Source organism: Lepus europaeus, chromosome 7 (assembly GCF_033115175.1).
Source record: "Lepus europaeus isolate LE1 chromosome 7, mLepTim1.pri, whole genome shotgun sequence".
In the NCBI taxonomy this organism is placed as follows: Eukaryota; Metazoa; Chordata; class Mammalia; order Lagomorpha; family Leporidae; genus Lepus; species Lepus europaeus.
Genome location: NC_084833.1, coordinates 123,912,645 through 123,982,065, shown reverse-complemented (window position 1 = coordinate 123,982,065; position 69,421 = coordinate 123,912,645). Strand labels below are relative to the sequence as shown.

The 69,421-nt window shown below is 54.4% G+C and overlaps 1 protein-coding gene across 1 annotated transcript; it reads left to right on the top strand.

The window, feature by feature from the left end:
- Nucleotides 1-16,364: 16,364 nt before the first annotated feature.
- Nucleotides 16,365-64,045, top strand: IGSF9B (immunoglobulin superfamily member 9B). Its single transcript, XM_062198479.1, has 20 exons — nt 16,365-16,447; nt 25,853-26,050; nt 27,704-27,850; nt 34,106-34,257; nt 34,500-34,617; nt 35,637-35,778; nt 36,016-36,161; nt 39,004-39,146; nt 39,641-39,781; nt 39,866-39,982; nt 40,145-40,295; nt 41,950-42,061; nt 44,417-44,592; nt 47,067-47,293; nt 47,982-48,066; nt 50,440-50,601; nt 50,892-50,937; nt 52,185-53,837; nt 61,193-61,314; nt 63,707-64,045. The coding sequence occupies exons 1-20, from the start codon at nt 16,384-16,386 to the stop codon at nt 63,913-63,915; spliced, it is 4,311 nt and encodes a 1,436-aa protein (XP_062054463.1). The 5' UTR covers nt 16,365-16,383; the 3' UTR covers nt 63,916-64,045.
- The last annotated feature ends 5,376 nt before the right edge of the window (nt 64,046-69,421 follow it).

Here is a 69,421-nt window from a genome sequence, read left to right as displayed (position 1 = left end):
CTGAACCTGTTCAATGATAGACTCTCATTTGTTGAGACTGTCAATAGGGAAATGTAGATGTTGAGAAAATGTGGGCATAGGGTGACTTAATCTCTAAGGGCTTTTCTTCTTCTGATGTTCCATGTTTCTGTGGCCTGATGGATTTAGGACACCACTGGTTTGCTGTGTGTGTCCAGTGCAGGGATGAACTTGTCTATCAGGAAGGAGCAGTGAGGTCTGAGGCCCTGAGCAACTCTACCTTCTCTCTCCTCTATACCTACATCCCCAAAGCTGTACTGGGTGGAAAGGGGCTGGTGGCTGTCACTCTGTGTTGGTGTCTATACAGCTTTGCATCTCCTTTCCATTTGTTTTCGGTCTCCAGTGCAAGTGCACTCCAAGCTGCTATGCAGACAGAGGTTTAGAGAGAGCCCAGCTGAGTTATAATGGGCTCTGTCTAGTGGACAAATGATTGGGCATTTATCCAACACCCCAGAAGAGAGTAGCAGGCAGGGCACATCCCAGTGGAGGCAAAGCCAGGACCTTACACCCCTGGCAGAACGAATTCTGCTTGGAAATGTGTGCCACAAGCGCAGGCTTGTCACACCCACGGGTGACTGGTACTGAGTGCTCCCGAGTGTGCAGCAAGGAGGGCACTGGACAGGGGCAGGTGATGTGCCTGCTTTCTGGGGCTCCCAAAGAGCCCTCTTTTTCCTAGTCAGTGGCACACGTGTGCCCTTATATATGGTAGGGAACATGTGCTTGTTATGGGCATGTGTGTGATACACAGCAGAGGGCAAAGGACTTAAACTGACATTTCTCAAAAGAGGAAATTCAAATGGCCAACAGACACATGAAAAAATGCTCAGGATCACTAGCCATCAGGGAAATGCAAATCAAAACCACAATGAGGTTTCACCTCATCCCAGTTAGAATGGCTTTCACACAGAAATCAACTAACAACAAATGCTGGCGAGGATGTGGGGAAAAAGGTATCTTAATCCACTGTTGGTGGGAATGCAAACTGGTAAAGCCACTGTGGAAGAGACTATGGAGATTCCTAAGAAATCTGAATATAGACCTACCGTATGATCCAGACACCCAATTCCTGGGAATTTACCCAAAGGAAATGAAATCAGTAACCAAAAGAGCTATCTGTGCCCCTACGTTTATTTCAGCTCAATTCACAATAGCTAAGATGCGCAATCAACACAAATGACTGTCAACTGAAAACTGGATAAAGAAATTATGGGATATATACACCATGGAATACTATACAATGGTAAAAAAAATTGAAATCCAGTCATTAGCAACAAAACGGATGAAACTAGAAAACATTATACTTAGTGAAATAAGCCAGTCCCCAAAAGACAAATACCATATGTTCTCCCTGACCTGTGATAACTAATAGAGTACCTAAAAGGCAATCCATAGAAGTTCAATTGACACTTTGAGAAGCAAGTACTTTGAACAGCCCTTATCTCAGCTGTTGAGGAACAGTTTTCTTTTTCTCATACTATTTGTTGAACTCTTTACTTAGCACAGAGTTAATCATATGTATATAAAGTTAATTGAAAACAGATCTTAGTAAAAAATAAGAAAGGGAATAGGAGAGGGAGGAGGAAGAGTGGATATGATGAGAAGAATCATCATGTTCCTAAAGTTGCAATTATGAAATGTATGAAGCTTGTATTCTTTACATAAAGGGTTTTTTGGGGAAAAAAGATACAGGAGAGCACCCACATGTGTCTGTTGAAGCAGTCATGTGTTGGCGTGTGAATGTCTATGAGTGGTCCAGTGCATTCAAGGCAGATGTTCACCCACACGCTTTTTGGGCAAGGGAATGAGTACATGCATGTGGGTGCATGTGTGTGCGTGCACACACGCACACGTATATGTATGCGTGTGCACATCCGAAGTTTGGCTGGGCAGGTCTCTCTGCTGGACATTGCCCTGGGAGGTTGGCTTCCTAGAGGCTGAGTTTGGATCTGAGCTCCCTGCTCCAGGGTCGATGGCATTGATCCAGAAGGAGTGAGGAATCAATTGTAATTTGGTTGGAGGGCCTGGCACCAGAGTGTGTACAGAGTAATTAGAGGGAGAGGAGCTGATGCAGAGGGCTGGGCCCACTGCCCAGGATGGGGGCTGCTGGCCGCCAGGCAGATTGGGTTTGGGGGAGGGGCGCCTCATTCAAGGTGATCCAGGGACTGCTTTCTTGAACACCTGACTTCCAGCTCAGACTCCTCTAACGGGCTCAGGACAAGCTATGAGAGGTGTCCATGGGGAACAGTGGGCACTGTAGGTGCCTTGTGTTTTTGCCTTTGTTGGCTTGCAGTGTGGGGAGGGGATCTCCTGATAGATTTTGTGTCTTTCAGTCCCCTGTATCTCTTCCATAATAATGAAAACACGTGACACTTAAGAAGGCTTCTAGCCTCTCAATAAGCTTTTTTAAAGCTTTTATTTAATAAATACAAATTTCATAGGTACAGCTTTAGGAATATAGTGGTTATCCCCCTTATACCCGCCCTCCCACTCCCACTCCTGTTTCACCTCCTACTCCCTCTCCCATCCCATTCTTCATTAAGATTCATTTTTAATTATCTTTATATACAGAAGACCAACTCTATACTAAGTAAAGATTTCAACAGTTTGCACCCACACAGACACACAATGTATAAATACTGTTTGAAGACAAGTTTTACCATTAATTCTCATAGTACAACTCATTAGGGACAGAAGTCCTACATGGGGAGCAAGTGCACAGTGACTTCTATTATTGATTTAACAATTGACACTCTTATTTATGACATCAGTCAATAAGCTTTCAGTTTTCTTCTCTCATGGGAACCTTACATGGTAAGTGTCAAGAGGAAGAACAAGGTTCCTGGCCTACTGGATAACCAAGGAATTGGAGGTGCATGTGAAAGGCGTGTGAATGTGAGTGAGTGGCCCAGCTGGGGTCTCAGTGTAGACCTAATCCTGGTGTCAGAGGACTTTACTCATCTAGGGTGAAGGTTGAGAGGAAAGGAAGTACCCCAGGTGGAGTATTGTGGAGGCTTGTGCCTGCCACAGGCAGGGCCCCAGTGTACCTGAGCAGTGTACCTGAGCCCAGTCTGTGTGCTTCGGGAGATGTCCAGCGCAGGTGGTGTTTGGAGAAAGAGCGTTAGGGAGTGGAAGGCGAAGAGAGGATGGCACGAAGCAGGTGGTTCCCTTCCAGGTCGAGGGAGGGAGGGAGGGATGGAGGTGTGAGTGACAGGGCATCCTGTCTGCCTGTGGCAGTGAGGGAGAGAGGGAGGCTTTTACATGGAAGGCATATCCCCTCTGTGAATGAAGAGGAGGGGGGAAGAGAGCTCCTTATAACCCAGGACACTTTGAGGTTCACTGGGACTCCCTCACTGTGTTTCCAGCATCCTCACAATTAGGAGAGGTGCCTGAAGACTCTCCTCTTGGGATTTAGATGGGAAGCGATTGCATCTCACACAGGGTCCAGATCAAATTGGAGGAGGTGTGCTAGGAGACAGGAAAGGAGAAAGAACAAAATAGAGAGCTTGGAGTGCTTGGGGGCCTTCACTGCACCACTAATGGTGACAGATTTCCAGCCGTCGCCCGTAAACGCCTGAGATCATTTGTCTAGCTCGGGGAACACAAGAAAAGGACTCAGTCCTAATGGATTCATTAGCAGGGAGGGGGAGGAAGGGGACTAGGTTGGAGAAAAGGAATACTGCTTGGATCCTGACAGCAGCAGAACAATTCAGGAAAAGTGGGAGGTGGGGATGGTATGAAGGGTTTGGAAGACCCTACTTCTCTGGCCCAGAGATGGTTCTGTCCTGCGTGGTTGCCAACCACTATGAGAAGCCCTGCATTTCCGGAAATATGGAGCTTGTTCTCATGTACATGCAAGGACTATCAGGATGAGTCAGCTGGGGGACCAAGTGGCATGTGAGAGGCCTGGCGCCTTTCCTAAAGTCATTTGCACAGGAGTTCCTGGCCTCCACATCCCACTCTCTGTAACAGCAGAAGCACCTGCCCTCATCTGTAAGGGCCTTTTGCCTTGAACCCTACTTCTGAGGCCTGTCCTAGGATGATTCTGTCACATGACAGGTGACACATTCTACACTTGGGAACGTGGAGGAGCGATGATGGGAGATGCAGAGGGACGTGGTTATAATTAGGGGGATGATTCCAGGGTGCATTGGGAATTACCTTCTTCATTTTGGGCAAAGTAGTTCGACCTTGAAGTGGACTGAGCAGAAGCCAGGCACAGACACGGCTGCTTGCCCCTGCTGGCCCATGCTCTACCCATTTCTTTCCTCTCGGTGTGATGTGCCAGTCCCAGATGGCACCCCTCCCCAGCCTGCTTCCTGTATTCCTCTCGGCTCTCACTCCCTATGCAATTACTCATCCATGAGCCAGGCTGGAATGCATAACAATATACACTCTCATTTGTATAATGCTTTGAAGTCTTCAAACCACTTTTAGTCATTTGATGTCATTTGACACACATGACATGCCACAAAGGGGTAGTACTGTAGAACACAGATTCTAAGGCAATCTGCCTGAATCCCTGTCCTGTCTCTGCTCTACCAGGGGCAAGTGCTTTAATTTCTTCTGTAAAGTAAAGATATGAATAGATCTTTCCATTTAATGTCGTGAGGACACAAGGATTTTGTAAATGCTCATAATAGGGCCTGGCCTGTGGGGGGGGTTCCTGTTAGTATTATTGCTGGGATTGTTCCAGATTATCAAAAGGCGAAGAGCTAAGAGCTGAGCAAAAGAGGGAGGTGAGGTTTCTAGGGGCCAGAGCTACAGTTCGGCAAGGTTGGGGCTTGAATCCAGATCTGCTGGTTCACAGTCCACAACATGGAAGTGTTGTGCTACCAAGTTTGCTGGCACAGGCCATCCAGTCCCTGGCCTGGAATTCACAGGGAAGAAACCAGAGCCAGTGTTGTCTCTATGGAGAGTCTGGCATGTGCTGGGAGGTCTATGGCCTCTGAGTCACTTGTCACTCACAATAACCCTGGGAGATAGGCACCATCATCCCGTTTATAAGGTCCCCACACCACAAAGGCTCTTATGAATGCAGTTAAGGGGCTCCATCCCCCTGCACCTCTCAGAGTGGCTCCGAGGCACTGTTCACAGTGCTGAGGGATTCTGCAGGACCTAGGGGTGGGGAGGTGCCACTTCTTCCCGTAACTGCCGTTTTATACTCTCCTGGCCAGCTGCCTGATTTCACACACCTGTCTTTGATCCCCAGAAGCTGGGGGGATGAGGATGCTGCCCAGGATAAGAGAGTCATCTCTATTAACCTCCCTTTTCCATGAGAGTGTGGGGACACAGAGAATGGAGAGAGATGGCCCAGAATGTGCTAGAGCGCACACGCACGCATGTGCACACAGAGCAGGAGTGTGTCTTTGCCGCAGCTATAAGTATCCCCAGGGCTCCCTGCGGGGCCCTATATATATTTATGAAAGTGTGTGGGCGGGCAGGTCTGTATGTGGCGGCACAGCACCTGTCTGAGTGGGTGGTGTGAGAGTGTGTGTGTGTCCCTGGAGTGTGTGTGGAGTGGGAGTGTGTGGGAGGAGGCTAACGACTGTGGTCTGCTCAGTGCAGGCCGTGCTGTGGTTCTCATGTGCTTCATTTCATCTTTACTCCCACGCTGAGTTGTACCACAGGCAGCAATGCCTGCAGACACACGTGTACATGTGTGCACACACATGCACACTCACCTCTGCCTTCTCCTGCTTCTTCACATCCACTCCTTCCATATCCACCGAAACACGAATAACGCCCTGGCATTACAGCACAGTTCTGAAATGTGCATGCAAATACCAGCATACATGCATCCCAACCTGCAACAGACCACGAGAAGTGACTCCACTGCTCTGCCCTCCTCTTTCCTGCCCCTCATTGTCAGCTTTCCATCTTCTGGGCTGGGAATCTTTTGTCCTCTCTTTCCTCTACCTCGGGAATGGCTTCCCTAGGCCTGCTGCTCTTGGTAGATCCATTTCTGGGGCTTGCCTTGGCACAGGAGGGTTAGGCTCTGGCATGGCCCTGTTTCCTTCCAGAAATGTGGATTTGCCTTCAATAGTGCAAATCCCAGCTACACGAGGCTCCTGCTGGCGCCACCTGCTGGTGGCTGTTCCCTAGTGTTTGTCGCAGGTGCTTGGTGGGGAGTTGGGTATCCAAGAGACCAGAGTTAGGCCGAAGTGCAGGGCCATCAGGACAATGGGCTCTGGGCAAGTATGTGGAAGGTGGATTTCATGTGGAGAAGCCTCCTGGGGACCCAGCTTAGGCAAGAGGAGAAGTATGTTCCAGGGACATCCATGCTGGGAGTTCCTGTATGGGAAAGCAGGAGGCCCTATGTGCACATGAGGTGCAGGTCTGTGTACTGTGATGTGTGAGGATATGACACAGATTTGCCCAGGGCAGCTCAAGGGGCTGTGGACTTGTAGGTAACACACGTGTGGTTATCTGAAGAGATTCTGCACGTGCATGTGTGCACAGGAGTGTCCTGTATTGGTGTGTGTGATTCTGCAGACGTGTGTGTCCCCACATGGGTGTGAGTGCAGTGTATTGGTTGTGTGTGTGTTTGTAGAGAGATGTGGGTTTCAGTTGTATTAACACACCATCTGGCAAAAGCCTTGGCATTTCTTATTGTGCCAAAGACTTCAACCTAGACACAGGGGCCCTGAGAGTTGTCAACATTTTCTTCCACACTGTAAACTCCCAACCCCCTCCCTCATCGGCAGTGCCCAATCATCCGTTGATGCTCACCCTTTCCCCCTTCCCTTCCCTAATGACTTTCTCTAAATACCCACTACTGACCAGGTGGGGCCAAGCTCAGTGTTCAGTGACTTCTCAGCTACCAGCATCCCTGCATCCAAGAGCAGCTGAACCAGCCACTGACCCCCTTCTTGCCTGCCAAGAGCTGCCGTCTGCTTGGATGATGAATGGCAAACCATCCTTTCTGCACACCCACCCTGCTCTCCCCACGCTCCCTTGCAGGGCTCATGCCTCAAAGAACCTCCACAAAGGGACAGCAGCCCAGGGCAGAGAAAGGCCCCTTCTCCCCACAGCAAATGCTCCTTTCAAATCAGCCTCTTACGCTGGAATGTTGCAGAGGCTGCTCTGTGCCCCTCCATTAACCTTGGGAAGTTGCCCGGGAGCAGCCCTGCAGCAGCCTCCCCCAAAGCCCCCCTCCATGTTCCTCCCTCTATCAGCTCATTGTCCAGATTCTCCATAAAACTCTCTTTTCAGTGCCTCTACTGGCCTCATCCCAGCCCCAGCCCCAGCCCCAGCCCCAGCCCCAGGCTTTGCTGGCAGCTGTGCCCACTCCCAAGTCCCCTGACTTTTGCTTTTCCAAGTTGGTTTCCTAGAAAGGGAACAGGGAGGAAGCCCAGCTTCAGGACCTCAGAAGCCAGAGCTCTGGAGATGCTTCTACACACACAAGTCTCATCATCATTTCTATAGCCTGCCCACCTACCCCAAAACACACCCTTTCTGTATACAATCTCCCATATGGCTGGGTCTTCTTAACTCAGGTCATCTGTTCCCTGTGACATAGGTCTGTGCTACCTCATGTTGGTCCCTTGTTTCCAACCCCTAAAGCAGACACTGGGCTGCTGGCAAGGTTTGGTGTTCAGCACCCTCCTATTAATTTTAACCAGGTGATAGCTGCTGCCTGCCAGGGGACACCTGGAGGCCAGACAGCCCTCCTCCCCGGGCTTCTGGTATGCCTCATGTACACAACACCTCTTGAAACCCCACAGTTGGACTGGCCATCATATTAACACTAGGCCCATTCGGTTCTTCTGAGCAGCCAGATTGGCTCTTAACCACAAGTTCGGTGAAGGCAAGAACCATGCCTGTGTGGCTCATCCTGTACAGGTATGGTGCCGGCTCACAGCAGGTACTCAATCCATCTATGTGGGTGCAACCTGCTGGTTGAGAAAGGTTGGGTTTTTGCAGAATTCCCAATCAGGCTGTGGAGGTTACTTAGTGTGTGCAAGGATGCTTGCTTGCTCTATTGATGAGGTGAGGCAAAGATGGCATTAGGTCTTCTGACTCTGAGTCCAGCAATCTTTCCCAATACCATGTTTGCCTGGTGTCCAAGCACCATGGAAACTTGTTGCTGTGGTACCCTCTGTCATGGACGCATTTTCCAAGAATAAATCTGGCTCTGTCTCCAGGCTCCCCAGGCCACTCTGAGCCCAAGGAGGGGAGGAACAGAGAGTAGGAGTAAAAGAAACTGAACAGGGAGGGTCTTGTGATAGCCATGAGGAAAGGAGAGGGCAGAGGGGCAGGAGGTGGGCGTGGTGGGGTACCGAGAAGAGATCCCAAGAGGAAGTGGCAGGGGAAGGGAGGCTGACTCTGGCATCTGACCTCGGGTTAGGGTCTGGTGCCCAGCCCTTGTCTTATTGTCTCCTGCACCTGGTGGAAGAATGCTCTCGCCAAGCCTGTGGGTGGGGGCGCATGGCATAAAGATGCATTTGGCATCACCCAGCGCTGCACACAAGGATCTTTTGTGTGTGGGGGCTGAGGCTAAGCATGGAGGGGTCTGGGAATGAAGGACTGGGGGTCGAACGGGTGCCAGAAATAGATGCTCTCCAGCTGTGGCTCCAAGGCCTGTCCTCCTCCCCACCCCCAGCCTGCCCATCTGTGTGTCCAAAGCAGAAGGAGAATCCCCTGCCCCCTCATCTGTGCCTCTAGGTTTGTCTGAGCCACTAGAGTTGCTTTCTTTCAGCCCTTTCCTTAGGACTACACCTGTTTCTCACCACCAACCTCTCCAGTTCACTTGCACTCACCCATGCCACTCCCACTCACCTATTCCCCATTCTTCCCCTCCCCAGCTGACCTGTCTTCTCACCCATCATCCATCTACCCCCACTCCCCATCCCTGACCTCTGTTCGACCATGAAAGCCTCGTCCCTGTTTCACACCCTTGCCAAACGGGTCAATTTATCACCACCTCTGCACATTCACTTGCCCTTCTGTGAATGCCTGCCTGGGCTGGGTACTGGGTGGGCTACGGGTCAGCAGGCTCCCTCGCCTGCAGTCTCTTGTTTTCTTCATCCTGTTCTATTCTTCTTTACTGAAGATTGAGCTCAGCCCTTGCTCCCTTTACTTACTGATTACCTACCTGCACCACCACTGCATGCTTGGGTTCTCAGGTAGTTCAAGCCTGGCTCCCAGTGCCTCTGAAGGGCCTGTGTTGATAGAATCATTAGCATCTTCATTCCAAGTGGATGCTAAGCTCTTGCAGGATGGTGATAGGGTGTGCTTCGTGATGCCTGACCCCAAGCAGAGTGCACTGGTGTGCAGGAGCCACATGTCTACCTGGGGGGGGGGCAGATTTCTTCTGCTGACACTTCCTGAGCCTTGGTCCTTGGTCCTTGGTATGTTCTTTGTTGGCATTCCAAGGTGACCTGTTCTAAGCCAACCTCTTGTTTAGAATATTTATTTGAAAGGGAGATGAAAGGGGGAGAGAGAGAGAAAGAGAGAGAGAGAGAGAGAGAGAGAAATCTTCTATCTGTTGGTCCACTCCCCAAATGGCCACAAAAATCAGGGCTGATCCAGGGTGAATTCAGGATCCTAGAACTCCATCTGGGTCTCCTACATGGATAACAGGGACTCAAGTACTTGGGCCATCATCTGTTGCCTTCCCAGGCAATTAGCAGGAAGATGGATTGGAAGCGGAGCAGCTAAGACTGGAACCCACGCTCCAATATGGGATGCCCATGTTGCAAGCAGTGGCTTAACCTGCTATACCACAATGTCAGCCCCCAGGCTGATTTCTCATATTGTACTGATCCATTGATTGTATCCACCTTTGGCCAATTTCAAGGATGGCAGCTGCTCAAGTCTGTGACTCCACGTGCCTCTGTGGAAGCTTCTATGCTATACTGAAGTCCTGGGCCATGGAAGCCTTTGGTATGAATCTAGTCCCATTGGCCCCTAAAGTAATATACCGGTGATATGGAACTTGGTGTTGGAGTGTCTGTGACAGAGAAATTGTGCATGAAGATGTTCAGACCCTCTCTCCCACACAGCTGAGTTCCTACTGCTTTCTAGTCTTCCTCTGCAGATGAAGGGAATGTAACTTGGACAAAAAGCGCTGGCCCAGACCCACCTCTTGCTAGGTCAACAGATGAGATGGTCCAGTGGAGCCCAGAGGCCTTGCTGATTTTAACTCCTGAAAGCCAGCAGGTGTAAAGGTGAATGCCTGGCCCACCTGGCACCTCACCCCTGGGGCCTGGAGCAACACTCCACTGGGCCGTCTCAGCTTTGGACCTAGCAAGAGTTGCGTCTGGGCCATCCCCTCCTGTCTGAGTTGTACTCCAATAGGCCACAGTGCTCAGGAGGTGCCTTTGGCAAGGTAAGGAGTTTCTGGATGATGGGGTAACATGTCCTGGGCTCTGCATAGGAAGCCTTTGGTAGGGCTGTTGAGTTCTGCAGGGAGAATTTCCTGTGGAGCAGTGATCTGCTTCCAAGATCAAGCCACAAAACCATGCAACCTGTCTTCTCAGAGGTTGTTCAGAGTTGGCCTGGAACACTAAGAAGAATGAGGAGAGGGGCTGCTATGGCTGAGGATGTCAACTATCAGGTTTTCAAATAAACTTATCCTACATTGTGGATCTACTTACTGTCTATATCAAGCAAGAACTTGTTCCCTTTCCAGCCAGACAAGAAAGAACATGGTTCGACTCAAATGCCAGGAACGGGTTTCTTTACAAATTAATTCCCTCTCCATCACCATCAACACATATTTAAGAACTCTGACTTGGGACTGAGTAGGAAAGAATTCTTGTCTGTTGAGAAACATAGCCATCCATGATCGGGGCGTGTTGTGGGGTGCTACACCTGCCATGTGCACAGGGTGATGGGAGAGCATGGTGAACTGATGTTGGAGTTGCTCCTGCAGTGGATGAGCTCTGGTCGACCCTCTTCCTGGGCTTGCAGACCTCTCTAGATGAGATAGCATCCAATGATCCTAGGGTGGTTGGAACAAGCTTCTTAAACCAGGGGCACAGGATCACCCTGTAGGTCAGTCATCAGCACCTAACCAACCTGTGGCCTTTGGGGAGAACATTGCAAGTGCATAGGAAAACTCTGGCTATTCCAGGAAATTTGAATCAATTATGTTTGACATTTAATGAGACCAAGTCTTCAAGAACTCATTTCTTCAGAGGGCAAGGTAGACTGTAGAGAACAATGACTCGGGTCCAGGAAAGCAACTTGTGACTGGAGGCCAGTTGCCCAAGAGACAGGCAGGGAGCTGGGAGAGAGGGAGCCCAACTAGGTACCTGCAGTTTTCTCAGCTTTTGGAGCCCAGATGGAAAAAAAATCTTATAAAAGGGTTTGAGAACCTTGCAAAGCTTTTCTCCTTTTTCCCTGCATCAGATCTTGAGATTAGATATTTATATTTCAGAAATTCAATTTCCGTTGTTTATGTTCTTCTCTCCTTCCTAGTTCCTTTAAAACCATGCTGACAGGTCTCTGATGTATTAAGAGAAAAACAGGTAAAAGGATTTGCTTCACAGATAGGCTGGTCTTTTATAAAGGTCAAGGGTACAACCCTAGAAACTGTGATTGGCTGAAGTGAGATTCTAACATCCAGAAATTTCACGTCAAACCCCTTTGTGATTGCTAGTTTTAGGTGCCTACTTGATTGGGTTAGGGGATGCCCAGAGAGTAAGTAGTAAAGCATTACTTCTGAGTGTGTCTGTGAGGATGTTTCCAGAAGAGATTAGCATTGGAATTAGTGGACTGGGTAAAAAAAGATCTGCGCTCACCAATGTGGATGGACATTGTCCAATCCATGCAGGACTGGGATGGGGCAAAAAAGGGAGAGAAAAGGTGAATTTGTTTTCTCTTCTGGAACCAAGCAACCAACTTGTCTTTATGCAAATACTGTCCTTGGACACCAGAACTCTAGGTCCTCAGGTCTTCAGACTTTGGGACTCACATCAATGGCGCCCCAGGTTCTCATTACAAACTTCTCCAGCTTCCAAGTGGCACACTGTTGGACTTCTCAGTCTTCATAATTGTGTGAGCCAATTCCTATGATAAATACTCTCTTCTCTCTCTCCATTGATAGATGTATAGATATATCACATTGATTCTATTTCTCTGGAGAACTCAGACTAATATACTTTTCCAGAGATTTCTTTTCCAGAAATGTGTGCTTTAATTTTTTTTTTTTTTGACAGGCAGAGTGGACAGTGAGAGAAAGACAGAGAGAAAGGTCTTCCTTTGCCGTTGGTTCACCCTCCAATGGCCGCTGCAGCTGGCGCACCGCGCTGATCCGATGGCAGGAGCCAGGTGCTTCTCCTGGTCTCCCATGAGGTGCAGGGCCCAAGCACTTGGGCCATCCTCCACTGCACTCCCAGGCCACAGCAGAGAGCTGGCCTGGAAGAGGGGCAACCAGGACAGAATCCGACATCCCGACCGGGACTAGAACCCGGTGTGCCGGTGCTGCAAGGCGGAGGATTAACCTATTGAGCTGTGGCGCCGGCCTAGTGTGCTTTAATTTTGAAGACTGTGTTCATGGTACATTGTATCATCCCCAAATGACTGAATTATCATCTCCGACTCTACAAGCCCTTCACGCAGTGGGACATGGACTCTGCTCTATGGAGAGGTAAGGATCTACGTGCTCTGCCTTCTAATTGGGGGCAGATTTTTGACTGTCATGGAAGAGCTATATTTCTTCCAAGGCTAAGCTATAAAGGGTTGTATGTCTTTCATTTGGCTCTATTGGGTTGCCAGTTTTTGAACCTAGCCACCATGCTATGAGGAAGCCCAAGCAGCCTGTGGAGAAGCTCACATGAAGAAGAACCATAGCCCTTTGCTGACAGTCCTGAATAGCAGCCATCATCAGCTTGCTTGCCATGTGAATGAGCCATCTTGAGAACAGAATTTTTGAGGCCGATGCTGTGGTGCAGCGAGTTAAGCTACCACTGGCAGTTCCAGCATCGCATATGGGCGCTGGTTCATGTCCTGGCTGCTCTACTTCTGATTCAGCTCTCTGATAATGTGCCTGGGAGAGCAGTGGATGATGGTCCTTGGGCCCCTGCCTCACACATGGGGTCCCAGAGGAAGCTCCTGGCTCCTGGCTTCAGCCTGCCCCAGCCCTGGCTGTTGTGGCCATCTGGGGAATGAATCAGCAGATGGAAGACCTATCTCTTTCTCTTTTTCTCTTTCAACAACTCTGCTTTTCAAATAAATAAGTACAATAAATCTTAAAAAAAAAAAAAGAAAAACAGAACTTTCTTGCCCCAGTGGAGCCAACACTCATGAAGTAGAGAACTGTCTCTATCAAGACATCCCAAATTAGAGATCCGTGGGCTAAGAATCTGAGATTCTTGTTGGTTTAAGCCACTCCAGTTTGGGATGAGTTTTTAACATAGTGAGCTAATTGATAAAGTTACCTATTTGATAGCAAATACTAAGCATGATTTTTGGTGATCGTTTTGGACAAATGGCTTTGATTTGGAAATGTCCTCTTCACAAGCAGCTATCCCAACAACTGTCCTACCATACAATGAGCCTGGAAATGGCAAGGAAGGGAAGAAGTTTCAAGTGAGTGAACAACTGCTTTTCAGTCTCACTTTCTTGGTGGAGTGATGAGGGAGTGAGGCTCATCTCTTCTCTGAGGCTTGAAAGTCTCATCATCCATCTTCCTTGTCCTTCAAGGACAATCCTATAAGGATGTATGAGTTGATGGTTGGGTGAGGTTTTTGTTAGATTAATTGACAAGAGTGGCATTTTGTATTTCTAGAATACAAGAGAGTAGGAGAAGACCACAGACACTCCCATACCTGATATACATTGGGGCTCCTCAATAGATCACTGTGTTTATGCTGACATTGGTGACTAACCAGGTATACCTGGGAGTGGCTCCTGTTCCTCTCTAGTTCCCCTCTAGGCTGATACTGAGGTATGTTTGATGATGGGGAAGCTAACATCCTCACTGCAGCTCAGCTTTCTTCCCTTTACTCTCTGTCTTCACCCACTTTTGCCACTCCACTTCCAGTAGGCTCATCCAGAGGAAATTGTTTTCTCCTTTTTAGATAGTTCCTTTGAACCCCTTCCCAGCCTAGCTTACCCCTTAAGCTGTACATGGTTTTCTCTTTCCCTGCCGACAGCATTGATTCCTAGCAGAGACCACCACTCGGAATATAACAAAGATGACAGCAAAGCAAAAGCAAATACAATCAAGTATGGTAACAGCCATTCCATCCTCTCCTTACTCTGCAGGCAACTAGGATGTTTCTCTGAGCCCAGGTTTATTTATACCTAAAAATTTATATCTAAAATTTATACCTAAAAATGATAAGGAACTGGGGCTAGCCCCTGGGAATCCAGTGCTTCTCTTAAGTCCACATTTAGTGGCTTAGAGGTTTTGGAAGGGGAAGAATTTTGTTATCAACAGGTCTGCAACCAGATTCCAGGAATGGATTCCAGCCCTCAGATCCAGAGAGTAGTGAATGACTTGTGTGTGTGTGTGTGTGTGTGTTGGGGCTGAAATGATTCCAGGATATGGCTGCCTAGGAATTAGTGCATCAGTGGGTCTTGGACCTCTCAGCTCCCCTCACAGCCCTTAGAAAGGCATCTTTGCTCAGAAAAAGAACCTAAAGCAATGGTTCTGGGAGACATGCTCCTATGCATCTTGAATATGTTTCTCTGAGTGGAGTGAGTGGTTAGGCAATTATTCAAGAAGTCTGGTTCCCGATTACATCCAATGTGTTTGCTACTCTCCTAGGGGTCCCAGCTTTCTACCACCTGGCTGCCAATGAGCAAGGAGTATTCCTGTTTCAGGTAAGACTGCTCCTCCAGCATTCAAGGCCACTTTCTATGCATGGGTGTGTGTGTGTGTGTCTGCACACACAGAGGCAAGTCTCAGGCTATGCGGCTGATGAGTGCTTGGAGAGGATGACATCCCAAAGCAGTCCCTTGCTGCCCCTCTGTCTTCTTCCTTCCTTGGCCAGCAGCCCATCCTAGGGAGCTGTGTGAGTCTCACCTTGCTCTCACTTCTGGAAAGCAGAAATATCTTGACAGCAGCCACAGAATGCTGGTGTGAGGTGATTGTTTGTAGTTTCCATGACACTCATTTATTTCTTCTGCAAATACAGCTGTATTGGGAGGTGGGGATGAGTAGCAGCCAAGGTAGAGAGATTAAGAAATATGAAGAGCTTCCAGTTTCCGGATCTGTCTTCCCCTGTAGGAATGAGAAGTCCCTCTTCTTTCCCAGAGCCTCCTCCATCCCAACCCCCTTCACTCCTCCGAATCCATCCTGTCTTCACGCTGCTGAAAGGGGCTAGGCTCCGAGTAGGCTGGAGAGGGGAGGATTCATGTGTATGATAAATCAACCTTCTTTAGGAGGAGGGAAAAACAATTTTCATTGCTCAAAGTTGGGGTTTAGTAATGACGAGTAGTGATGACCTGCACTGGGGGTGGCAGAATGCGCACTTGCGTGCGCGTGTTCCAGAGGGGTCTCTGACACTCTGCAGCTGAGCCAGTGACTCATTCTCAATCTCACCGACTTTTAGAGGTCATTTTCGTCATCCCCCTGTCTTCGGGCTGGATGGAGCCTAACTTAGCATCACGTTTGATGGTGGAGGTGCGGCTCTGCCCGGGGAAAATGTGTGTGCGTGTGGCAGGGAGTGGGGGCGGGGAGGCAGCGCGTGACCTCTTTGAAGAGCTCTCCAGCGAAGGACGTTCCCTAGCTCTTGCAGGCTGCCCGCTCCCGGGTTTCCCCATCACTGAATCAGCATGGTCCTCCGGGAACCGCTTTCTGCTGGATGGAAACCGGATGTTGGGTTCCCTGGGTGGGCGGGGGCACCATCTCCTCAGACCTGCCAGGGGCAGTTGAGACTCCCAGGGTCCCGTGAGCCAGCCCGAGAAGCTACCATTTCCCTCACCAGAAACTTGCGGTGCACTGTGAGCCCAGAACAGCACCGAGCAAAGACGCTACAACGCCTTCTCCCAGGCAATGCGCATGATTCTGCGGCTCTGTGCTCGCCACACTTCAACGCACCTTGAAATGGGCTCGCCTCCTTCGCGCCGCGACGGGCGGGCAGTGCAGCCAATAGGCCGCCGGGCCTGTGGGCGGTGCCCAATAGAAAGGCGGCGGGGGCGGGCCAGCGGGCTCGGCCCGGCTAGGCTTCACCGTGGACCTGGCTGCGCTCTGCCTGGGCTAGTAGTGCAGGTGTCACTGCGCCGGGGCCGGGGAGGCTGCGCGCCGAGCCGAGCGGAGCCAGGGAGGGATGGAGAGCGGGCCGCCCGGGCTGCAGGAGCACCGGCGCGGGGCGTAGGCGGGCGAGAGGCGGGCGCTCGGGCACGAGAAGTGTGCGGGCGCGGGAGCACTTTGCGATAGGATGAGGCTCTTGGCTGGCGCGCGGTAGTACTATGATTTGGTATGTGGCCACTTTGATAGCAAGTGTGATCAGCACCCGAGGTCTCGCGGCTCAAGGTGAGTTGAAGTGCAGCGTCCCTTCCCTGCCCCTCCTGGCGCGCCCGGCCCCTCATCCCCGGCTCCAGTCCCCGGTCGCTCCGAGCGCCGCGCCTTCCCGCGGGCGCGGCTCGGGCTCGGGCCGGGCGCCCCTCGGGGCACACTGCCCGAGAGGGCCCCGGCGTCGCGGGCCGGAGAAGCCCGGGGAGGGGGAAGGGGCCTGAGTCCACGGGCTGCCGGGCACTCGGGGAAAGGACGCCTCGGGATCGAGGTCGACTTCGCCCACCTTGGGCCCTGGGGTTGACACCAGTGTGCCACGCCGGTGACCACTTGCTTGCACAGCTGCCTTCCCGAGCTCCGCGGAGCCCGCGGCTCCCCTAACTCTGGCTGCTGAGGAGTTTGCGGGTCTCCGGGCCCGCCGCAGTACGCCCGAGCCCCGCGCAGCGCCACCCGCACGGTGGATGAGCCCTTGCAGGGAGGCGCGCCCCAGAGCCCTGGGACTCTGTGCATCCACGTCTAAGTGGCAGGATGCTCGGCCCGGCGGCGCCCGCTGCCCGGGCCAGCGCTCCTGCTGCCCACGCATCCTGGCGGCTGGAGGTAGGAGCCCCCTCGCGGGGGGCGGGGGCGCACGGCGCGGGTGAGAGGCGGAGAACTGATACAGACTGGCTCGGAGGAGCGTCCGCTTTTGGCTGGCCCTGGCCGGCGCCCGAGCCTGTGTTGGCCGCGCCTGGGCCCTGGCCAGGCGAAAGTTACCCAGGAGCGCGCCGCAGCGGCACCGACCCCAACCAGCCGCCGTTCCGGCTGCGAGGCAGAGTTGGCTGGGGGCGAGGGCTGCGGGGGAGGGGGTCCCCTCTGCTGCATCTTGCGGAGGCGGGGGCTGAGGGGGTTCTTTTTGCGAGTCCCTGGTCTGAGATGGGGACGAGGCAGGAAAGCCGGCGAGTTGGGCGATGCGTGCGTGAGCGCGCGGGCTTTTGCTTTGGAGACGGGCAGAGCGACCTACGAGCTTCTGGGTGGCACTCTCGGCTTTCGGCCCTTGTATGGAAGTAGCAGCGGAGCTTGGAGGGTGCCCGGACTCTGAGCTCACGGTTCTCAGCGCGCAGACACGACCCGGCTGCGGGCAAGTTCTTAGCGCCGGGAGAGATGGCGGCGGGAGAGAGGCGTCCCTAGGTGAAGTCAGCAGGGAGGACTCGCCGGCCCCAACACCCACTCCGGCCGCGCGGCGCAGAGGGGGTCGGCGGGAGACTCCTGGCACAGGGTCTTCCCGTCACCTTGTCTGGGGGTGTGTGTGGGGAGTGATTGGACAAAGTTTCTGGAATGGAACATGTCTCCTGTGCTACTTGGGGGGCGGCGGGGAATCCCAGAACAGAACCAGCTGAGGGAGGGGTGATTTTGTTCAGCGGTGCGTTGATTTGCACGGTTTGGAAACTCTCCATTTGTCAGGCGGGAACACTGAGGCAAGGTGTCCGCTGGAGCTTAGGGAATGGGGATGGATGTGAGGGGGGTCGGGCTTGCTCACAATCTGGCTTCCTCCTCCTGCTGTCGCCCCCGTTTCGGTGTAGTCTTCCAGTGCCCTCCTCTTCCTCCCCTCCCGTTTTTGGTATGTTCCTGCTATGGGACTGTCGCTGGAAGCACAAAATGATGCGCTGGGATCTCTGAATAGGAAAGAGGCCCTGAAGGGAGGCTCTCCAAGAGCTTCCACACCCAAGGCGGGGTGGGGGGAGTGGACTCCCGTCCAAGTTTCAGCACGGTTGCACTGCAGAACACACAAACTGGCAAGACAGGAGGACTTCCCCACGTTGAAGGTTATGCCTTGTGTCAGGAGGCAGAGAGGTTGTTCTGTCTGGTGTGACTGCACACCCACCCTAGTCTGCAAGTGGGGTGGGGGTCACTTGATTGGTCCTGGAGCCTTTGAGCCTAGAGTGGCTTTGATTGTGGTGGGTAAAGACCTAGGTCAGGAGTCAAGTTTGAGTTGTATCTGCATCCTCCTGACCCTGTGACCTTGGACAAAGTGTTCAGCCTCTCTAGTTGTCACTTGTCTCAATGGAAAATGGACCAACAGCATGAGCTTATAGGATATTTATTTATTTATTTTTGTGAACATTAATGCTATAAATGAGTGTCTACCTGTTACATAGTATATGCTCAATAAACTAACATTATTATTATTGTTATTTCAATAGCTCTGGGATTCCAGGTTCCTCAACTTTCTCCCCTTGGGTCACTCAGGGTCCTAGGGGTTGGGAGTGGGCTGGAGACATTCAGAATGGGTGCTGCCTCTGTCAGGAACTGAAACCCCTTGCTGGGCTGACATGCTCTGGGCAGGACCGCTTGTCCCTGCATTCCAGGGGCACAGGGTGCAGGGCGTGAGAGCTGCGTGGGGGGTCCTTGCAAGGTCTGCAGAGCTGGAGAGACTCAGGGAAGAGCACTGAGGCTGGCCTGCAGAGAGGGTGGGCACCTTCCAGTGTGGAGGGGCTGGCGAGGCTCCCTGGGGGGCTCAGCTGTCCTGGCTGGCAGAGGTGACTTCTGGGAGGTTTCTGAACTGGAGGGCTGTTGAGGGCTCTTTAGGATGTGGCTGCAGCTCTGGCTGCTCCCGTGGAGGGTGAAAGGGGTGGCCCTCAGGTCGGTGGAGAGGTTGAGGGGATGATGAGGAGGAGGGGTCTGGAAGATGGTGAAGGCATATTCTCCGGAGTCTGCCTGCGGGCTTGGGGAGTTTCCTGTCTGCTGGAGGACTCTGGGCCATGCTTGGCTGACTCTGCACCTCCCAACCTGGAGCGAAGCAGAAGACCTCTATTTCCAAAGCTGCCTTCCCTGTCTTCAGCAGGTTTTGTGACTGGATCATTCCCAACTCCAGTGTCCCCAGATACAGATCCTGCTGGTGGTTGGGCCCTCTGCTTTCTACGCAGTCTTGAACTGCCCTTCCTTTTGGCAATAAATATGGGCGAGAGAAGGTTTAGACCTGGAGGCCACGACCTGACCCCATGGACAGTCTACTGGCTGAGCAGAACTTGGCTCAGCAGTGGTCATTGAGTGTGTCCATGTGTCCATGCACATGTGTGTGCACGTGTGTGTGTCTGTGTGTCTCCAGCACATACATGCTGAGGACAGAAAGGTGTCTGGCAGTGTGCACACTGGAAGAACTTGGGGAAGCACTGTCCAAAGGGGTATGGCCTGGGGCAATAGGAAGAATCAGCTTTCAATGCTGGCCCAGTGTGTGCTAGTCTTGGAGCTGTCAGGTCCTAAGTCCTGGGTGGTTTCATGTTTGTGGCTCTGAGACAGAAAACTGGGATCTAGTTACCCACGGAGCAGAGGCTGCCTCACTGGGAGCATCTCACTGCCCCTCCCTCCCAAGCCCTGCTCTTTTCTGGCATCTGCTTTCTCTGCTGCCTCTCCTCCACCGGGACTGGCTCCCAGAGCCTGGCATGCTGTGTGTCTTCCTTGTCAGCCCACCGTCTCAGCCTTCCTGCTTGCTTTGGGAAGAGCTGGAGTTGAGGGATGCCCCAAGGAGGGCTGGACCTGGGCTGCAACATAGTCCTATTCTCCAGGAAAGTGTCCCCCGCAACCCACACATCTTGAGGTCCTCTTAGGCTGGGGTGCAGGATTCCCAGGGAGTATCCCAAGGATCCTCCTCTATTTCCTAAAATGGGCCCAGCTGCTTATATGGAATGGACGTGAATGGTGAAAAAAGCTGTAATTGGTGAGAACTTCCAACTCTCTGGAGACGTATGTGTATATGTGTGCATCTGAGTGTGTATCCATGTATGCCTCTGTATGTGTGAGCATCCATGTGTGCCTCTTTGCATGTATATATGCATGTACTTGTGCCTTTATGTGCATGTACATCTGCACGTGCCCCATATGTAATGCACGCCTTCACGTCCGGGCATGCACACATGTGTATTCATGCTCACACATGTTCACATGCATGTGTGCAGCATGTTCACTCATGTGTGCGTGCTTGTGTGCAGTGCGGCAGAGCAGGGGCAGTCAGGGGTCGGCCTGGGTGGGAGCCACTCCTCCCCTAGTGCTGTGGGTGGCCATGAGACTATACTTGGAGTGGATTTCTTGCTTTCCTTCCCCTCACACTGTACCAGAAAGTCACCAGAATTGGAGGCTGCAGCCCAGGGGCTGGACTGAAGGCTGCCTGAGGTGCCCCAGAGGACGCCCATGTTGGGGACAGACAGAGGTGAAGTTCATGGGGAAGCTGAGAAAGATCTGTTTTTTCAAAGCAGAACTGTGGCACAGCCTGTCAGCCTGGATAGTACAGGGCAGAGAGAAGGGGCTGGGTCCCTGGGTCCCTGGGTGAGGAGGCTGGGCTTGGAGAGGCAGCTTCTAGCCTGGCTCCCCCTTCTGGGGGCACTGCCCAGGGTGTGAGCCTGGCCTGTCAGAGGCAGCTGACCTATTTTTCCTAGGAATCTTCCTGCTTTTCAGTTCTCTCTTGCATGAATAGGCAGGAGACTGGTGAGCAGAGATGGGGCCTCGTGAGGGGTTTGGAGAAAGATCCCATGGAGACCAGGGCTATGAGGGAGGTGGCGGACAGCCCCACTGTCCTGAGAAGTGAGGGCAGTGGGAGGGGCCCCACGCAGCCCGGCCCCCTGTGCCCTCGTGTCTCCTTACCTCCTTCCCGGCCCCATGTGCCCACCGAGTGGGGCTGTACAACTTGCACGTGGGTGCGCATTGTACTAGGTGAGTCACTGTCCTCGTTTTCTGGCTTCCGAGTAGGGAATGTTGACATATCCCTGGGAGCAAATACAGGCCTTGGATTTCCCACTGGTTCCTGCGTCTCTCCAGAGGAGCTGGGTCTGGCACTTGGATGCTGTGAATGGGCAGGCGCAGGCCTCCACCCAGGTGCTGGGAGAGGGGTGGGGGTGGGGGGCGTGGCTTTGCTTTGCTGCTGAGGAACCATTAAAGGAAAGGAGCAGCGGAGATTGAATTACTGACTTCCTTCCTGCCAGTGGCTCCTGGGGAAAGGGCTCTTGGAGATACAGTGCAGCCAAGAGCAAATTAAGGTTGCTAATGGCATCATCGGCTGAGTCAGGCGGAGAGACAGCCCCCCCCTCCCCCCGAAGGAAAGCGCCCACCATTCCTGCCCTGCTTCCCCCACGGCTCGCTCTTCCTAAGCCTGCATGGTTTCCTGGCCAGGCCCCGTCTGGACTTACCTGACCTCTTAGGTTTGATGTGGAGTTGTGTGTGTGGGGGGGGCACAGGGCTGTGAGGATACTGATGCGGAGCCTGCAGAGGGTGGGGAACTGCCAGGGATGGGCGCAGGGAGCCCTTCCTGGAGGCAGAGGGATGTCCAGAGGTGCCTGCTGTTTGGGGCATAGGCCCCTTCTCTATTGGAGACGCTCCCCAGGAGGGGGGTCTTCCCTCTGCTTTGGGCTAGAGTGAGTCCATCGTCTGCCTTCTCGTGCATCCCTCCCAGTGCCTCCCACTTGGTGAGCCCCGAGGGAGGCTGCCAGCTTCCTGGAATCTCCTGGAGCCTCCGGGCTGGGGTAGGGGAGGGAAAGGGGGACTATCGGGGGCTGTGCCTTTTTGGGACTCAGCAGGGATTATTTTTAGGCTGGCAGATGGAGGTGGCGGTGGCTGTCGCTGGTATTATTAGACAACAGGCCTGTGGTTTGAGAGTCTGGTGCCCAGAGGAGGAGGAGGAGGAAGAGGAGGAGGAGGAGGCTGCAGTGAGGACTTGTACTAAAGAGTGGCGCGGGCTGGGGTCCAGCCCACGCCCCTCCCTTCCCTGAGCTGCCAGCCAGACGCAGCCAGGGGCCCCAGGGCATCAGGCAGAATGGTGCTGCCTAGAGAGAATCCAGCTGCCTCAAGACAGGCCCACCTTGTAATCCTTTCCCCATCTCCCTGGGCTGGAGGGGCTGGACTGTCAAAACCTGCCCAGAGTGAGGGGCACTGACCTCCGACCTTGCCTTAACGACAGGAGCAGCAGCAGGGGGTGGCCCTGGGCCCCTGGGTCTGTGTTGAGCTGGGTGGTGTGAACCAGTGGGAACCCTGACAGCACCACCTTGCACTGGAGTAAAGTTTGGGGGAGCCACCGAGCCTCCTCATTTGCTCGCTTTAGAAATGGGGACACCAGAATTTGGTCGGACCAGTGAGATTCTGTCGCATTGCTAGCACTGGGCCTGGCAGAGATTCACAGTGAGGCCCCGGCCCCTCCTGTCTTCCCCTGGCGCTTAGAGGGTTTCCGTTTCTTAGGTGCCTTTCCTCTCCCAGCCCTTCCCTGTTGGACGTGGGGGCTGTGCCAGGGCCTGGACACTTCAGGCTCCTGTGTCCACAGGGGCCCAATGGCAGCCGTGGACCCAGCTACCCGCTGGGTACCAGCTGGCCCAGAGAGTGGGAGATTTGTACCCTATGGGTTTACCAAAAGGTCAGCCAGGCTGTGGGGGGGCCCTCCTGCATTCTCTTGCCTGCCAGCCTGGCACGGTTCCAGAATGACTGGGCAGACCCGCAAGATGCAGACTTGCTAGCTCAGGGCTCCACCGTTTCCTGCTTCCCCGCAAAGGGTATTGTGAGCTGCCTGGTGCCTCCGCGCCTCCTGCCAAAGTCACTTGTCTCCCTTTGGGGGAGGAGCTCGGCCCCTCTGTGCTGCTAAGGGCTGCTGTGGCTCCCAGCCCCCCGCTGCAGTGTCCCTCATTCCCCCTCCCTTCCCAGTTGCTCCCTTTCCTAGCTCCTGCCCCTGCAGTCTCAGCTCTGTCCTGCTCCTGGCCCTGGGTGCCCTGGCGGTCTGCCGCCGTGTGTGTCCTCCATCATCCTGGGTTGCCCCAAGGCCCGGCTGAGGGTTCTGCTCTTCCTTGCTTCTCTGGAGAGCATGTTTTATTATATGTACTTTGTCCCGGAAGGATCAGGCTTCCGGGGAAGTGATTGTGGGTGATGGAGTGAGAGAACAAGCTGGGTGTGTGTGTGTGTGTGTGCAGGAGAGGAGGAAAACATAAATATTTCAGGATGCAGGAAACCAGGAGGGCCTGGCTGAGCTAGGAAGCTGAGAGCGGCTGCTCCCTCTGCATTCCTTGGTGGGGGGGGGACCTGTCTCCTTTGGTCCTGCTGGGCATCGCTGGGGGTGCATACTCTCCACAGCTGCTTCTCCCTTGCTGAATGGGGTCCTGGAGAAGAGGTTCAGGTTGAGGCTGATGTCTTGGGGGGTGGGCCTTAGGCCGGCTGGGCCTGGGGGGTGGGAGAGTGGAACCTTCCCAGTACTGGGGAAAGAAGGTGTGAACGAACTGCCTCATTGCCATGCAGTGAGAATGAAGCAGCGTGAGGTGCAAATGAGCAGCTGGCATGCTGGGAACCATGTCAAAGCCCACCTATGTCCTTAGCTTGCCCCCCAGAACCCGCAGCCCCTCTCCAGGGCACAGGTTCACTGTGAGAGGTGTCTGGCCTGTTCTCCCAGGCCTAGGCTCTAGGGCCAACTCCGCCTTTCCCCCCAGGAAGCCAGCCCCAGGGAAGAGCGTCCCCCGCGGCCCCTATGGTGCTTTGTCCCCTCATGTCCTCCAGCAGCCACTTCTGCACACACAGTCTCCCCACCGGCTCACGGCTCCTGCTGTTCCCCCATTCCTCTTGGTGCAGCCTCAGCCTTTGTGCTTATGGATGCCAACAGGCAGGCTGTCCTCGCCTGGGTGCCCCTGGGGTCGTGGGGGTGGCGCCTGCTGCAGCTGGGCCCTCTCCTCGCTCTGCCTTCCCCGAGGGGCTGGCTGCAAACTCAGCCCGAAGCCGGGGTGGGGGTGGGGAAGTTGGGAAACCTGCTGGGGCCTCAGGCAGGTGAGTGCAACACTCTGCTCGCCTCCAAAAATACTCTGTGATCTTAGCTCTTTCTCTAGAAAACAGTGATGTCACCGGGAGCCAATCAGCTTCTGGAAGGGCTTGCCTCCTCCTTCCGCAGCTAGCAGGGAAGGGGGAGGGGAGAAGCAGGGCTTCAGAGACACAGGGTCCAGGGAGGAGGAGCAGCTGAGCCCCTTTCCCTCTCCAGGCCAGCCGAAATCCCCGACCCAGGTCCCCCCTCCCCCCCATGCACACACACAGATGCACACACGTGCAGGTAGAGACAGGAGCAAGGAGAGAGACAGGGAGACAGAGACACTGATAGAAACTTGAAGAAAGAGAGACATGGAGATGGCCAGACACACACACACATACACACACACACGGAAGAAGCTGGAAACAGAGAGAGACAGTCATGCAGAGAGGCCCAACACAGAGCTGAAGGAGACACAGAGGCAGGCCCGAGCCGGCAGGGGCCAGAGGCGCAGTCAGACTGCTCCACCAGGAAGGAGGGGGCCTGGCGCTGGGAGGGCGCAGCAGGCTGGGCTTTGAGCCTTTGGTAGGCAGCTGCTGTCCCTGGTGCTGCCCAGCCTGGGACAGGAGGTGTGGGATGAGGAAGGGGGAAGGTGGGGTGGACTCGCTTGCGTGGGTGGTGAGGGGCAGCTGGGGGCCACTTCCCTGGACTGTCCCCTTCACTGAGGCATTGCTGGGCAAGGTGACCTTGTGGCCTCCTTGGCCCTGCCTGGTGGTGGAGGCTGGCGTGGGAGGAGTGTTCTCAGTGGGAGGTGGGGCTGCAGCACTGGGTGGCGCCCAACAGCCATGCCAGGGGTGTGGACGGCACTCCGGTGGGCCTACCTCCTGGCTGCCTCCTGGCTGCCTCCTCTCCTTGATGGGGGTGGGGTGGTAGTGGGGGCCCCTCCCCTGCCAGCCAGGATGGGTGTGCCCTCTCCAGCCATCTGGTTTCCCTGTCCTTTGCCAAAGGCTGGGACAACTGCGATCTCTGCCCGAAGAAGTGCCCTGTTCTCCCAGTAGTGACATTCGGGCTTTGGAAACTGGAGATCTGCAGCCACACCCCCAACCCTCTCCTCTGCAGCGTGCGCTGGCGCTGGCGTGGAGTGGAGGAGGGGCTTGGGGCGGCCTCTCAGCTCCTGGAGCAGCCTGACCTGTTGGGATTTCCTGCTCAGGAGCTCTCTTGCTTAGTGCACAGCTTCTGGCCGCTGAAGCCCCGGGCAGGCTGGCTCTGGTGGGCAGGGACCTGGGTCAGGGGGAACGGATCACGTGTGAGGCTGCGGGCTTCCACTCCGAGGGGAGGGCTGGAGCCCCTCCACCTCCTCGTCCGTGTCTCCTTGCAATTGGGGGGTGGGGAATGCCAGAAGGGGCCAGGGTGTGAGTGCACCTGCTGCTCTTTGGGCCCGGGGAGGGCCGGTGTGGTTTGCGGGACTGACTAGAACCCCTTCCCTCTCCTTTATTCCCACCTCAGGCTTGTAGCTGCTGGGTCTCAGGGCAGAGGGGAGGTGCGGGGACAGAGGGGCATTTGGGGCCCCCTGGGAGGGGCAGGGGCAGAGGAGCTGGATTAGGGTGGTGGAGGCAGCCCTTTGACACGGCACGGGGCTGCCTGGGTGGAATCTCTCTGCCGTCACTGCTTTGCCCCAACCACTGTCCCCATAGTTGCCCACGGCCTGCGAGAGGAGCCCGAGTTTGTGACTGCCCGAGCCGGCGAGGGCGTGGTCCTGCGATGCGACGTGATCCACCCAGTGACGGGACAGCCCCCGCCCTATGTCGTGGAGTGGTTCAAGTTTGGGGTCCCCATCCCTATCTTCATCAAGTTTGGCTACTACCCGCCCCACGTGGACCCTGAGTATGCAGGTAAGGTCTGGGCTGTCCCTCCCTGGGTTGGCCTTGTCTGTTCTCTTGTGTCTTCCCTGCCTCTCTCCTCTGCCGTGGAGGTTGTCATTAAGTGGTGGGAGGAGGGAGAGAGAGTGAGAGTGGAGCGGGGGACACCTCCTGTGGGGAACTGGGCAGCTCCATTCCCCTTGCCCGGCAGCTGCAAGGTGTGCCCGTCTGGCTGTGCTGCTGTCTGCCTCTTGGCTCTGAACTCCAGGCTCTGCCTTTCCTGAGTGTCCAAGTGTCCCCCATGCCCGTGCCCCTGGCAGACGCCTGGTCCCACTGGCTCGGTTTCCCTCTGCCACGCGTCCTCCCCTTCTCCTGGGCCACTGGTGTCTTGCTCTGCAATTACTCTGCCAGCAGCGGTCTTGCTGTGACTCACCACTGCCGGCTGCCAGGGGGAGGGTGTGGGGTGAGTGTGTGTGTGTGTGTGTGCGCGCATGTGCTGGGGTTGAAAGGCAGGGAGGAGACCACTAGGACTCTGTGTTTACTTTTATTTTAATTTAAAGATTTATTTATTTATTTGAAAGAGAGAGAGAGAGAGATCTTTCATCTGCTAGTTCACTCCCCAAATACCTGCAACAGCCAGGTCTGAGCCAGGCAGAAGCCAGGAGCCAGGAACTTCATCTTGGTCTCCCACATGGGTGGCGGGGGCCCAAGTACTTGGGCCATCATCTGCTCCCTCCCCGGGTGCATTAGCAGGGAGCTGGATTGGAAGCAGAGCAGCTGCGACTCCAGTCAGCCCTCTCACGTGTGATGCTGGCCTTGCAGGCACCGGCTTAACCCTCTGAGCCATAGGCTGGCCCCTGCTGTCTTCTTGGCCAGGGTTGCTTTGGATAGTCTGGGTTTTAGGCAGATTGCCAGTGTCAAGACAAGGAGGAAAGCAGAGGGGGTGGGCTGGGCTGGAAGGGAGGTGGGAATTGGCCGCAGGGCTGCTCTGTCCCGCTGGCGTGGCAGAAGGGCTGCCGCTGCAGCTCCCAGTGGCTCAGTTCATGAGTGGATTCAGCCTCCTGATGGAGTTCAGGAGGGTGTTCAGGGGTCTCTGGCCTGCCTGCCAGTCATTCCCTCGTTTTCAGGTTAATGGGCCCCACTGCTCTCTGCACTGGGAGTTGCTGGGCTTTGACAAGATGTGCAGTTTTTCTGGCACTGGTAGCAGAATTACGGGAACCCTGGTATTCCAGTCCCTGGCCCGTGTCTCCTCTGCCCTACCATTGGGAAGTTGGACAGAGGAGGCTGCCTGTGGAGGTCCTGGGTGCTCCGTTGGGGTAGGGGGATTGCAACGCTGAGTGGAGACATCGCGGGGCCTACTAGAGACTGCCTTGCCTACCCTCATCTGTTCAAAGCTTCTGCTGCCCCCTTTCATCTCTGCTCAGCTCTGTGTCTCCAAAAGCATGAAAGTATCCTAAGGAACTGAGGCTTCACTCAGTGCCAGACACATTGAGCTGTCATGGAAGTCTGGGCAAGGCTGGCTGGGGACAGACCGTAGCTGCATGACCGTGCCACCTGCTGCACATTCTGGGCGTGGCTATGGGAAATGCTCTCAAGGTTATGTCGGTCTCCTGCCTTTGACTTGGGTGAGGAGCAGGGAACTGCCGGCCCTGCCCTGATGGCTTTTTTTCCATTCTGTTTCCCTAGGTCGGGCCAGTCTTCACGATAAGGCATCCCTGCGGCTGGAGCAGGTGCGCTCCGAGGACCAGGGCTGGTATGAGTGCAAAGTGCTCATGCTGGACCAGCAGTATGACACCTTCCACAACGGCAGCTGGGTGCACCTCACCATCAACGGTGCGTGTGGCCCCTTTGCCAGGACTGGCCTAGGAAGCCTGCCTCCGAGGGCCTGCTCTGGGGGAAACCCTTCCATGACTGCACCCCAACCCTCCCTCAAATCCTTGCTGCAAAAAGGAACCTCAGCCCCATGGGATCTCAGCTTCTCTGAGTTGTCTTCCTGGGCCCCTGAGGTCAGAGGCATGCATAAGAGAAGGGCTCCCTGTTACATGGTGGTGTCCGAGTTCCTTACAGGAAGGTGGGATACTGCTTCAGGCCAGGAGGATTGCGGCTTTGCAGGGGCAGAATTGGGCCACTGCAGGAATCATTTGCCAACCTGGGAATGGCCCTGCTGGCCCAGGACATGCCTGCCTGCTCTCCAGTGGATTTCCTGGAGTCCCACTGTAGTCTTTCTGGGTTGGTATTTTGGTTCCTCGTTGGCTATACGTACTTGAGTAGTAAGTGGCAAGGGTTTCCTGGTATGCCCAGACACGATCCCTGCTCATATGGCATTTGCCGGCTAATAAAATGTAAAGACCCAGGAGAGAAGGATGGTTTCTATGGCTATCAGTTATTTATAGCACAGGTTGTAGAACTTTGCTGTGTATGGATGCTTGTGGAGTGTCTGGGTGAGGGAAAGGAAACCCCGGTGAAGTTAAGCTCCAGGTGTTTAGGGCCTGGTCCCCCAACTGTGACAGCACCAGGGGCTGGGCCCTTTGGGTCTCCCCAAGGGATGAGCCTCTCCTCTGGGTTCTTACCTAAGGGGACATCCTCTGGAAGAGCCAGAAAACTGGAAGCTCGGAGCAAAGACAGGAGAAGTGCTCTTCATGGTGGGAAGGGAGTGAGTGTTGTTGTTGTTGTTTGTTTTTTTTTTTTTTTTTGGCCAGGCCCTTATTCTTCTGTATTGTGTGGATGATGAAAATATCTTCTGAGTTGCAGACACGATGCTCACTATTGAGGCTGTGACAGCCAGTGTGCCTGGGCGAGCCATGTACCACTTAGGTCCTCATGGTTTTGCTGCCTGATGGATGCTGTGTTTGGAAAGGAGAAATGGATGTTGTTCCTGGACTAGAAGCTTCTCTCAAAGGCTGGCTCCATCTGCCCTATGTAGTAGGGGTGGGTCAGACCTGCACTCCTTCTGGGCCTCCACACCTGTTCAGAGTCCAGGGAGCATTTTAGCATGAACACTGACCTTTAGGACAAAGGCTCCTTACTGCTGATGGCCTTGGACCTGCACTGGTCCAGGTGGCCTGCCACTTCTCTCCATGTTAGATGCACTTGGACCCTGTCGATCAGCCCAGGAACCTGATCCGAGGCATATTGTAAATTTTGGATGGGTCGTCCCCACCACCGAGCAGCTTTTGAATCACCTCCTTTTGATGCCAGCTGCTGTGTGTGCAGGAAGGAAAGCTCATCTTAATATTAGCTCAAGCAAAACGTAATTAGGAAGGTAGATCTGCTGGAAGCATCCCTGATTGAGCTGCAAGCCAAGGGCCCGGTGTGGCCGCACCTCTCCCCTCCTCCCTTCCTCGATGGACTTGCCATCGTCTCTTTCCTTTTGCATCTCCTGGTTGTTTTGTCCACTGCGGGAACCCGAGAGATCAGCTATTCAGTAGATGCTCACGTGATAGGAAAGTAGAATTTAGGTTGGAATTGTGTGTTCCCTTAGATTCTTTGGGAATTCCAAATTTCCTGGAGTGCGGTAAGCATGGCTCAAGACCTTTAAAAATGCAATCTATTTAATGAACCCACTGCATGTGAACTGTGTGATCCTGGGCGAGTGAAGTCACCTCTCTGAGCCTCCGTTCTAAGACCAGTGCCTATTTACAAGGTTGTTGTAGGGGTTTAAATAAAATGCTGTGTGCACAATGTCTGGGACATTAATTATACATGGATATTTATATGTACATATGATGCTGGCCATCCTTCCCGAGAGAGAAGAAGACAGAAAAATGTAGAAGCAGGATGTGGGGCTGGGAGACACATAGCACTTTTGTCACTGCAGTGTCCTTGTGAACCCACCAGCAACTGTCCATTCAAAACATATTTTTGAATGTTTGTCCTGTGCAGGTTCAGGGCACAACTCAGTCCTGACTCTTAAAGAGACTTCAAAAGAGAGTCAAGTCCTGAGACAGTTACGGTACGGCTTTTGGTGCACCAGGGAGGAGGAGCCTCTGTGCAGAGACCTGGCTGGAGATGGCAGCTAGCCAGATGCAGGAGAAAAGTGGGCAGGGGTGCTCCAGGCAGGGGATTAGCATGCCTGGGAGCCCCGAAGCAGGAGAGCAATGCATTTTTGGAGTGCAGGCCGGTTGTTCATGGTGGGATGTTGGGCCGAATGGCCAAGGATGATGCATCGTCTGCCCCAGGCTTGTGATCAAACCTGTTTTGCTGTAACCAAGAATCCCACCTGCAACCTGGGTAGAACAGACAGACACTTCCCAGGTGAGCGGGAGAGCCCTCTCCTCTTGGTCCCCCTGGCCCTTCTTCTTGGGCTCCCAGGTTCTTTGCGGCATAAATATTTCCATTATTTCGGGAAAGATTCCAAGCACCAGTGATCCACTGCCTCCAAAGCAGAATGTTTAATGTCAGGCGTTTCCTGACAGGGATCACCTTTGGAAAATGAAAGGCCAGTGAAAATTAGAATTACAAATTGTCTCATTCTCCTTCTGGGTTTTCTTTCAAGACCAGTTGGGTGGAAACAAACCCAATTATTTCTTTATCACATAGAAAATACCATAAAAACCCAAGCCAAGCCTTGCTGTAGGTCGGTGAATTGGTTGGAGGAGAGGCCAGCCTATTTCTAACCTACACTATTAATTATAGGGCACTTGGAAGAAAGAATTAAGCCTGCAAATGCAGCTGGCAAGCTAACACCTAATTCAGTAAATAATCGAGAGTCAAACCATTATTTTCCTGAAAACTCGAAATTGTTCAAAGTACTTTCCTGATTAGCACCTAAATAATAAAGTAATTATGTAATTAGTAATTAATTTGTCACTTCAGGACGTAATTTAATTTATTATCTTTTCTTTTAAGCTTGACATCCGAGGTAAGGGAGGCTGTGGCTGTGTTGCCTCTGTTTCCAGGGGCATCCTGGGCCTGAGGGTGTCTGTGCCGATGAGAGCTACTCCCAGAAGGGGAGAGAGGCCTGAAACCAGGATTTCAAGATCTGTTACAAAGGCTTGGGATTTTTTTTTTTTTTTTTGACAGGCAGAGTTAGTGAGAGACAGAGAGAAAGGTCTTCCTTTTTCCGTTGGTTCATCTGCAAAAGGCACTGCGCGGATCCGAAGCCAGGAGCCAGGTGCTTCCTCCCGGTCTCCCATGCAGGTGCAGGGCCCCAAGGGCTTGGGCCATCCTCCACTGCCTTCCTGGGCCACAGCAGAGAGCTGGACTGGAAGAGGGGCAACCGGGACAGAACCGGCACCCCAACCGGGACTAGAACCTGGGGTGCCGGTGCCGCAGGCGGAGGATTAGCCAATGAGCCACCGCGCCTGCCTGGGATGGTTTTTAAATATAGGTTTTGGTGTATTCTGAGGTCCTGGAGCAGAGCCAATTTTCTTGAGGTGTGTTGTGTTATTGTGTGTGTGAGAGGAAGTGTGCTTCTTAATTCAATCAGCAGTCACACTGAATCTTCCCTGTGTGCCCACATGGAGCTATAGGCTTGGGAGATACAGATGGAAGTGGTCTTGCCTTAGGAAGTTCTATTTATGTTAGTGTGGGTCTGCAGATGTGTGTGCATGCATCCCTCATTCATTAATAGTTTTATTTCATCCATTCATTCAACAAATGTTTGTTGAGCACTGTGCCACCTCTAGGAACTATGCTCCAAGCTGGGTGTATGGTGGTATTGCAGAAAAGATGTCTATTCTTAAGGCAGGATTATTCTAGTAAAGGGGGTGGATAAGAAACAAATACAAGGGTACTTCAGAAAGCTCATGGAGCAGTGGAATTAAAAGAAGTTTGTTTTGGTGCAGAAAAGTTTTGATAACCGGGCATAGTTTTTAATTAGTTAATTTGTTTGTAAAGGTTTATTTTATTTATTTGAAAGTCAGAGTTACAGAGAGAGAGGTAGACTCAGAGAAAGAGAGAGAGGGAGAGAGAGAGAGAGAGAGAGAGAGAGAGGTCTTCCATCTCCTGGTTCACTTCCCAGATGGTTGCACCAGCCAAAGCTGAGCTGATCCAAAGCCAGGAGCTTCTTCTGTACCTCCCAAGTCCCAGGGACTTGGGCCGTCTTCTGTTGCTTTCCCAGGCCATAGCAGAGAGTGGGCTCAGAAGTGGAGCAACCGGGACTTGAACCAGTGCCCCTGTGGGATGCTGGCACTGCAGGTGCCACAGCACCAGCTCCTGGTTAATTAATTTTTTAAAAGATTTATTTATTCACTTGAAAGGCAAAGTTAGAGAGGAAAAACAGAGAAAGCAAGAGATCTTCCATCTACTGTTTCACTTCCCAAATGACTGCAACGGCTAGGCTGGACCAGGTTGAAGTGGCCCAAGTACTTGGGCCTTCTTCTGCTCTCCCAGGTATATTAGCAGGGACCTGGATCAGAAGTAGAGCAGCTGGGACTCAAACTGGCACCCATGTGGACTGCCAGATTCACAGCAGCCTAACCCACTGTGCCACAACACCGGTCCTCTTAATTTTCCTTTTTAAATATTTGAAAGAGAGAGAGACAGAGAGAGAGAGAGAGAGAGAGAGATTGTTCATCCGCTGGTTCACTCCCCCAGTGGCTGCAATGGCCAGGGCTAGGCCGTTGAAGCCTGGAGCCAGGAGCTTCTTCTGGGTTTCTTAGGAGCCCGAGCACTTGAGCCATCTTCTGCTGTTTTCCCAGGTGCATTAGCAGGGAAATGGATGAAAAGTGGAGCAGCTGGGACCTGAACCGGCACTCATATGAGATGCAGGCATCACAGAAGGAGGCTTAACCCACTACAATGCTGATCCCATGCATAGTTTTTTATACTATGCATTTCCATGAACTTTTTGAAGACCGTGTGTGTGTGTGTGTGTGTGTGTAGACTTTAGTTAATGAAAAGTGCTTTAGAGGAAATAAGGTGATGCAAGGCAATAGAGAATGGTGGGAGAGCCATCTTGGATGGGCGGACCAGGTAAGGCAGAGAGGGCATTTAGCAAAGACTCACCTAAACTGAAGGACTGAGCTCTGAGTATAGAGTTCCAGGCAGGGGGGAGGGACCCCAAGACAAAATAGCACCTGCAAAAGCCCTGAGGCCAGTGGAGAGGACAGGCCCCTCCCAGAGCTTCTCATTTGTGCCTGTGCATTTCCTGGGAGGTGGTGATGATGGTATGAATGGCAGAGTGACCAATGGTTTTTATGACCCTTTCCGCACACGTTATCTTCTTTATTTCTCATATCAATTCTGGAGGGCAGAGCACATAAGTAAAGCCCAGAGAAGCTTAGTAGCTTGCCTAAGGTCACATAGCAGGTGGCAGCCAGCACTTGAACTTGGCTCCTGGGCTTTGGGTGCCTTGAGATGAGCTCGGAGTGGCTTGCCCGTCTAGTGTGGTGAGTCTCAGGGCTGGCATGCAGCAGCTGAGCCTTCTTGTCATTTTGGAAGACCACAGAAATGATAGTCCAAGGGTTTAAGATTGACCTGATTGCTTCTACAAACAGCTCTGGCAAATGGGACTGAGTCTCTTAAAAAGCTGATCAGCCAAACACGATGGAGTTTTTATCAAATCTCCAATGCAGGGGATGATAACCTGGCATAGGCAAAGGAGAATTTAGAAGGCTGTAGCTGCTGCCGTGGCCGGTCCACCTTTATCCACAGGAGCCAGGCTGGGAGGGAGCAGCATGCTTTTCCCTGCAGAACCAGGAAAGCAAGACTCTGGGAAGCTTGGCCTGGGCTCTGTTCTAGGTAGGCTGAGGCAGGGCCCCAACAGTGAGAGTCCTGGGGACGTGGGGGCCTGGCAGAGGCGGGGTACAGGAAATGGGCCGCTGTGTGTCGTGGACAGGGGACAGCTGAAGCACAGTGTAGAAGAGTCTGAAGGGCAGGTGGCAAATGTGTGCTGTGTCAGAGCCCCGAGAGCTGCCTCATCTGTCACCCACAGGGACTTCCCTGTAGTAGAATCAACCTATTGGGCCTTAGCTAAGCATAGCAGGCGACGACAGTAGGCCAGGTCTCCTGCCCCTGCACCCTGGAGTACTTGTGGTCAGATCTCGCCTGTCTCCATCTTCCCTGCATCCCATAGAGCTACAGGGAGGGCTACCTGCTGAGTGAACTGATTCCCCGCCCTCTTCACCTCTGTCATCTCCTTTGCAGCCCCTCCCACCTTTACAGAAACACCCCCCCAGTACATCGAGGCCAAGGAGGGCGGCAGTATCACCATGACCTGCACAGCTTTTGGGAACCCTAAGCCCATCGTTACCTGGCTCAAGGAGGGGACACTTCTCGGTGCTAGTGGGAAATACCAGGTGAGTGTGGCTCTAGTGGGGCTGTTACACCTGCTCTTCCTTGCTCACCCTCCTTGCCCTCGAAGGCTGCCGGCCACTGGCTCTGTGTACACAGCCTCCCCTGGGCTTAGAGGGAGACGGGTGTGGAGGCACCTGCCTTCCCATCTGCCCAGGTACATATGTCCTGAGCCCAGCTTCTCTGCCTGAGGCAGCCCTGGTGGGGCCCATGGGGGGTGCTGAGCTCCCTCTGCCTCGGCCCCCAGGTGAGTGACGGCAGCCTGACGGTGACATCGGTCAGTCGGGAGGACAGAGGCGCCTACACGTGTCGAGCCTACAGTATCCAGGGGGAGGCTGTGCACACGACCCACCTGCTTGTCCAAGGTGAGAAGATTTTCTTCAGCCTCTTTATCCTCCTCCCGAGCCTCCCGGGGACTGCGAGGTGAGTGTTTTCCCAGGATGGAGTTGGCCCAGCTGGAGGTGGCTGGGGAGCCAGGCAGCCTATGAGGAGCTGGGCAGTGCTCCTGCAACCCATGCTCCTCGCTGTCCAGCAGGGGCATTGCACGGCGTGGCAGGGAGGCACCAGGCTGCATGTGTTTCCAGTTCTCCCATTTCTGCCTTGTCTCCACCTCCCCAGGAGAGGAGACTTCCTTCTGGCCATCTATCCATTTGTGACAGCATTAGTGCATAAAGAGGAATTCCATCCAAGCCCTTAACACTGAGGACATTTGGCAGAGCTGGGGTCTGTCTAGCCAGTGCTGGGAGGGGCCAGTCATCGCCAGAGTCCCCCAGAAGGGGCTGGGCACTGACCAGGATTGGGAGGTCGGAGGGCAGCAGGTGGAGGGGCTCCCACCTCTCCATTCACTACCTGCTGAAGGAATGAGGTTGGGAGGAGTTGGTGGTGGCCATGCCCAGCTACCAGAGCTGTTGCTGGAACGCTCAGTCCTCCTGCCTCTGAGTGACAGCTGAGCTGGAGGTCCCTCCGCAGCCTGGGTGGCAGCTGCCCCTTTCTCAGGGGAGGGCAAGGCCAGCACCAGAGGCTGCGGGGATTCCACCATGCTGCCCTCTCATCTTGCGCAGAGCTGGCCAGCACCGCTACGCTGGGACTCCTGCAGAGATCAGCTTATTCTTTGCTCCTGACTTAAAGTGCAGCCTCTCTCTCTCCTGCTGTGTCAGAGAAGGGTGGGCTGGGAGGAAGGGTGCATATGTGGGGGGAGATGGCTGGTCTGGGAGCTGTGGGGGCAGGTGCAGGGGTGGCAGGTGCCTGAGTCGTCCCAAGAGCAGTTGCATAAGCATCTTCGTGGCCACTGCCTGGGTTGTGTTGCCCCCAGCCTGCCCCTGAGCACTGGTGCTTCTGTCCTCCCTCATCAGGTGAGGTGACGTTGGCTCCCTGTCCTCCCCAGGGCCCCCTTTCATTGTTTCTCCTCCCGAGAACATCACCGTCAACATCTCCCAGGATGCTCTGCTCACCTGCCGGGCAGAGGCGTACCCGGGGAACCTCACCTACACCTGGTACTGGCAGGACGAGAATGTCTACTTCCAGAAGTGAGCAGCCCTTGCCTGGATCCTCTCACAGGGTCCCCGCCTGGGTCCCCGGTGGGCAGGGACTGTGCCGGCTGCCCACCAGCTCCAGGGGCTTGCAGAGGGGGAGGTTGGGTTTGTGTGTCCCTTGAGAAGGGTCCCTGGGGATGCTGCCTCTGGGGGCGGTGATGGTGGCTCTTGCCTAGATGTCTCCTGCACCTGCCAGTGCCCTCCCTCCTCATCCCCTTGCTGGCTTTGCAGCGACCTGAAGCTGAGGGTGCGCATCCTGATCGATGGGACCCTGATCATCTTCCGGGTGAAGCCAGAGGATGCTGGGAAGTATACCTGCGTCCCTAGCAACAGCCTGGGGCGCTCCCCCTCGGCCTCGGCGTACCTGACTGTGCAGTGTGAGTGGGGCTGAGGGAGAGCACTGGGGGCGGGGCAGGGATGCCAGGCGGCTCAGCCTCCTTAGCCAGCCCAGAGGCTGGAGGGCAGCAGAGATCCGGGGAACGATCGTGGAGGGTGGAATGTCCCAGACTGGTCAGTTACCGACACCTGCCAGGAGCCACCAGGGCCACTGTGTGTGTTAGCCAGATCACCGGGTTGTACCTGGGTTGACTGAACAGAGCCTTTGAACATTGTCCTTGGGTTGAATGTTGGCAACACCTCCATACCTTGAACAAGCTGTTGTTTGCTGCTTTTCTCTCAGGTGTCTGAGAGCGTGTAGCTTGGGACAGGTGTAAGGGTTTGGTGTCCTGACCAGCATGCTCACTGCCTCCATGCCATAGACAGTGAGTGGGGCAGGGGGCCGAAGACACCCTCAGCTTCCTCCTTGCCCTGCTTGGCTCTGGTGCAGCCAGAGATCCCGGTGAAGGAGCAGCAGCTCGCCCCGTTCAGCGGATGGCTTTTGTGCGAGCAGAATGATTGAGGTTGCTAATCTGTAATACTTGAGCACAGTCAGTTGCTTTCCCACCCACAGCAGCTGAGCATTGTGAGAGTGAGAGAGAGAAGGGTGAGTAATGAGGATTGAATATCTTCCTTTTGATTTGTGGATAGCCCTGTCACTCAGGCAACAAAAGCCCATGCTGTCGCTGTAGGTGACAGACGCTCCATCATTTGCCGGTGGGTGTGGGAGAACTGCTCACTGCCAAGGACACAGAGGGACAGGGGTGAGAAGTATGGCAGCTTGGAGACACAGCCGGGAGTCAGCATCTTCGTTTAGGCTAAGTAGAAGAGCGGTGGGTGGCACTGAGAGGCAGAGCCCGTCCACCTGCTGCACAGAGCTGGTGTGGACGGCCGAGCCGGACCTGCTGGGCCTTGTCTCCTACTCTGCTGTGGTTTTAATGCAGTGACTTTGTGGGTGGGGCACCTGTGTCACGGCTCCTTGTAGTGCGTCTTTTGTAAATTCCAAGCTTTTTTTTTTTTTTTAAAGGTTCATTTATTTATTTGAAAGTTAGAGTTACACAGAGAAGGAAAGGCAGAGAGAGAGAGAAAGAGAGAGAGAGAAAGAGAGAGAGAGGTCTTCCATCTGGTGGCTCACTCCCCAGTTGGCTGCAACAGCTGGAGCTGCACAGATCTGAAGCCAGGAGCCAGGAGCTTCTTCCAGGTCTCCCACACCACACAGGTACAGGGGCCCAAGGAATTGGGCCATCTTCCACTGCTTTCCCTGGCCATAGCAGGCAGCTGCACCGGAAGTGGGGCAGCCGGGACTCGAACCGGTGTCCATATGGGATGCCAGCACTGCAGGCGGCGGCTTTACCCACTATGGCACAGCACTGGCCCCCAGTTCCAAGCTTTTAAGAGCTGTGAGGCTCAGCACGTTGGTCTAACCCCAGACCTGCAATAGGAAAATACAATTCAGGAGACTGTTCCGAGTCACTGCTGATATTTTCAGGCTGGATTGGGTGGCCGACTCTGCCACCTGGGCAAGAGAAGGTGGTGGTGGCATATGGTGGGGAGCCACTGTGGTCAGTTGTCTTCAGTAGAACGATGAACCTGGCCGGGATGCAGGCCCCACGTCCTGGAAGCTGCAGGCCACCTTTCCGTTGGGAGACAGGTTCTGTTTTCCCCACCGGTCCCCGGCACTGGCGCCACCACCCACTCCCTGCCTTCCTGCCTTCAGACAGAATCCAGGGGTGCTGAGATGTACAGGTGGGTGAGACGAAGATCTTTATTTCCGCTAAAAAGCAATGTTCAGAGTATTTCCCATTCATAAACCCTTTGAAAACCTCGGAGGAAAAAAAAAGAACTCTATCCTACAAAAGTAGGAAGCTCTGTCTAAATATATAACTCGGCCTGGTATTTATGTAATGCTGCTCGCAGAAGAGCTCAGAGAGCTTGAAAGATAGCGGCTCATTCATCGCCACCGCCTCCCTCTTTCTGGAGCCTTCTCCGTGGCCCTCGGGGGAAATCGGGGAGAATGGAGACGAGGTGACTCAGCCTGCAACACGGGGTGTGCGGGGCCTCTTGCTGCTCTCCCGGGACCTTTGGTCTGTTCTGTGGCCAGGGCTGATTCTGTGTTTCAACTGCAGAGTCGGATAGGAAAGCTGAGACCCAGGGAGGCCGGACCATCAGCAGGAAAGGGAGGAAAAAGCACAGCCCTTGTGGTTGTGCCCCAGTGATGGCCTTGTGTGTGGCAGTGGCATTTCTCGCGTGGTGGGCTGCCTGCTGCCCTGGAGATGCTGGGAGAAGCAGTGGGTGGGGAAGGGTGTGCACAAGTGTTGGCTTTGAGGTTTAGCGTCTAGGGGTTGTAGGAGGTGGGTATTGAGCCCTTGCCTGACAGGTAAAGTCCATGCATATGAGGGGTCTTGGGAAAGTTCGTGGAAAATGCATATTATGAAAATGCTATGCAGGGATTTCCACAAAATTTTTTTTTCACCATAATAGACTTGTAGTTCCACTTTTGCATGATTTTTTTTTGATGTAAATTTGAAGCATTTAAGGCGCAGGCTGACTAAAACATGTGCTTGAATGTCTGCAAGCATTTAGAACCAGCACTCTTAAAACAGTGGGGTGGGCAGGCAGGAGGCGGCCGTCTGGCTGGTGGTCTCTGGAGCTCAGTGGTTATGCCATCTGTGTTGGCCGTGGGTCCTCAAGTAGCCGAGCACTGACCGACGTGCAGTGGGTGCCCAGTGAAGCCCATTCCTTGTGGTCAGACACCTAGGCTTGGGCACTGCTCACCTCCTGCCTGGATTTCTCATGGGGCCTCTCCATGTCTTGCTTCTCTCCCATCCACACTGTTGCCTGCAGACCCAGCCCGTGTCCTGAACATGCCCCCTGTCATCTACGTGCCCGTGGGAATCCACGGCTATATCCGCTGCCCTGTGGACGCAGAGCCGCCGGCCACTGTGGTGAAGTGGAACAAGGATGGCCGCCCGCTGCAGGTCGAGAAGGTGCCGGCGGGACGGATGTCGGGGTTCAGCACAGCAGGCACCCTCCTGATTCTTGCTTTGTTTTTCATTTATCTTATTGGAGAGGCAGAGAGACTCCCCAGCTAGGAACTCAGTCCAGGTCTGCCACAGGATGGTAGGGACCCAACTACCTGAGCCGTCACTGGTGCCTCCCAGGGGTGGGCACTTACAGGAAGCAGGAGTCCGACGTGGAGCCAGGACTTGAGCTAGACGCTCTGATATGGGATGCAAGTGTCTTAGGTGGCATCTTGAGTGCTGTGCCACCCATCCTCACTCTCCTCATTCTGGTTCTGCTCCTACTTCCCCAAAGCAAACCTGTGGTCCGTAGTTGGCAATTTTCGATTCTCCCAGGGGGACCTAGAGGATCTTCCACCTCCCGCCCCGACCCCAGGCTGCTCAGGTCCAGGCTGGAGGGAAGCTGGCTGAGGGTCTGCTCCCTGACCATGGCCGCCTGCTCTGTTCTCTGTGTTGGGCAGAACCTGGGCTGGACCTTGATGGAGGACGGCTCCATTCGAATCGAGGAGGCCACAGAGGAGGCTCTTGGCACTTACACCTGTGTGCCTTACAACACCTTGGGGACCATGGGCCAGTCTGCCCCTGCGAGGCTTGTCCTGAAGGTGAGGCCCCGGGGCTGCGGGCAGCCTCTGCGGGTGTGGAGTCCCACACGCCTGACCTGACGTGCGTGCCCGTGCTCTCCCCAGGATCCCCCGTATTTCACGGTGCTACCAGGCTGGGAGTACAGGCAGGAGGCTGGCCGAGAGCTGCTCATCCCCTGTGCGGCTGCAGGGGACCCCTTCCCTGTCATCACGTGGAGAAAGGTACCTGGGCTCTGGAGCTCCTGGGCCGCAGGGGAGGCAGCGGGGACGCAACTCACCAGAGCAGCGGGTGCCCTGCGGAGGGGTGGCGGAGGGTGTGGGCGGGGCCCCTCTCCTCACCTGCGTCCCTGCCCTGCCCTCCTCCCTCCCCCTTGTTTGGCCAAGGTAGGGAAGCCCAGCAGAAGCAAGCACAACGCCCTGCCCAGTGGGAGTCTCCAGTTCCGCGCCCTCAGTAAGGAGGACCACGGGGAGTGGGAGTGTGTGGCCACCAACGTGGTCACAAGCATCACTGCCAGCACCCACCTCACCGTCATCGGTAAGTGGCCGGGGCAGGGGAGGGGCTTTCCTGAGTCGGTCCGGTTCGTGAGCCCCGAGTCCACCTCTGGACTCTGAAAGGGGACGGGCACATGGGCCCAGCACCCACCTGATGCAGAAAAGAGGCCGCCGTGTGGTCGGCTGGGTCTGGTGGGGAAGCCAGGAGGAGCTGGAAGGAGGGAGGGTTGACCCTTGTGGCATCACATTGGACAGGGCACCGAGCTGAGGGCTGAGGGCTGGGCCTGGCCGAGGAGACCAGGGCAGGAGGAGGCGACTGGTGCTTCCATTCCCGATGGCCCCAGGACCCCAGCCTGTCCCATTGCGGCCTAGCCTTCTGGGTGCTGAAGCACAGTTCCTCTGGGCATTTGCCGCCAGCTTTAGCCTCTGTGCGTCCACCTCATCATTCCCAGCCCAGCTGCCCGGGGCTGTAGTTTCTCCAGGCCATGCTGTGGGGACTGAGGCTGTTGGGGACTTCACACCTTGTCCAGTGTCACATCACTCGGATGCTTTGGGAGCAGGACTCAGGCCCACATGGGAGTTCCTTGTTTTTTTCCCCCCCTTAATTGTTTTATGTAGTGATTTTCTTTATTTGAAAGGCAGAGAAAGAGAGAGAGAGAGAGGGAGAGAGAGAGAGAGAGACAGAGAGAGAGACAGAGAGAGAGATTGTGCCTCAATCTGCTTCTATCTGCTGGTTCACTCCCCAAATGCCCACAACAGCCAGGGCTGGGCCAGGCTGAAGCCAGGAGCTGGCGTCTCCATCCAGGTCTCCTACATGAGTGGCAAGAACTCAACTCCCTGAGCCATCGCCTGCTGCCTCCCAGGGTGTGCGTTAGCAGGAGGCTGGAATCGGGAGTGGAGCTGGGACTCGAACCCAGGCACCGATGTGGGGTGCTGGCGTCTTCACTTCCTCTTCCAGTGGTAGCTCTCCTCCTCCTCCTTTCTTCTTCAAAATATTTATTTATTCATTTGAAAGGCAGAGTTACAGAGAGAGAGAGAAGGAGAGACAGAGAGAGAGAGAGGGATCTTCCATCTGCTGGTTCACTCCCCAAATGGCTGCAATAGTTGGAGCTGGGTCAGGCTGAAGCCAGGAGCCAGTTCTCTGACATGGGTGCAGGGGCCCAAGCACTTGGGCCATCTTCTACTGCTTTCCCAGGCACTTTAGCAGGGAGCTTGATGGAAGTGCAGCAGCTGGGACTTGAACTGGTGCCCATGTGGGATGCCGGCATCCAGGCGGCTTAACCCGCTATGCCACAGCACCGACCCCACAGTGGTAGCCCTTACCTGCTGTGTGGTGCTGCCTCTCACACCATATTTGCTGGAAGGAGGCTGCCTTGCAAGGCCAGAGGACTTCACGGGAGTGGGGACTCTGGCTTTGCTTGGGACCTGAGGGCTGAGGGCCCGTGGGCTGGCCAGAGGGGCCACTGGGGTCTGACCTGGGGTGAGGAGGGTCCTGCCTTCCCATCGGCCCATATTCGTGAAGCTCTGTGATCTCCTGCTGGCCAGAGAGGCTTCCCTCTGCAGCCTGACCCACCTATACGGCCTCAGAGCGCCACTGTTCCTCCTCCCTCCCTGGAGGTGCTCCCTCGTGCTGCTCTGTGCTTCGCCCTCTCTTGGGTTCCCCACAGCAAGATGATGGGGTCTCCCTTGGTCTCCAGGCACCAGCCCCCACGCCCCAGGCAGCGTCCGGGTCCAGGTCTCCATGACAACTGCCAACGTGTCCTGGGAGCCGGGCTATGATGGGGGAAGCGAGCAGGCATTCTCAGTCTGGTACGGACCTCTGTGAGTCAGCCCCGCATGCTTCGCTCTCTGCTTCTCCTCCTGCCCCACCTAGACCGTCCCCGGGGGGAGGGCTGGGCGCGAGGAGACTGGCTCTGCACCTGCCAGGCCTGCAGGCCGCGAGGCAGGTCTGATGGTGCCTGGGCCCCAGCCTGCAGGTTGGTGACGCCTGTTTGGGTCTTGCCTGGACCGCCCAGGGTCCTCTGCTGCTCCTTCCTCAGCTTCAGCTCCTGCCCCCTGCTTTGTGTCCTGCTTCCTGCTTCTTCCAGGTCCCTCTGGGGTCTGAAAGAGACTCCAGTCTTCCGGGGCTTTGTGAAACAGCCCAGCCTGAGACGTAGCACAGTCTGATTGTTTATTTTTTAAATTAATTTGATTGAGAGAGACACATAGAGAGAGTTCCTATCTGCTGGTTTATTCTCCAAATGCTGGTGACAAGGGCTGGGGCTGGACCCAGCTGAAGCTGGGGACTGGGAACTTGGTCCGGGTCTCCCTTGTGGCTGGCAGGGATCCAATGACTTGAGCCTTGACCACTGCTTCCCAGGATGTGCAGGGAGCTAGTCAGGAGCTGGAGCCGGGTATTAAACTCAGGAACTCCCATATGAGATGCGGGCACCTTGACCACTGGGCCAAGCTCCCCTGCCGAGCTCTAATTTTCTTCTGTCCCTTGTTGGTGGTCCCAGAAATCAGAGTGGTGAAGTGGGTGCTCCCCTTCCTGGCCTTGTTCCAGCATCTGCATTGTCTCTCTGGGATCCTGTGTGTCTCCCTGTTAATCATCTAGCCAGATATGGTGACATGAGGCCTCTTCCCAAGCTTAGGGCCCAAATACTCAGCCAGGGTGGTGAAAGCAGTGCCTGATGGACCCTGAAGAGGGAGGGCGATCTCCTTACTCCATCCTTCAGACCCACTGCCCGGGGGCCTGCCCCGGCCTGAGCTGGGGACTAGGAAGGATCAGACTCCAGAGGGGAACTCAGAGGGACTCAGGGAGACCCCTTCATGCAAGGGGAGCTGCGAGGAGACCCTGCCCCAATTCCTCTCCTGTTTCCAGGCTGAGTGGCCCGGGAGTTCTGGCTTCTGGGTAGGCGACCTGCACCCAGGGGTGTGAGTTGCAAACAGACCACCTTCCCATCCCTTCTCTCTGTCCCTCCTGAGGCGGGGCGGGGTGGGGAGGGGGTGGGGTGCTCCAACAACCCCGGCCAGCGGCTGCCGCAGAGGCTCCTGGCCAGGGAAGGGGTGCTGGGCACGGCGGTGCCTCCTCTGCAGAGCGGATGGTCCGGCACACAGTGGCGGGCTCTGGGCGTGGACTGGGTTTCCTTGCTGCTTGTGCTGCGCATGTGCCTCACTGCACCCACTTTGCTCACTTGCTCTGGGCGCGGAAGGGCAGGCGAGGGCGGGTGCCGAGGTTGTGGAGGAGGTCTCCGTCCCTCCTTTCCCTCTCACTGCCGCTCACTCTCCGCCTCCTGACTCGGGCATTTGGCACTGGCTTCCTTTTGCTACGCTTTTGCGCTGCCTCAGCTCACCCTCCTGGGCATACACAGCAGAGCCTTTAAACCTAGAGGGAGCCCCGCGGGTACTGGTGCCGCTCTGGGCTGCAAGGAGAGGGCCAGTCCTGCAGGGCCACGTCGCCTCCCTGTGGTGATGTGGCAGTACTGCACCTACAGCTGGCCAGCTTCTAGGTCTACTGGGAGTCGTTGTGGGGGGGAGGGGTGCCTTTAGGACAAGGGGAAACCCTTACCCTCGCTCTTGGTGCTGCTCCCCATGGCGTGACCTTCCCCTTGACTGTCATTTCTAACCCTTAAGGCCTTAGGGATCCTGGCCCCACGGTGGGGAAACCCCTGCTCGTTTTGGTCATAGGCCCTGGACGTCCTCAGATGACCCAAGTCTGACTGGACTGAGTGAGCCCCCCGGGGTTCCTGTGGCTTCTGCTGTTGGCCACCTCGGGGCGGGGTGGGCAGCTGAAGTCACCAGGGTTCCTTCTCCAGACATGCAGTCGCCGAGTCGCTCACCCTCACATTCCAGTGTTCATCCTTTCCCAAGAAAGCCCATTGGGAGGTGATACCCAGGGAGGGATTTCCTCGCGACACAGCCGGTGTTCTGTCCAGTGTGTTAAGCATGGATGTGCACCTCAGGATCCCTTTCTGTAGAGGACCTCCCGGTGGTGGTGGGTGGCCTGGTGCTGGGAGGACTGGCCCAGCCAAACCTGGGCAGGCTACTCCAACTCGGCCATACCCTCTTGCTGCCCTCAAACCTAGGACTGCCTTCTCCTTGGGGACCCTGCATGCACTCTTGTCTCTCCAGTGTGACCCACCCCACCCCTTGTCCCCTGTCCTCTCTTTCTCTTTTGGCCAGGATGAAGCGGGCACAGTTTGGGCCCCACGACTGGCTGTCCTTGCCAGTGCCCCCGGGCCCCAACTGGTTACTGGTGGACAGCCTGGAGCCCGAGACAGCATACCAGTTCAGTGTCCTGGCCCAGAACAAGCTGGGGACCAGCGCCTTCAGTGAGGTGGTCACTGTGAACACTTTAGGTAAGGCTCCAGGGCCGGGATGCTCTGGGCTCCTTTCCTGGCGGAGCTGAGGTAGGTGCAGGTGGTGAGGGTGGTGGCCCGGGTAGCTCTCAGATATGGTTTACTGTGTGCCCGGCGCCTTGCCAAGAGCTCTGTAGAATCGTGCTGTGTGATCTCCCATGTCCTTCTATGGGGTTTGCCTGGTCTCCCACAACGGAGCACTTGTGGCCAGACTCCTGTTGCTTCCTCTGATGGAAGCAAGAGGCTTAGACTTTTGTTTGTGGCTTCAGAGAGAAGGTGGGAGGCAGAACAGGCTTTGCCCGGGGGAGTGGGGACCATGACTCTGCCCTTCCCAGAATCCTTCCTTTTCGGCTACCCTGGTGGGCGGCCACTGGAGCATGCCCGCCCCCAGCTCCAGAGCGCCACCCCTGGGCCTCTGGCCAAGAAGGGAATTGAAAGATGGAACAGTGTGTGTTGTGAGAAGGTATTCCTAGTTCCTTGGAAGAGAGAATGGTTCCTTGACATTTAATTCTTTCTTTTCTGTGGTTCCCACTTTTCCCTCCTTTTGAGGAACAGGTTGAACATCCCTAATTTGAAAATCTGAAATGTGACAGCTGACATGATGCTCAAAGTGCTTTAGATTTTTGGAGCATTACAAATTTTGGATTTTCATATCAGGGATGCTTAACCAGCAAACACTATGCAAATATGAGGATACCTCAGAACGTTTGTGGAAAAATGGAATTAAAAGGTAGGTTTATTCTGGTGAAGAAAATTTTGAGATCCATATGTAAGAGGGGTTCTTCCAAAAGTTTGTGGAAAATGTATATTGTGAAAAAAATGATGCATTGGGGCTGGCACTGTGGCTCACTTGGTTAATCCTCTGCCTGCAGTGCTGGCATCCCATATGGGTGCCGGGTTCTAGTCCTGGTTGCTCCTCTTCCAGTCCAGCTCTCTGCTGTGGCCCGGGAAGGCAATGGAGGATGGCCCAAGTGCTTGGGCCCCTGCACCTGCATGGGAGACCAGGAGGAAGCACCTGGCTCCTGGCTTCGGATTGGTGCATAGTGCTGGCTGTAGCGGCCATTTGGGGGGGGGTGAACCAATGGAAGGAAGACCTTAATCTCTGTCTCTCTCTCTCACTATCTATATCTCTGTCAAATAAAAAAAAAATGATGCATTGATTTAAAAATATTTTTGCACCAAAATAAATTTATCTTTAATTGTTTTCTTGGGTGATTTTTAAAATTTATTTAACTGAGAGGCAGAGAGACAGGGAAAGAGAACAGAGAGGGAGCGTCCACCTGCTAGTTCACTCCACAAATACCCTCAGTGGCCAGGAGGCTGAAGTCAGGAGCTGGGAACTCACCTTAGTCTCCTGTGTGGGTGCTAGGGGCCCAACTACTGAGTCATCTTCCCAAGGTGCACATTAGCAGGAAGCTGGAATTAGGAGCGGGAGCTTGGAGTTGAACCTGGGTACTCTGATGTTGGGCTTGGTAATCTTTTTTTTTTTTTTAAAGATTTATTTATTTTTTGAAAGTCAGAGTTACACAGAGAGAGTAGAGGCAGAGACAGAGAGAGGTCTTCCATCTGATGTTTCACTCCCCAGTTGACTGCAGTGGCTGGAGCTGTGCCGATCTGAAGCCAGAAGCCAGGAGCTTCTTCCAGGTCTCCCACATGGGTGCAGGGTCCCAAGGATTTGGGCCATCCTCTACTGCTTTCCGAGGCCATACCAGAGAACTGGATTGGAAGTGGAGCAGCCAGGTCTTGAACCGGTGCCCATATGGGATGCTGGCACTTCAAGTCAGGACGTTAACCTGCTGTGCCACAGCGCTGTCCCCAGGCTTGGTAATCTTAACTGCCAGGCTAAACATGCCTCCCCCAAACTTATCTTTCAATTCTATTTTCCTCATACTCTTTTTTCTTTAATGATTTATTTATTTATTTGGAAGTCAGAGTTACACAGAAAGAGAAGGAGAGGCAAAGAGAGAGAGAGAGAGAGACAGAGAGAGAGAGAGAGGTCTTCCATCTGCTGGTTCACTCCCCAATTGGCTGAAATGGCCGGAGCTATGCTGATCCGAAGCCAGGAGCCAGGAGCTTTTTCCAGATCTCCCACGTGGGTGCAGGGGCCCAAGGACTTGGGCCATCTTCCACTGCTTTCCCAGGCCATAGCAGAGAGCTGGATTGGAAGTGGAGCAGCTGGGACTTGAACTGGTGCCCATATGGGATGCCAGCACTGCAGGCAGCAGCTTAACCCGCTACGCCACAATGCCGGCCCCCTCACACTCTCTAAAGCTCCCTCGTATTCCAAACACTGGTGGTCCTGAGCACATCTGACATCCCATCTGTGTGTGACCCCCTCATGGCCGTTCTCTGATGAAGCCCCTTTGGATCAGGAGGGCTCCTTTGGGCGGGCTTCTGGTTCCCATGTGGGCAGGGCAGCTCCTGCAACCTAGACTTTCCTGATTACTGTCTTCTCTCCCTGTCCTGTGCCACAGCATTCCCTATTACAACTCCAGAACCCCTGGTGCTGGTTACCCCACCGAGGTGCCTCACAGCCAACCGGACCCAGCAGGGCGTGCTCCTGTCCTGGCTCCCGCCTGCCAACCACAGCTTCCCCATCGACCGCTACATCATGGAGTTCCGTGTCGGGGAGCGCTGGGAGATGCTTGATGACGCCATCCCAGGCACCGACGGAGAGTTCTTTGCCAAGGATCTGTCCCAGGTGAGGGCGCTACTTTTCCTTGCCTCTTCTTCCCACGTCCTGGAAGTGCCTCGGGCGGATGAGACCAGGCCATGTACCAGGCCTCCCTCCTCCATCTCCCAATTCCCCAGACCCCTTAGGTCTCAATCACTGAGACTCCACAGATCCAGAACGTGAGGAAGACGAGAGGCCCCCATGCTCATGGGAACACTGACGTCAGCTCCACGCCAGGGTTCACACGGCTTGGGCAGAGGAGGTCTGGAAGGATTGTCTTCCGAGTCTGCCCAGTGGGGCACAGAGGAAAACGCCTTAACGTTCATGTTGGGATCTCAGTGTTCAAATGTCGGGATCTCTGCAGCCAGGGAGGGGAAGTAGCTCATTTCACAGACACTGATGATCCCTCTCCGCCTTCTCTGCCTCGCTTCTCACTTAGTGGCGCGCTGGAGCCAGTGCACAGTGGCTCTCCAGAGTCCAGGCTGCCTGTGTCTTCCAGTGGTTTCTGTGCCCTTATGTTCCTACTTGAAATCAGCCATGGGGAGGGTATTTATGCCACAGCCATTGGCCCATGCTACCAGCCAGTCACCATTAAACACGAACTAGGGCTTCCATGCTCCTGGCACCCCGTTCCATGGGTAGGACCAGTGTGTAGGGGGCTCTGGCTGTCTTGGGTTGTTCCTCAGTTGACTGGGTGTTGTCCTTGGGGCTGCAGGACACATGGTATGAGTTCCGGGTTCTGGCTGTCATGCAGGATGTGATCAGCGAGCCCAGCAACATTGCCGGCGTCTCCAGCACAGGTACCTGGGGCTGAGGGTTCTCTTACAAGTGTGGGTATGTGAGCCCCAGAGCCACATGGGAATACCTTTGTGAAACAGCTAATACAAGGAGGCTTCAAAAAGTTTATGGGAAAGTTGCATTATCTTGTTTTATACAAATTAAAAAATATTTGAGAGGCAGAGAGAGAGAGAGAGAGAGACAGGAAAAGAGAGATTGATAGATATAGTACTTGCATTTGCTGGTTCACTCCCCAGATGTCCATAATGGCTGGGAGAAGGTGAGGCTGGAGGTCAGGAGCACACAGAGGTCTCCCTCAGGTGCCAGGAACTGAACTCCTGAACCATTGCCCATTGCTCCCCAGGGTCTGCATTAGTAGGGAGCTGCAGTCAGGAATCGGACCTGGAGGTCGGACTCAGGAACTCTGATAGGGGATGCCGGCGTGTAACCAGGATGTTAATTGCTTGGCTGAGTGCCCGCCCCTGCACTAATTTTTTAGTTTCATCCCCCCACAAATCCTTCAAACCGCCCTTGTGTGGCAGGAGAGGTTGGATTGGAAGCTAAGGTAGTGTCTCGTTCATTCAGCTTTGGCTAAGTCCATTGGTCCTGTGCTTCCGTGACACGTGGTTTCCTGCCCAGCTACAGGGCTGGTTTTCCAACATTCCTATTAGACAGCTGTAGAAGGAAATTCAGCCAATCTCCCCATTCTGGTAATCAAAAGGTACTTGATCCCAGTGCTGCTTGCTATATGTTTTCTGTCCATCTACTGATGTGTTCAGCTATGGAGGAGCACAGAGACAACAGGTCAACAAGTGTTTATTGAATGCCTATTATAGGCTTCTTTGTAATTACGTGGGTCTTATTTGGAACGTTGCTGTTTGGTGTGGGTTCCCTCCCTTCCTTCCTCTCCCAAGATGTTTTCAGGCTAAATAAAGCCAACTCCCTAGCATTTTCTCCATTTATCTTTCTTACTCTTGGCCCTGGTCCCATTTCTACACATCTTCTCTGCAGTTATAATTACCAAAACATAGCAGGGTCCCTCCCTGGGGGAAGTCACGTCTGGTGGGGAAGGAGGCTCTTGCTTCGTAAGCACACGATGGTGCCCTTTCCTTAGGCACCTTTCCTGGGACCAGGGGGCAAGGATTTTTGCCAGGAGGCTCAGGCAGAAGGACCCATAGGAGTCCAGAAGTGCTGGAGTTGTGGGGTTGGGAGGAGTGGCAGAACTTGGGGGGGGGGGCGTGAGGGAGGGAGGGGGTGTGGAGTGTGAGTTCTGTGCCATGTCTCAGGCTTTTCTGTAAAACAGTCACCTCCTGTAGGCAAGAGGTCCCAGGTCACTTCGACCTGGCTTCTCTCCAGGAAGCAGCCTCAGGGAAGTAGAGGAGCAGGGCAGATGTTTGCTGCAAGGCTGGGGAGAAGCCTTGAGCATTTTGTGGGGTCATCGCTGTGAACCATTCTGGACTCCGCAGCTTGGTGCCTGGCTCCCGGAAGGAAACGTGCCACCTGAGATGACTCCACGCGGGCGGATGAGGTGGCAGCAGCCAGCCTGCCCCGTGCTGAGTCTCCGTTTCTGAGGCTGCAGCGTTCATATTCCACTCAGCCTGTCGGCACAGTTTGGATTGTGTTTACCCTTTACTGTTATCGACACGGCAGTGAATTCTGGCCAAATAGAGCACAGCGTATCGACTTTCCCTCTGGTGAACATGGAGTAACACTTACCCATGTCACTGTCCTACACGCTTGTCACAGAGGACCGGGGTCTGCCCCCGGCTCTGCCGCCAGCCAGCTCTGTGAGTTTGGGTGTGATGTGAGGCCTGCTTCTTTATCTGCAAAGCGAGGGACTTGGAGCCACCTCTGCTGTCCCTGCCAGCTCCAGCATCCTCCCATGCCAAGACAGCCTGTCCTGAGTGAGTTCAGAGATGGTTGGGTCTGAATCCAAAGTGCCTTCCCATCTCGGCTCTCATTTTGTAAGGAGGGCTTGGTGGAAGGCAGATGGCATGGTGGAAGGCAGAAGACCCAGGACTGGATGTCAGAATGGCTGGGGTTTTGTTTGGGCACCTGTCAGCAGCACAGCCTGCCGAGCACAGAGCCGTCCTTTAGAAAATGGCTGCAGTCAGTGTGCGCTGAGTCTGCCTCCTGGGGCTCAGGGGGCGAGGCCTGAGTGAGTGCCACACAAAGTTAGACTGGCACTGACTCACGCCCCTGGAGGGTGGGCTTTGGGCACGTAGGGACCACTTGATGTCTGCCACCGTGCCCTGCTCTCCCTTTCTCACCACCGCACAACCCCTTCAGGTGTCAGAGTTGAGCACAGAGCCTCAGCTCTGGGGACTGGGCGTCAGGAGCAGGTGGAGGTGTGGGGATGGGGAAGAGACTCATGCCTGTCCCCGGCCCTCCCCTAGATATCTTCCCTCAGCCGGACTTGACGGAGGATGGGCTGGCCCGGCCTGTGTTGGCTGGAATCGTGGCTACCATCTGCTTCCTGGCAGCTGCCATCCTGTTCAGCACCCTGGCTGCTTGCTTTGTCAACAAGCAGCGCAAGCGGAAGCTCAAGCGCAAAAAAGGTGGGTGCCAGCCCCCTTCTTGCCTGCTTTCAAACTCTGCCCCTCAGACGAGTGGGGCCCTTTTCAGAAAGGGTCTCGGGCTCATGTGGATAGAGCTGCCAGTGGGGCTTGATTTGAAAGAGGTGTGGTGTGGGGCGTTTGATGGGGCTGGGCTCCATCAGGGGAGGCAGAGCTGACCCAGAGCTGGACCCAGAGCTACCACCCTGCGCCAGGTCTTCTTGGCAGCCGGGTGGGGAGGCCGGCAGTGTGGGCTCAGCCTCAGTGGGTTCTTTCTCCTCTCCTTTTTCCAGACCCTCCTCTCTCCATTACTCACTGCAGGAAGAGTCTGGAGTCTCCGTGAGTATTGTGCTGTCGGTGGAATCCAGGTAGAAGGCAGAGGCCGGATGAGGGGAGACCGTCGGCCTTGCTCAGCCTATTTCAAGAGTTTCTGGCTTTTTAAGCTTATTTATTTATTTAAAAGGGAGAGAGGGAGAGAGAGCGAGCAAGAGCGGGAGCAAAAGCTTGCTACTTCACTCTCCAAATGGCTGCAACAGCCAGGGCTGGGCCAGGTTGAATCTAGGAGTCTGGAACTTCATCTGAGACTCCCACGTGGGTGGCAGGAACCCAAGTACTTGGGCCATCATCCATTGCTTTCCCAGGCACATTAGCAACAGAGCTGGAATGGAGCCAAGGAGCAGCTGAATTGGCTTTCTGATATGTGGGTGCTGGCATTGCAAGCAGTGGCTTAACTGGATGTGCCACAATGCCGGCCCCCTATTTAAGTGTTTTCTAAGCAGTTTTCTGTTTGTTGATCCTCGTGTTCATTTTAATTTGTCCACAAAGACAGAGCGGTGTTGGTGTAGATAATCCGCACTAGTCGGTTAACCGTTTGTTTCCCAAGAAGGCTTCTGTTCATCACAGCAGATCTGTCTTCTCTTATTTATTTATTTTTTTATTTATTTGAAAGACAGAGTTACAGAGAGGTAGAGCGAGAGTGAGAAAGCGCGCGTGCGTGCGTGAGAGAAAGGTCTTCATTCCACTGATTCACTCCCCAAAGGAATGCAACAGGCAGAGCTGAGCTGATCCGAAGCCAGGAGCCAGGAGCTTCTTCTATGTCTCCCACACAGCTGCAGGGGCCCAAGGACTTGGGCCATCTTCCACTGCTTTCCCAGGCCATAGCAGAGAGCGGGTCGAAAGTGGAGCAGCTGGGACTCGAACTGGTGCCCATACGGGATGCCAGCACTACAGGCTGGGGCTTTAACCCGCTGCGCCACAGTGCTGGCCTTGCAGGTCTGCCTTCTTAATATGTCTTGTTTAAATCCGTATTAAAATGAGCTTCTGTTTGTTGAGCAGCCTGGAAACAAACCTGGAGGTGTGCTGGGCCGGTGTGTCAGATATAGAGCAGGCCAGAATAAAAGTAGAAATGAGGGTGCTGGCTCAGAAAATGGACAGTACTTGTCTCGACAGTCCAGAGGTGGCCAACTACATGCTCCCCGGGATGCGCCGCTCGCCTTCCCAGGTGTCACTTCCTGTTCGTTAGGAGAACGGAAGGAAGTGGTGGCCGGTGAGTGACCCCGGCCCCACTCCTCCTTCCCCTCCTGCAGCTTGTCCTCTGGCAAGGTGAGCCCAGAGAGCATCCGGACCCTGCGCGCTCCCTCGGAGTCCTCTGACGACCAGGGCCAGCCCGCGGCCAAGAGGATGCTGAGTCCCGCCCGGGAGAAGGAGCTGTCCTTGTACAAGAAGACCAAGAGGGCCATCAGCAGCAAGAAGTACAGCGTGGCCAAGGCCGAGGCCGAGGCCGAAGCCACCACCCCCATCGAGCTGATCAGCAGAGGGCCGGACGGCCGCTTTGTGATGGACCCCTCAGAGATGGAGCCCTCGCTGAAGAGCCGGCGCATCGAGGGCTTTCCCTTTGCGGAGGAGACTGACATGTACCCCGAGTTCCGCCAGTCGGATGAGGAGAATGACGACCCGCTGGTGCCCACGTCTGTGGCGGCCCTGAAGCCCCAGCTGACCCCTCTGTCGTCCAGCCAGGAGTCGTACCTGCCTCCACCAGCATACAGCCCTCGGTTCCAGCCCCGTGGGCTGGAGGACCCCGGCGGTCTGGAAGGTCGGCTCCAGGCCACAGGCCAAGCCAGGCCCCCCGCCCCCCGGCCTTTCCACCACGGCCAGTATTATGGGTACCTCAGCAGCAGCAGCCCTGGGGAGGTGGAGCCTCCGCCCTTCTACATGCCGGAAGTGGGCAGCCCCCTGAGCTCGGTCATGTCGTCCCCGCCCCTGCACACCGAGGGGCCCTTTGGCCACCCCACCATCCCAGAGGAAAACGGAGAGAACGCGTCCAACAGCACACTGCCCTTGACTCAGACACCCACAGGGGGGCGCTCCCCTGAGCCCTGGGGCCGGCCAGAATTCCCCTTTGGGGGGCTGGAAACTCCAGCCATGATGTTCCCCCACCAGCTGCACCCCTGCGAAGTGTCCGAGAGTCTGCAGCCCAAGGCCTGCCTGCCCCGGGGACTGCCCCCCAGCTCTCTGCAGGTGCCCGCGGCCTACCCGGGCATCCTCTCTCTGGAGGCGCCAAAGGGCTGGGCGGGCAAGTCGCCCGGCAGGGGCCCCGGCCCCGTGCCCCCGGCCGCCAAGTGGCAGGACAGACCCATGCCGCCTCTGGCGAGCCAAGGGCAGCTAAGACATACCAGCCAAGGTATGGGCATACCCGTGTTGCCTTACCCCGAGCCGGCCGAGCCGGGGGGGCATGGCGGCCCCAGCACATTTGGCCTGGACACTCGGTGGTATGAGCCCCAGCCCCGGCCTCGGCCCAGCCCCCGGCAGGCCCGGCGCGCCGAGCCCAGTTTACATCAAGTGGTGCTACAGCCCTCCCGGCTCTCACCTCTGACCCAAAGCCCCCTCAGCTCCCGCACCGGCTCCCCTGAGCTCGCCGCCCGCGCCAGGCCTCGACCAGGCCTCCTGCAGCAGGCCGAGATGTCGGAGATCACCCTGCAGCCGCCGGCCGCGGTCAGCTTCTCTCGGAAGTCCACGCCGTCCACGGGCTCCCCGTCCCAGAGCAGCCGCAGCGGGAGCCCCAGCTACCGGCCTGCCATGGGCTTCACCACCCTGGCCACCGGCTACCCCTCCCCGCCGCCGGGCCCAGCCCCTGCAGCGCCTGGGGACAACTTGGACGTGTTTGGACAGACGGCTTCCCCTCGGAGGATGGGGGAGGAGCTGCTCCGGCCAGAGCCCCCAACAACGTTACCTACTTCAGGGTGAGTGGGAACTGCTTTCTCTCGCCCAGCCTCACGGTCAACTTCCTCCCCCCCATTCCTCGCCCCCTCCACCCCCTCCATCAGCCGACGACAGGGCTTGTTTGGACAGCCGCAGCATCCCTTCTGGAGAGGAGTTCCGAGTTCTGGGGTTTCTGGCCGTGGGCGTCTGGTCACTGGGGTGGGGGCCAGGAGCCCAGCCCAGAGCTCCCAGGAGGCCCACAGAATACTGGACACACCTGGGCAGGAGAGGGTGCCTGGCATTTTACAGGGGCCTCTTCAGTGGGCACCCAGACCCTTCTGGAGTTGAGGGCTCTCCATGTCCCTATGACCCTGGCCTTGGGTGCTGGAGTGCCTGGAGGTGGCCCACAGACCTCGTGTCCAGTCTCCTTTTCTTTGCTGGCCCCTTCTCCTTGCTAAGCAGGACTTGGAGGCTTGACTTCCCTTGATTACCAGGCCAGGGCTTCCTGTCCCCAGATCCCTGCTTCTTGGCAGCCCTGGTGCGTGCCCGGACTTCAGTCCCTATCCACGGCCTGTCTAGGAAGGGTGCGTCCTGGAGGCCGGGAGAGAAATCTCAGGCCTTGAGTGCCAGGGGCCAACATTGCACACCCCCTCCCCACCTGTGTGCCTGCAGGAAGCTGCAGAGAGACAGACAGACAGACGTGCTCCCACCATCAGCCCACCAGAGAGGGCACTCTAAAACTGTAGCAGCTGGTATTCCAGGTACCAGAGTCAGCCTGGACACCTGTCTGTGCCTCTTCCTGCCTCACCCCCACCCTCACCCCTCCCCCTTTCGAAGTCCAACTTCCTCCCTGCTTGCCTTTCTTCTCCATAGTCTGTGGCTAGACTGGCCTTGCTCAGAAGGGCCTGCCAGGACTCTGTGGTAAACCCTTGGCCATCTCAACCCTCTCCCCTCCTCCCCCACTCTCCCTCTCTCCCCCTCTCTCTGCTCCTCTCTCTCTCTCTCTGGCTCCGTCCTTTGATCTCTCTTGATGTAGCCGTCTGTGGAGGGGACCAGTGTGCCAGAGGAGGCTGGCCCGGTGGCAGAAGGAAGGGAGTGGTTGAGGAGGAGGAGGGGGCCCACGCCCTGCCCCTGCCCCATTCCCTTGCCACCCTCTCTGGTATCACCTCCCACCCTCAGCCCCAGTGTGGGCTGCTCCTGGTGGGAGAAGGGGGTGGTGGGTAGGTGGGGAGCTCCCGCCAGGGCCGCCTCTGCGTGCGGGAGGCCGGCTGCAGCCCTGTCTCCGTGCTCCGTGCCGCGCTCATCTGCTTTTCCATCGTGCGTCTGGGTCTCCGTCTCTCTCCTCTCCTCCCTCGCCCATTCTCCGGCCTCTCGCGGGTCTCCGCCCCCCGGGTGTGCGTGGGTGGTGGCCCCGCGCTGTTGGTAACTGCTTTGTTTCTGATTGATCTCAGCTATCTGGGCAGTGTTGTCGAGACAAGCCTCTCCTCAGCTCAATAGGTAAGGGAGCGCCTCGCTGGGCGGGCGGGGGCGGGCAGCGGCGGCGGGGCTGCGGCAGGGCCATCGCTTCTGTGACAGGGGATCTGAGCCACATCCCCTCCCTGGCCCGTGGGGGCAGCTGCCGCTCCGGGGTCCCCCCATCGTGCTGCCCCAGCTGCCCGCCAGGCCGCGCGGACACTGCCTAGCTGCAGCTTTCAGCCCCCACCCCGCGTTCAGCTCCCCCACAGCGCCCCCTGCAGTTCCCTCACTCAGATGCCCACCATCCGTCATCCTGCTGCCCACACACCCCAGGCCTCCCCCCCAGCAGCCCATAGGACCTTGCATGCACCCCAGGGACCCAGAATGCCCGAGGTCTGCTTTGCATCTGCACCCTTGTGGGCCTCTCCAGGAACAGCAGCCCTGCTGCCCTGTTTCCCCAGCAGCCTCAGGCTAGTGTCCCCTCCTCTGCCAGCCACCCCCAGAGACTCGGGTCTTCCCCTGGGGTTGCTGGTCCCCTGGCCTTCTTGAAGTCGTGGTGATGTTAGGCTTCCTCAGGGAAGTCAGGGGTGGGATGTGAGCCCACTTCCTCCCTCAATGGCTGGGTTATTGTTAGGGCGAGCCTGGGGCAGGGTCATGGTTCCCCAGCTCCTGGCACTGGTCATCCGGTGCTCGGTTGTTGAGGACTGAACTGTTGTAACCTCAGGCTGGGGTCCAAGTTACTTTCAAGGGTAGTTCCACCCACTCCTTGGGTCTTGGAGAAGGGATCTCAGCAAGAGCTCCCCACTGGGGGTGAGGGCAGGCTTCCTCTGAGCAGAGAGTTGAGGCAGCAAGAGGTGGCAACGCAGGGACTGGCATTGCATCTCCTGCCCCGTCCCACCACGGCCAGCTTCTCTTCCAGCATCCATCCCGGCGGAAGCCGAGGAAGTACAGGCACTTTAGGGGGTCACCAAGTCTCTGAGAGAGGCTCGGGATGCATGAGGCTCGCTCTCCCTCATGGTAACCTAAAAGGTGCTTCTTTTGCCATGGATTCTTCCATTGCCCATGATTCTAGCAGTACAGGCACTGGATGGGAGAGAGGGAGCCTCCATTGGGTGCTTCTGGCTCCCCCTGGGGAGAAATCGCTACATCCCTTCCCCGAATAAACCCTAAGGGAGGCTTATTTTCCCAACACAAGACTGTGACCCTTACTCAGTGCTAGAAGCGGCTTGCCATCTAGAGGGCAGCCCAGAGGCCTGGGATCAAGTGCGCGGTCCACTGGTGTCACCCTTAGGCCCTCTCCATGGAGGGAACTTGTAGCCAGCAGGTAGTCTGTGAGTCCCTGTGCCCCAGGGGCCTCCTGGAAGGCCCTGAAAGTGGGAGAATGGCTACCCATCCCCCATCGTTCCTGTTCTCCCTCCCTGTCCCCTGGTTTATGACTCCTCTTTTGCCCTGAGATGAGGACGCTCTGAAGCACTGCTCACCTGAGCTCCTAAAAAGTGCCAGGACCCCCATTTTATTCCTTACTCCCACCTCCCCCACCCAGTTCATTGACCCCAGTGTCCCCCTGTGCCAGACATGAGAAAGCCCAGCTTTCCAGTCACTGCTGTGGGAAACCCAGAACCCAGAGGCAGCGATGCGGGGCCGTTGTTCCTCTCCTGGGGCTGGCCAGCTTCCCCAGCCTAGGAGAGTCGGGTCCTCCTGCGTCCTCCGAGGTAGACCTTCATGGTGCTGGGCAGCAGGAGCCTCCGCTCGCCCTCCTGCTTGCTGAGAGCCTCCCTGGGGAGTGGGAGCTGCTGGGGCTCCTCCGTAGTGCTGTCTTCATGCTGCGCCTTTGCATGTGTTCACACTCGGTCTTGCTTGGAGACGTTGTGATGCCTCTTGTCTGCGTTCGTCCTCGCTGTTTCTTTCCCCTGCGATATCTGTCCCACACCTGTCACTGTTTGCCCCTCCTCTCCTCTTCTCTCTCCCCTTTTCTCCTCTTCCCAACTCCCATCTCGCCATGGGGAGTTGTATGGTGTGGACCTGTCCTTCTGTGACTACCGTTCAGCTGCCGTCTGATGCTAGTTGCTCCCTTGTCCTCACATCTCTGTCCAGCTCCCTTTCCCATTACTCCCTCCTGTGACCTTGGGGATGGAAGTGGGCGTGGCTTCCCTTTACACAGGACCAATAGGAAGGAGCCCCTGTGTGGCTGCAAGCCTCTGTTGAATTCTGAGGCAGAGCACATGCTCTGGACACCTGGAGAGGGACTGTCTTGGTCAGGCTAGGTCAGGGCTGACCTGCAGACTCCAGGATTTCCAGGGGATTCCTGGAGAATGCAGTCATCTCTTCACTGGCTGTAGCTGGTACATGAGTGGAGTTACCTCTGGCTCCCACCCCCAGTATATGAGGTGCTTCAGAAAGTTTGTGGAAAGTGGAATTAACAGATGTTTTGAATATTTTGATATCCATGCATAGTGCCTTTCCCATAGTATACACATTTCATGAACCTTTTGAACACCCCTTGTACCACCAGGCAGGTGGCATTAAAGAAGAAAGTGCTCTTTAGTTCTGTCTGTTGGTTGGTTGGAGAGCTGTGCTCTTTGGGCATTAAGCAAAGGGAAAGCTGAGGTGGATTTTACTTTTCTTGTCCTGAGTTTCCTTTGTTTGAGCGTGGCTGCCCTGGGTAAGTGGAGAGCTAAGCAGATAAGACCTCCGGCTAGGGGAGCCTGATGAGGGCTTTGTGTGGATTTTTTGGAAAGAGAGGTTAAAAAAAAGGGGGGGGGGGAGTATTGAAGTGGATTTCAGGCAATTTTTGCTAGGAAAAAATGTGTAAGAAATGTCATTGGCTCAGAGAATGGGGGTTTATGAAAAATGGGGGGCTAAATGCTAGAGTTTGAGGCCTTCCTCTTTCAGCCATACCCTTACTTCTGGGAGGTTGAGAATCCCACAGTTTTAACTGTTTCTATATGGTTTATAAGAATTTAGGCTGAGTGGGAAGAGAAATATGATCTCAACTTCTTGGAGAGCCCAGGGTTGGTTTTTATTGTTAAGAGGGTAATCTTCAGCTTGGGCTCAGGTCCACTTCATAGCTTTACTCAGGGCCAGGGTACAGTTGCATAACCCAAGCTTCCCATCTCTGACGTCAGCCCCAAAAGCTTCATTACCGGAAAGGCCCCAGGTGGGCTTGACATTGACAGGATAAGGTTGCGCTTCCTAAAAAAGGGAGGTTTGGTTCCACAGGGCTTTCCACACTGCTGGTAGTCCGTTGGAACACATTTCATGTGTCTTTTCTGTACAATTTGCCAAAAATAGGCCCATGTTACCTTTTCCTCTTCCTCCTGCCCTTCCTGTCCATCCAGCCGCTTGCTTTTATTCTTCCCTACTGCATTATGTGCGGCCAGGAGTTTGAGCCCTGAGCCAGGAGCTAAGACAGGTGGACAGCAGGTGTTCTGGAATGGCTGCAGCTTGGATCTTTCTCAGGGGAATACTGGCTTCTTCTGGATGGGTCATGACTGTTTGGGAATTTTTGCCTGAAGACATAACTTCAGCCAGTTTTCCTCCATTCCTGGTTCATCTTATCCTGGCTCTCCCAACAAGACCCAGGTCATCAGTGACTGGCAGCTAGTGTGTTATGTGGCAGTTGAACTTCCCAGGTGTGGTGTGGAAACACTGTTTTTCTTCTATGTAGCTTCTACACTAGTTTTTATTGGGGAGGAATTTGAAGAGAAGTTTAGCCTAATGTTAAGAGTCTTGACTCTATCCCATGACAATTGGATTACTGGGCAAGCTGTTTAACCTCTTTAAGCTTCAGTTTCTCCATGTGAAAAAACTAGGTCAGTGGCGTATTTACCTCCTAGGGTGTTGTAAAGACTCTAGACAATTCTTGCAGAGAGCACAGAACAGTGCTTGGCAAGATCGGTGGTCAGTATGTGCATAGTGATGAAAATAACCACGGAATCAAATGTTGATTGAAGTAATAATGTCCACCCTCTGGACGTTTCACCTGATTGGAAGCATCCTTGGACTGGTTTCTCTCATGGCTCCAAGGTCTCCCTGGATTTTGCAGGAGAGCATTCTTCCTGCTTGTCAGGTCATATGCTGCTGCCCTCAAGTGGTCTTTCTGAAAAGGCTGGCCAGGATGAGGAGGCACATCTTTGATTTTTCTTTCAGGCAGCATGAAGGGGCGAGGATATTCCTGCAGTGCTGGGAAACCAGGCTCCCTCCCCTCCTAGCCATGTCCCTCTTTGCCTCCCAGGTTCTCATCAGGGTTTGTAAAAGAGGAAGGAATTGGACATTGGCATAATGGGTCCACGGGACAGACCTGACTTTTCTGATGGTGAGCTGGGCCATTTCTCCATGGGGTGCAAATGTGGAGGCTGTGTTCACATGCATGTGGCCTTGTGCAGGTCAGGGGGCTGTGGAAAACCAGGAGGTTGTCTCTGATCTGAGCTTCTTGATACTTTGTGAACAAAAGAACTGTAGAATGCTGACATCCATCAGAGAAGATGGAAGTCACCCCCTGGCCAGTTAATGCAGTAAATCCTAGAGACCTGCAGCTGTAAGTTTTTTCTTCCCTGTTTCCTACAGAGATGTCTGATGTTGGGCAGATGGGCTTCAAGCTTCCCATCCCTCTTTTTTCTAAACTCCAGGCTGCGTGCTGACTTTGGGGCCTTCTTTGGCCCTCACAGGGTCGTTTATACCAGTTCTTTCAATCAGGATTTGCTAAAAACAGATTGCGGTGGAAGTGGGGAGGGAGACTGAGCAGAAGTGGGGGTCGAGGAGAGGAAGAGTATGGATCACCTCCCACTGCCATGGCTTCAAAAAGACCCTGCTACCCTGGTCACCTGCTACAAGCACTGGCAGAAGGAAGAGAACTCTGTGTGTCTTTCCCACCTTATTCCTTAGGTTCCAAGTTGGGCTTACTTTAAGAACTGGCATTGATAACGTGGCTTTTAGACTTTCTTCTCTTAGGACTCTTTAAAATATTCTCTTCGATGTGCACACATTGTCGCAGACTCCCCTCCTCCCAGTTCTCTTTGGTCCCTTCTGTTACCTGGGCTGCACAGGGCTCCGGGTGAGTTGTTGACTGTGTCCTAACCGTGCAGTCAATCCCTCAGGCGAACGACAAAATCCATTCCACAACTGGGGAAGAGAAAGCGAGACCTATGCACGCAGGTCTCCAACAACAACCTCAGTCTCTCCGTTGAATCTTGACATCCAGGGATTTGCTGGACACTTGTTACAGACGAGGGCATGGGGAGGTTGCCAGATCTGGATACTCTAACTTGCATAATCTACTTCCACCCTCTTCTGTTGTTTTACCTGCTGGACGAGATCCAAGATCCGAGCCTAGGCCATGGAGGGTCAGGGCGACACCCCTGCTGAGGATGGTCAATGGCAATTGTTTGCTGTGAGCTGCTGAGGTTGGGCCTGAATCTTGCATATGGAGGGGAGGAGGCCCAGGGAAGCTGGGATTGTTGGAGCCTCTATCTCCCTGTATATTGGGTGTCTCACTTAGTTCTTCCCTTTTAGTTGGGATTGAAGTTATCTCCTGCTTTAATCTGCCCTTTTACTTTCCATTTAAAGGTCTTGGTTGTGATATTTCTAGGAACTTCCGACGTTGAACCTGCTTCCTTCTCTGACACTCATCCCAGCTTGAGTTATGCATATGCACGGTGGGGCTTACAATTAAAGTCTCTCTCTCCCTTTCCTAGGATATTCTGATTGCTCCTCAGGTTGGTTTCCATCTGAGGTAGGCCACTCGCTGCTGGAGCTTCCTACTGGGTTTTCTCCCTTCCAGGAGCACTAGAGAGGCAGGCGACAAGGAACCATGGCAGACACCTGGGCCTCTAGAACTGGGCTCTCTCCTTTTATGGGCCAGCTACTTGGCTTTCTTCCAGTCCCTCTTCCAAAGCTCCCTCATCTGGGGGCTGACCTGTGCCTCTCTAATTGTCCCTTCCAGAACTCTTCCGCCTGCACCCGGGAATGCTGCTGCACCTGAGAGGCTGGAGGCTCTGAAATACCAACGGATAAAGAAGCCCAAAAAGTCATCCAAGGGCTCTTCGAAGTCAAAGAAACGATCCGGTAAATGGTGGGAAGCACCCGTTCCTCTCTTTCCACCGTGCCTGGCCGTTGTGAGGACTGTTGGTCTCAGGATCCTAACCTTGGGTTTTCTCGAGAATTGAATCTACCAGCTTCCTTGTTCTTTGTTTCTTTTTTTAACATGCATTTTTAAGTAATACACAGATATAATTTTCATGTAAGAAATGAGAAAGATGAGGTAACAATCTTTGGTTGCCCTCCTAGCTCATTCCCTCCCACCAGGGGAACCATCGCTTTCAGTGGTTTTGTGTGCCTTCAGAACCCTTTCTGTGCAAACTGCTTTAGAAAAGGTATCGTGTGGTTCGAATGTGTTTTCAAACACATATTAGGATCATTTTCCCTCTCATTCTGCAGTGCACCTTGCAAACATTCCTATCTCCTTATGCATTTTTTTGTCTATCTTCTCGGACCTTTTAGTTGAACCCAGCAATGCTGGGGCTCTGCTTTCTGCTTAGCGTGCCTCATGGGATGGACCTTCACTTTAGATTAATCAGATTTTTTTCTCAATACAATCATGTACATTCCCCTTTTCTGCCTGAGAGGGAATCTCTATGGAAATATGTCCAGTTTTTACCTGGCAGTGGTAGGTAGCTTCCAAGATAGCACAAAAAGAATCCCACCTTCTCTTAGACATTCAAAAATTCCTGATTATTTACCAATTATTCTCTTGCTGAATGCTTCCTCTGCAAACTCTGATACCGACTGTACAGTAACTTTCTTTAAGGACACAGTTACCAGAAAGTGTTACACAGAGGCTATGGCTCTGGGACTGGGTGGTCACTTAGCCTGAAGGTGGTGCTACTGTCCTGCCAGTCCATGGGTGGGGACACTATAGCAGAGAAAAAGAAAAGGAGTTGTACAGGGGTTGGGTGAGAAATTTGGAACCCAGAGCTGAATTTTTAACCCATTTAAGCCCCATATCTATAATTTGTTGATTTACTGCAAAAAAAAGAAACTATCCCTCCCATGCCTGTCTTCTCTTGTTCTGATGATAGTGGTCTTATCACTTGTTCTCTGCTGACATCTCTCTCCCACGAAGTCAAGGCTCACATTTCCAGCTGCCTGCTGAATGTGCACTTGCAGGTTTTATGAGCCTTTAAAATACCCCAGATAGAGTTATTGATTATCCTCACTAAATATGCTTCTCTTCAGCTCTTCCCCTATTTAATGACTAGTGCTCCCTGCACTCTACTTGCTCCGGCAGCCTGGTCGTGGCTTCTCCTGCCCTACAGCCTACATCCAACCCATTTGGTAAGGTCTTTACCCTGTATCCTAAATCTGCCCAGTTTTTGCCATCTCCAATGTAATTCTGAGTCCCTCTCCTCCCCTACCTTGACTATTGCAGTTCCTCGCTGTTGGCCTCCTTGCCCCAACCTTATTCCTTCTTGTGTGTTCTATATGCAGTGACCAGTGTGAGCTTTAGAAAGTGTGGCACATCCTCTCCACCTGTCATAAGCATATGCACACCCATAGACTCCTGATGAACACCTTCCAGAAGCCTCCCCTTGCAACCAGACCATATTTCAAATTCCTAGCCCATTCGACGCCTCCAACCTCCCTGCCTGGTGCCACTCCCAGCTGTGATGTCCTCCCTCCTGTCTCTGGAGCATCCCTTGTTTGCTTCTCATTCAGGACATCTGCCCTTGCTGTTCCTTCTGTGGGGGATTGTTTTTTTTGCTCCCTGTGAAAGGCCCATAATTCATGACTCAACTAAGATGTTAACCCTTTGAAGAGTGGAAGCAGGGCCTTAATCATTAGCTACCACATGATCCTTTTTTTTTTTTTAAATTGTTATTCTGTGTAGCTCTTTCAGTATCTAAAAAATTTACTCCTATGTTTTGAAGGTCTTGACAGGTTGGCTCTTCCTCCCCACCCTGACACTAAAGCATGATCTTGAAGAAAGCAAAGCCTTTCTCCCTGTGTCCCCAGAGGACAGGCCCAGAGCTGTGGCCTGGCAGTTCAGGAAGGGTCCATGCTGCCTCTGTTGTGTAGGATGAAAATCCTGTACCAAGTCAGTCATTATTTGGGGTGGATGAGAAAAACATACTGAGACCCAACCTGTTTTTAGAAGCTCTGTCCTCTAGTATCTAAATGATGCCTGGGACCTGGGAGAAACTAAAAATTAAGAAATAAGTGTTGAGATCCATGAGTCTACAGAAAAACAAAAACAAAAACAAAAACCCATCCCTCTCACCTTCTTGACCCTGGTCAGAATGAGGGAAGCAGGGGTGTGGGCTGCTTGTCTCCTTGTGTAGTGATTTGGAATCCGTCCCTTATTAGACGCCTTGGTTCCAAAGGTGAGTGTTGACGCGGCACTCCTCCTTCTCACCCACTCTCTTTTCTTTTCCTTTTCACATCTTCTCCCTTTGCCTAGACGGTTCTGCCTCCCAGGCTCAGCAGCCTCCCAACTCTCAGGTTCTGTGGCCCGACGAAGCTGTCTGCCTCCGAAAGAAGAAGAGACACTCTCGGCCTGACCCCTTTGCCCGGCTCTCAGACTTGTGCCACCGCCAGCTTCCGGAAGACCAGACGGCCATCCTCAATAGTGTGGACCACGACGACCCAGGCCACGCCACTCTGCTGTGACTCGCCTCTACTCTAAGTGTTCCCAGGGCAAGGGTGCTGGGCTGAGCAGGCAGGGCGGGACCGTGTGCGGGGACTTGTCCTCCTCTGTCTGCCCATCGTGGGGCCCAGACCTCTGTCCTGGCTGCCTTCTCTCCTGCCAGACAGGAGTGCCCCCCGTTCCTGGCTAATGGGCCTCCTCTGTGGGAGAGAGGGCTAAGGGCAGACCTTCCACCCAGGGTCAAGGTCCGGGAGTAAATTTGGGTCAGGGCAGCCTCTGTCTTTACCCCACCCTTCCCCTCTTCACTGGGTTGATTTTTCTCCCCTCTTAAAATGTCTTTAGAAGTGAAAGCAACGGCTTTAGTGCCCTCTGCTTCAGTTTTCGTTCTTCAAGCCCTGGAAGAGGACTGAACCTTTGTCCTGTCTTCCAAATCCCACAGAGCTATAGATCTAGATACAGGCCCGTCTGTAGCCAGTGGGCCACTCTGTGTGTCTAAGTACACTGAAGCAAGCACTGTTTCTTTCTGTGGCCTGTGAAGACAGGTGGACGAGGGCAGAGGACAGCTGAGGCCGTCGAGCACAGCAGTAGCCAGCTGGCGGGGAGCCCTCCTGCTGCCCCAGGGATTATTCCTCCTGAACCAGGACTCACGCCTCTTGGCACAGGTCCCACCCAGAGCAGAAGGGGCGTACCAGCTGCCTGCTCTGGGGGGTTGGCAACGAGGTACCACAGAACTAAACATGAGCCTTTCTTGGTTGCTTGCTTCTTGGGTGAAGAAAGGGTGCCCAGGCACAAGCCAACCGGCTTCTTCCCTCCACAATTTGGCTCACGCTACAGAAATAGGAGCTGCTTAGTATGGGGCTGACGGGCGCCAGCTCCAAGTCATCCCTTGGTCCTTTGTGGGCCAGCCGGGGGCCAGGGGCTCTGCAGCCAATGGGTCTCTGGTTCCGGAGCCCTGTGTGCCATCACCACTGTGGCAGCTCTATTTTCAGCCTCTCCGGCTCCATGCTCTCTGAGCGCTGCTCCACAGCGGCTGCCTGGATCCTCCTTCCCTTTTGTGGGAGTTAATTCTGCAGATTGATTAATTGCCACTTGTGCAGAGCCTGCCTGTGGCGCCTTCCTGTGCCCGCCACAGGCTGCCTGTGACTCTCTTCGCCCTGGGGCCCTCCTCCACTCCGTGGACACAAGCTCCAATAGGATGGGATCAGATGAGCGTAGGGTGCCCCAGTCCGGGGCGCCCTGGATCCCCGTGGTTTTTTTTTTTTTTTTTTCTCTGATAGTGGAGCTGGCTGAGGCACAGAAGTGAAGGTAGAAGGGGGCGGTAGGTAGGGGTCTGGGCCCTGATGCTTCCTCTGCCAAAATCTTGTCCTACTGTTAGCACCCAAGAAGCTTTTGTGAGGTCATCTTCCCGCTAAGACGCACTCTCTCTTCCAATCAGTTCATGGTGCTGTGCGAGAATGGGTTCCTCTCGTCTTCAGCGGCCTATCCTACTGAGCTGGCCACAGTGAGGGTGGCTGCCAGGTTCCTTGAAGTATTTCCTTCTTGGTGCTGCTGTCTTGGTGGGTTTGAGGGCATCCACCTCTCCCGACGACCTGCCCGGACATTAGCCACATCAAAGCCTGGGATGGCTGCGGCCAGTGGCTCAGCCTGATGACGCAGGCAGGCGCGCCGCCTGATGACGTGAGGCGGGGGCCTCCGCGGCCGGGAAGCTGGCTCTGTCCCGCAGCTTCTGCCTTGTGGGTGGACTTCTCTGTTAGTCAGGGCCCGGTGCTTCCTTCTCCCGCCTGGCCAGTTGGGGACCAACTTCTCCCCTGGGGCTCCACTAGGCCAGCCACACCCCCACAGTATCTTTCCCAATGTGTCCCAAGGAGTTGTGAGGGAGCTTCCAAGGGCGGCGTGGCTGTCGCTCTGGGCATGCGCAATGCGGCCTCGAGGTGGACCCGGACATTCTGGCCGAGGCCTTTCTCTGGGGGCATCGGATTCCGCATGACCCTCGGCCGCCGCTCTGGCATTTGGAAAAGTGGAGTCGGGTGTCTCTTCAGAGCCGGCACTACCTCCGTCACCGAGCCGTGCTCTCTTGAGCATCTCCGAGGGGCTGTGGGGGTGCAAGCCTGCCTGGAACAGGCTGGCGGGGTGCAGGGGTTCTCAGCGGGTTTGTGCGTAGCCTTGCTGTCCCCTTGGTGAACATGGCGGCCCCGTTCCTGGGACGGAGTTTGGGTGTGAGCAGAGAGTGTCAGGGCTGCGGGACTCGGTGAACTGGGGCAGCCTTTCTGAGCCCTGTCCTGGGAATTCTAGCTCTTGGGGTTAGAGAAGAAGAGGATGTGGAGGCTTTGCTTCTCCAGGACGTAGGTCACAGGGGCTGAGGCGCCTCCGCCTGTGCTTTCTAGGAGCCCCAGTGCTCACAAAGGTGCTGACTGCTCTCTTTGCTCAGGCCACACAGTGGGAGCTGTGCTGCAGTAGCCCCAAGGCAGGACTACAGTTAGTGGCCGAGGACTGCTTCTCACAAGAGGGCTTCCTTCCTGCTTTGTGTCCTTGGGTTCCAGCAGCCTCCCCTCCCCTGGGAGCTGTTTGAGTCCTTCTGAGGACGGCAGTGGACACTGGCCGAATGTAGTTCTGTTCTGGATGGGGAGGGTATAAAGCTGTCACAGGCACATGCCTAGGTGTGAGCAAATGTGTGACAGGGTGGTACGCAGGTGTCCATGATGGGGGGTGTATCCACTTCTCGGGACCAAAGTCCTTTGTACTTGGCTTTTGAACCATGACAATGACCACAACTAAGCTTCCTAGGGCTTTCACACTCTGCTCTGTGGGAGATCTTGTCTTCCAAACTTTACCTTCTAGAGTTTGACAACCTTGCTATCTCTCATGCAGACCTGTTCCTAGGTCTTCTCAGCTTTTGTGCTGCTTCTGTGTCTCGGGTGGAGATAGTGGCTGTTTCAGTGTCAGGGAAACCACAGGCCAGGAAGAGAGTAAGACCATCCTCCAAGGGGCCTGGAAGACTGCAGTTGCTAGGGAAGAAGATGACCGGTGGGGAGGAGTAGGCCAGTCCCATTCCTTGATTGCTACACCAGTGGGATTCCTGGCTTAGAGAGGATCCTTGTATGAGGTCAGTTGTCCATGACCCCACACCAAGTGGCCAGCCTTTTCCCTGGTAGCTTTCTTTGAACATCTAGGGAACATAGAGGCACTGACAGGGTCCTGGTGTCAAGCACTGGGGGAGGCTCCAGCAGGGGTGGCTTGGGTCGAGGACTTACTGATATTTTTCCATGCTCTTTTATTTTTGATATGTGATCTGAAACTTTTGGGCTTGAACTGATTTTAGTTGTTTATTCCTATGCCCTTTTTGTGCAGAGGGACTTGGGGAAGATTCAGATATGACATTTCTGGGTTGTTTTCCTTTTTCTTTTGGCATGGCTGACAAAAACCATAGCTTCAGGAGAGAGAGCAACTTCACTGAACATCGGGCATCTTTGCCACTGATTCAGACTTAAATCCAGGACTGGGGTTTGTGTAGCTGGAGCTGCTTCCAGTTTTCTTAGCAAAAGCATCTGGGGATTTGGGGGTGGGCTGGGGAAGAATTGTACATAAAGTACATTTTATTTGTATGTAGAGACACCTAGGAAGAGAGAAGCTTACAGTTAATCTTGGGCTTGCTTTGCATGTAATGGAGCTTTGGGTGGCACCACGGGGATTGTTGTGGAGTCAAAGGTAGGCATGGGTGGGGATGCGGGAGGCTGCTGTTGCTGGAAACTACACATTCTTATTGGCACCCATTGGCCAGCTCTGCCTTTGTATCTTATCCAAAATGAAGTGAGAGCAGGCTCTGATGGATTGGAGGTCTGGAGCCCCATGGGGCCATTTGTTGCTTTGGGGTGAAGGCCCCCAGGAGGTGTCTTAGTGGTCAGATCTAGACTGAATGTGGTAACTGATGGGACAGGGCTGTTCCAGGAAGGGGAGTTAAATAAAGAGTTGGGGTGTGGAGCAGAGTCTGATGGTTTCTGGTGTGTGTGAGGCTGGAAGGGCCAGAGAGTGTCTGGTGAATTGTGGAGTAGGGAGCAGGAATCCCAGAAGAGTAAGACCAAGCTAGGGTCATCAAGCATTGCCACTCTCTTTAGTGACCCCCCAGGGGTCATCCTGGTGGAGGCAGAGGGTGGAAGGGCAGCAGTGAAAAGCTTGTGGGGCTGGGGTGGGAAGGGTGGCATCAAGGAGAGCATATCGGGGTTGGGCCTGGCACGCAGGCCCAGACTAGATCTTGGAAGAGATCTTGTTTCTTTGCTGGACTCACTTACTTTCTGACACAAAGTGCCCAAACCAAACACAGACATCTTCTTTGTCACGTGTTTCAACTTCATCTTTTTTTTTTTTTTTTAAACTGGGATAAAGGGTATCCTTGGGCCCATAGCTGGGTGACTTGTCTTGCAGTGCACATCCAATCACCAGCTCTTTGTCATGGGGAAGGAAGAACAGCCCTCACCAGCACCATGTGCTTGCTCTCGCATGCACAAGAGGCAGCCTTCCTGCCATCTTCTGCCACCTGAACGTGTGCACGAGGCATCGGTGATGGTGATGGAGGGAGTAGGTAAGGCAGGCTTCTGCATTTATCACTTTCTTCTAGAAGAACAGAGCTTCAGGCCTTGACGCTACCCAGTAGCTTTGTACCTAGAGCTTTTGTCCTCCCTTTCTCTTCTTTAGGATGGGTAAAGTCACCAGTCAGTGATTGAGGTAGGAGGGTGAATGAGTTTCACTTCAAAACCAGGACCAGCCATGCTTCTCTCCTTCATGTCTCCAACTCTGCTTCCTTTTGAATCAAGAGGCAGAATCACAAATCTCTTCTTTGGAAGAAGTTATAAGCCAATACTCAAAGCCTAGGCTGAACCTCACCATTCTTACCAACTTGATGTTTGGTTGGGGTCTGTTTGCCACCACCCCACCTCCCGACCATAGTGAACCTACACTGGCCCAGAGCTGCCTTAGTCCTGGGCCCCTGTCTATACGTTCAAATAAGTCTTTTGGGAACAAATATTACATCCCTGCCAGATGTTTTGTGTGTTGGGTTGCCAAGAGGTAGAAGTTTTAAATGATCATTTTTTAAGCTAATTGAATGATTCCCAGTTGCCTGAGTCTGGTCCCAAGATATGACCACACCCCAAGGTTTTCTTTGTAGGATAAGAAACAATTAAACATCTGAGCTTCATTATTAATGGCTGGCCATGCCTTAGAGAAGGCAGAGTCAGGGCTTCTTGATTAACATATACCTTGGTAGAGTAACATCCAGCCATTGAAATAATATGGGTCGGTCGCAACAGAGTTTTGGTTTATGAGGAGAGCTGAGATCAGCACTGGGCCATGGCTGGGAAACCTAGATTGGGGAGTTCCAGTGAAGTGGCACAGGCTCTCATTGCCTGTCCATGGTGCCTTGGCTGCGTGCCTGTCCCTGCCCACTAGATGGTGACATGAATGGCTGAGCCTGTTTTGCTTTTGGATCTTGAACAAATGTGCTCATCAACCCACCTTTCCCTGACACTGGATTTC

What these genes read in the sequence shown, in the direction of transcription:
- IGSF9B (XM_062198479.1), top strand. Translation starts at nt 16,384, where the DNA reads ATGATTTGGTATGTGGCCACTTTGATAGCAAGTGTGATCAGCACCCGA. An exon ending in GCCCGCTGCAGGTCGAGAAG is followed by an intron (nt 39,147 to 39,640) that starts GTGCCGGCGGGA and finishes TGTGTTGGGCAG; the next exon opens with AACCTGGGCTGGACCTTGAT. An exon ending in TTGCCAAGGATCTGTCCCAG is followed by an intron (nt 47,294 to 47,981) that starts GTGAGGGCGCTA and finishes TTGGGGCTGCAG; the next exon opens with GACACATGGTATGAGTTCCG.